The 72,089-nt window shown below is 37.0% G+C and overlaps 1 protein-coding gene across 2 annotated transcripts; it reads right to left on the bottom strand.

Moving 5' to 3' along the window:
• Window positions 1-2,537: 2,537 nt before the first annotated feature.
• On the bottom strand, window positions 2,538-51,422 carry Vom2r42l1 (vomeronasal 2 receptor, 42 like 1). 2 transcript variants are annotated; one of them, XM_087610143.1, is made up of 6 exons: window positions 51,223-51,422; window positions 34,347-34,574; window positions 31,267-32,134; window positions 30,348-30,575; window positions 29,541-29,664; window positions 2,538-3,445 (listed from the first exon to the last, which is right to left on the bottom strand). In XM_087610143.1, exons 3-6 carry the CDS (start codon window positions 32,008-32,010, stop codon window positions 2,538-2,540), a joined length of 2,004 nt encoding a protein of 667 aa, XP_087466269.1. In that variant the 5' UTR covers window positions 32,011-32,134; window positions 34,347-34,574; window positions 51,223-51,422. The 2 variants fall into 2 exon arrangements, with proteins under 2 accessions (XP_087466269.1, XP_087466268.1); XM_087610142.1 differs by having other exon boundaries at window positions 31,267-32,073; window positions 34,295-34,574; window positions 51,223-51,419.
• Window positions 51,423-72,089: the final 20,667 nt, after the last annotated feature.

Here is a 72,089-nt window from a genome sequence, read left to right on the forward strand (position 1 = left end):
AACTGAGTATACACAACAGAGAAATCTCCAACTGAGAAGCAATAAAAGAAATGTTCAAAGTCCTTAGTGATCTGAGAAATTCAAATCAAAATGATCCTGAGATTCTACCTTTCACCAACCAGAATGACTAAGATCAAAACCTGAGGTGACAGTGCATGTTGGCAAGGATGTGGAGAAAGAGGAACACTCCTCAATTGCTGGTGGGATTGTACAAACACTCTGGAAATCAATCTGGAGATTACACAGAATATTGGAAATAGATTTACCTGAAGACTTAACAGTGCCACTCTTGGGAATACACCCAATAGATGCCCCACCTTGCACTGGGTCAAGTGTTTCATTATGTTCATAGTTGTTTTACTTATACTATCTGGAAAGTGGAAACAACCCAGATGTCTCATGTAAGTAGAATGGATACAGAAAATGTGGTTCATTTACACAACGGAATGCTACTCATCTATACAGAACAAGGAGATCCTGAGTTTTGCAGGTAAATAGATGGAACTAGAAAATACATTCCTGAGTGAGGTAACTTAGACCCAAAAGGCAGGCATGTTATGTACTCACTAATAAGTGGATATTAGCCAAAAATATATAGAAGTTACACAAGATACAGTCCACAGTACTCAAAAATTCAACAAGCTCAAGGGTCCATGTGAGGACACCTCAGTTCCACTTGGGAGAGAGAAGAAAAAAACCACAGTTGGGAAAGGGGGAAAAGGTACAGGGAAAAGAGGGGAATATGATCTGGTATTGGGTGGAGGAAAGGACAAAAGTCCCGAGGGACCACATTAAGAATAGAAACAGGCAACCTCAGTAGGTAGGGCTTTCTGAAGACCCTCCAGAGTGTATCAGAGACCTGGAAGGTGAGAGACTCTCAGATATCAAATGAAGAGACCCTAGATGAAATGCCCTACAGTGGGGAGAGGGAACTTGTAGAGCCCATCTCCAGCAGAAAGACAGTATATTAAGTATGGGATGAGGTTTCTATCCCACAGTCACAACTCTGAACCATAATTGTTCCTGTATGAAAGAATTGCAGTGATGGAAATGGTGAAGATCCTGAGGAAAAAAAGGTCCAGCAAGAGGACCAAAATGGGATCCAAATCAAGGGGAGACCACAAGGCCTGACACTTACTGAGGCTATGACGATCTCACAAGAAGGGAACTATCATGACTGCCTTTAGAAAGACACAACAAGCAGCTGAAAGTGTCACATGCAGATATTTTCACCTAACCAATTAATAGAAGGTGCTGACCTCTGTTGTTGAATGAGGAAAAAGCTGGAAGATGCTGAGAAGTAGAGCAGTTTTGTAGGAAGATCAGCATTCTCAATTTTACCTGGACTCTGGAGATCTCACAGACACTGGATCACTTCTGGTAATGTATATCAGGTGATATGAGTCCCCCAAAACAGATCACCCGTGAGTGTAGAATGGATACAGAAAATGTTCATTTACACAATGCAATACTACTCAGCTATTAAGAATTATTAAGACAATATTTCTAAAATATAGAAAGACAAAGAAGTAACAAAGTTCTTCTCATAAATGCTAATTAGACTTTAAAGTTTTATGATTCTACATTCTTTATCTTTATTATTGAGACTATAGTAACTAAAAAGTGTGTGAAAGTAATCAAAATTACATTCATTACCTACATCAGATCATTTTCATTTTGTAACTTACCTGCTCTGTTTCTATGTTATTGTGTGCAATGTGTTCCTTAATATTTGTAGTGGTCCTCCAACAACTTCAAATTTACTCCCTTTTTAAACTTTGTACTATATATGTTTTGTTTTACTTATTTCTTTCTTGTTCTACTATGTTACTAGTTATATTTCTGGGTGAGACTTTTAGAAAATGGTATATGATTAAATGTACTATTTCTTAACCCATACAAGTTAACTCTTATCAATCCCAAACACCATATTTTCAACTTTTTAATGTTGCTTTTTAATTATTCACAATGTCCTTTTAATGCTGCTAATATTTGAACATATGGGGGATGATTTGGTGGAGCATTGTCATACTGCCAGGATCTAAACTGAAAGAGGATGGAATTTCTTATTTTAAAACATATTTCTTTGTATCATCCATAGTTCTGTAGTATATCTGTCTCTTATATCAAAATAAAGCATTCCTCCATTTATCAAATATCTGTAAACATTTATCTCACCATTCTTTATTATGGAGCACAACAAAACACACTATAGACATTTTTCCCAAGAAAAGTGAAATTAGAAATTAATTAATAAACCCAGAACCCATTTCCAGCATTTACATTCTTCAACTATAAGCATAAAATAAAGAAATACAGCATTACAGTATTCGAAATGACTGATCATACAGTTTGATTCATGAGAACTGAGATTTAAGCCATGTTTTTAAATTCTAATATATAGCGCTCCTTTTCTTTTTTTATTGGGAAAAATTACATGTTTTTTTATCTAAAATTTGATTACAACTAGGAGTGTCAGTGGAGTCTTGTGAATAAGTTTGGTATAGCAAATGTGTCAGAAAAATTTAATGAATGTTTTAAATTTTAGAATGTATATTCTGAAACTTCTGAAAAGATTTTTTCTCAGGCCTTAACATAATAATGAAGCACTTTGGTGCAAAGATGCAAATAAGAAGCCCTGCACTAGATGCCAATATACAGAAAACTTCCATAGCCACCATAGACTTGCCCTTGGTGCTGTGATAGACAGGAAGAAAGGTGATCCAGACACTGCAAAATACTAGCATGCTGAATGTCAGGAACTTGGCTTCATTGAATGTGTCAGGCAGATTCCTGGCTAAGAATGCAAGGGTGAAACTTCCAATGGCAATGGAGCCTAAGTATCCCAGGACACAATAGAAAGCAAGAATTGAACCTTTGTTACAGAAAATCAAAATGTGGCCTTTTTCAACATATCCATCAGTATCAACAAATGGAGGAGAAGTACCCAGCCAAATTCCACAGAGAATCAGTTGAATCATTGTGCAAATTGGAATGATGAATTTAGGTGCCCCTGATACCAGCAGCCACCTCATTTTTCTACTTGAATTAGTAATCTTGAAGGCCAATACTACAATAATTGTCTTTGCCAAGACAGTAGATGCAGCTACAGTGAACACAACAGCAAATGTGGCCTGCTGCATGATACATGTGACAAAGTTGGGATGACCAATGAAGAGCAAGGGACATAGAAAACAAGAGATGAGGGAGGTAAGTAGAACATAGCTGAGAGTTCTGTTATTGGCCTTGACAATGGGTGTTCCTTGGTGTTTCAAAAAGATACCAAGTACAAAAGCTGTGAGAACAGAGAAGCACAGAGCCAAGATAGCCATAGACATTCCCAATGGATCTTCATAACCCAGGAATACAATAACTTTTTTGAAGCAGTGAGTTCCTCCAGGATTGGCATACTGATCATTTAGACACTTGATACATTGATTCATGTCTGGGACAGAAAAAATATCATCAGATTTAATAATTCTTAATTATTCCCAAGACATATTAATGGATCAGAATTTTATGGTCATGATGGCTTTAGCTATTGTGATAAGTAGAACATTATATTTGGTTGCTGTTTAAGAATTAGTAGCTTCTTCAGCCCTTTCCCTAGCTTTTCCATTGGGATGGGGTGGGAGCGATTAAATGGGTGGAGGAGCACCCTCAAAGAGGCAAAGCAGAGGCAAGGAGAGGGATTGTGGGATGGGAAGTGGTGGAGGGTTGAATGGACATGGGGGTATCATTTTAAATGTAAATTAATATAATGATTGATTAAAAGAAACCAAACCAAACCAAACAAACAAAAAAACTGAATTAGGCTCGGTCCTATAGTTGGTTGTGAGTATCTGCATCTGTATTGGTCAAGTACTGGTAGAACATCTCAGGACATAGCCATATTAAGTTCTAATCAGCAAGTATTTCTTAGCATCAGCAATATTATGGGGTTTTGGTTTCTTCAGATGGCGTAGATCCTTAGGTGGGGGCATGGTATCTGGATGGCCTTTCTTTTCTTTTCTTTTTTTTTTCTCAGAGCTGAGGACTGAACCCAGTGCATTGTGCTTGCCAGGCAAGCGCTCAACCATGAGCTAAATCCCCAACCCCTTTCTTTTAGTCTCTGTTCCATATTTTGTTCCTGTACTTCCTTAGGACATAAATATTTCTGAATTAAAATTTTTGAGAAGCGTGACTGGCCCCATCCCTTAACTTGGGTCCATGCCTATCTAATGGAAGTGATCTGTACAGGTTTTATTTTCCCTTTGTTGTATATTTTGGCTAAAGGCATTTGACATGGGCTCCTGGAAATCTTTCAATCCTTGGAGTCTATGATTTTCTAGTAGTTACTAGCAATTCCCCATCCCCTGCTGAAGGGGATTGCAACTCCATAAGATGAATAATATCTTCTAAGTGAATGACCCAGAGCCCCAAGGTACTAAATCACCAACCAAAGTGTATTCATGGAGGGACAAAGGACTCCAACCTGGACATATATGTGTGAGGAGAGAGGCTTGATGCTCCAGCATAGCAGGATGCAAGAGGGGTAAAGTGAGAGTTGTTGAAGGGGTGGAGGAGCACCCTCAAAGAGGCAAAAGAGAGGCGGGGAGAGGGGTTGTGGGATGGGGGTTGTGGAAGGGAGACTGGACATAGGGGTATCGTTTTAAATGTAAAGTAATACAATGATTGATTAAAAGAAACAAAATAAAACCGAAGGATAAAAAACAAAGAAGAAAGAATTAGGAGCATTTTCAAAATCTATGTTCATTGTACAATTATGCAAACCTCTTGACTGTATTTATCTTGCATATTCAAGAAAATTTCAGCAGCTTGTTGTAAAATAATAGAATGAGATAGACTATTGATATTTTTATAACTAAATATATTTCTGACTGAAAATCACAGAGGCACATATTTATTTTTAACATTTCTGTAAACTCTGAAATACAAAAATAGAAAACCAGCTTTTTCCCTGTACATTTTGATACATCTATTAGACATAAGGTTAAAACCATATAGTAAAATCTTTCTGTAATCGATTGAGTATGCAAACACCACATATGTCAGAAAACAGTTCATGAATAGGGATTAAAACCAATCAAAAAGTGCCTAAATCATTTTGTAGTTAAAATCCCTATATGTTAAAACAACACTACTAGGATTCAATGTATGAATTTTAGTAAGAAATTGTACATACCAGTTTTACCAATTTATAATTATGTCTTTTTTGCTCTCCAACAATATTTACAAACATTTTGATGCAAAATTATTTAATTCTGTTCATAAAAATTTGTTCAATTTGAAAAAACAATATATTTTATTATATAAGCCTTACATATGACAACTAAAATTCAAAATTAGAGTTTTCCTCAAAATAAAAGGTCTAAGTTATTTAATCAAATTAAAAAATGATGTCAAAGAATCCATTGAGCACTAAGGATTAGATATCCAGGTACTTCTAACTCACTCTTTGAAGGAAGGAAACTTTCTCACATTAAAGTAGAATAAGAAATAAAAGACCAATTATTATAAATTGACTTACTGACTTCATTAGTGATTTATTTGAAGTACTGCTTGTAGTCTTGTTAATCAAGCATGACTTCATGAGATACTTGGAAGTAAATGACGTGGGGAAATAGCTGAAACGGTGAGTCTTTGCCCCTATTATCCTGTTGATTATGAGTAAAATTGTGTAAAATCTTTCTTGTTTGCCCAGTCTACAATGCAGTAAGTATAAAATGAGAATCGGGGAACTCTAGACACTCTGAAGTGCAGATACTCCTGAGAAACCAGAGGAGACTACTCTGTTCCCACATTGTCGACACAAGAGGAAAATGTCTAGTGCCATCTGTGCCCCCTGCCCACAGGGACCTAGGAGCAGTGGGGGGCAGGACCTTTCTGGTTGCATCCCTCACCCAGAGTTGAAAGCTAGCCCTACCAGGAGTGTCTACACACATGAGAACAGAGGTAAGAACAACTTTTCTGCTCCAAGTGACCTACCTGGTGGATTCAGAACACACAAAGGCAGAAGTCCTCTGGGACCGGGCATTTCTGGTTTCTGGCTGTGCGTGGAACTTTTCACTTCCTATCACACACCTCCCTGCTAAAAATCCTGTGGGAGAGAGCTGAACACCAAAAGTACAAACAACCCTGAGACTGCAGGACAGACATCCACTTCTGCCCACCTTTTCCCACATCTGTGGATGAAGAGGAAACTGCATATTGCCTCTAGACACAGAAATATAGGAGCAGTCAGCAGTCCACACCTCTGGTTCTGGTCTGTGCCTAGAACTGAACTGAACCAAACCGGTCAGACAGCTCCCATGGGGTACGGAGTGGAGTGCTAGACCCTCAGAAGTGAGGACACTCCTAAGAAACCAAATGATACTACTCTCTGCCCACATTCCCGACCTAAGAGGAAAACGCCTAGTGCCATCTGTGCCCACCCACCCCCTGCACACAGGGACCTAGGAGCAATAGGGTCAGGACCCTTCCGGTTGCTGCCCTTGCTGAGAGTTGAAAGCCAGTCACCAGGAGCGACTACATGCCTGAGAGCGGAACAATATGTTGCCATAACTGGCTGAAATAAAACAGCTCTACAAGAGTGCTGGCATACAGTCCTACAGGAGGGTTAAGCCACCGTCAGAAACAGCAAGACAAGTTAACACCAGAGACAACCTGATGGCAAAAGGAAGCACAAGAAACCAAGCAATAGAAACCAAGACTACTTGACATCATCAGAGGCCAGTTCTCCCACCAAGGTAAACACTGGCTATCCAAACACACCGGAAAAGCAAGATTTAGATTCAAAACCACATTGTATCATGATGATGGAGGACTTTCAGAAGGTCATAAATAACTTCCTTGAGGAAATACAGGACAACACCAGTAAATAAGTAGAAGCCCTTGATGAGGAAACACAAAAATCCTTTAAAGAACAACAGGAAAACACAATCAAACCGCGGAATGAATTGAACAAAATCATCCAGAAGCAAAAATGGAAATGGGAAAAAAAAGGAAAAGAAAGCACAAAGGGAGACAACTCTAGAGATAGAAAACCTAGGGACAACATCAGGAGAAATAAACACAAGCATGACCAAAAGAATACAAGAGATACAAGAGAGAATCTCAGGAGCAAAAGATACTACATAAAATATTGACACAATCCTCAAAGATAATGTAAAACAGAAAAAGCTCCTAGCCCAAAACATACAGGAAATCCAGGACACAATGAAAAGAGCAAACCTAAAGATAATAGGTATAGAAATAGGTGAAACTTAAAAGGACAGTAAATATCTTCAACCAAATTATAAAGGAAAACATCCCTAATCTAAAGAAAGGGATGCCCATAAACTTAGAAGAAGCCTACAGAACTTCAAAAAGATTGGACAAGAAAAGAAATTCCTTGGGTCACATATTAGTCAAAACAACAAAGGCACAAAACAAAGAATATTAAAAGCAGTAAGGGAACAGATCAAGTGACATATAAAGACAGACCTTAAGAATTACACCAGACTTCACACTAGGCACTATGAAAGCAAGAAGATCCTGGAGAGATGTCATATAGACCTTAAGAGAACACAAATGCCAACCCAGGGTACTTTTATTCAGCAAAACTCTCAATTAACGTTGAGGGAGAAACCAAGATATTCCATGATAAAACCAAATTTACATAGTATCATTCTACAAATCCAGCCCTATGAAGGGTAATAGATGGAAAATCCCAGCACAAGGAGGGAAACTATACCATAGAAAAAGCACCGCCGGAACCTGAAGGAAACAGACCGGATAAACAGTTCTCTGCACCCAAATCTCGTGGGAGGGAGAGCTAAACCTTCAGAGAGGCAGACACGCCTGGGAAACCAGAAGACACTGCACTCTGCACACACATCTTGGAGGCCAGAGGAAAACACCAAACACCATCTGGAACCCTGGTGCACTGAAGTTCCCGGAAACGGCGGCGCAGATCTTCCTGGTTGCTGCCGCCGCAGAGAGCTCGTGGGCAGCACCCCGTGAGCAAACTTGAGCCTCAGGACCACAGGTAAGACCAACTTTTCTGCTGCAAGAGACCTGCCTGGTGAACTCAGGACACACAGCGGCAGAATTCCTCTGGAACCGGGCACCTCCTGTGTTTATCTGGAGTCCCACACCCGCGGATCCTGGCCCGCAGCAGCTCTCTGCTCCCAGACACCATGGGAGAGAGACCCCACCGCCTGGTCAGGTGGGCACTCCTGAGGCTGCAGAGCGGAAGAGACCACCAACACTGCCCACCCCTCCCCACATCCCTGGACCAAGAGGAAACTGTATAAGGCCTCTGGGTTCCTTATGGGGGAGGGCCGAGGAGCAGAAGGACCTCTGCGCCTGAGACACCGCCAGAACCTGAAGGAAACAGACTGGATAAACAGTTCTCTGCACCCAAATCTCGTGGGAGGGAGAGCTAAACCTTCAGAGAGGCAGACACGCCTGGGAAACCAGAAGAGACTGCACTCTGCACACACATCTCGGACGCCAGAGGAAAACACCAAACGCCATCTGGAACCCTAGTGCACGGAAGCTCCCGGAAAGGGTGGCGCAGATCTTCCTGGTTGCTGCCTCCACAGAGAGCTCGTGGGCAGCACCCCGCGAGCAAACTTGAGCCACGGGACCACAGGTAAGACCAACTTTTCTGCTGCAAGTGACCTGCCTGGTGAACTCAAGACACAGGCCCACAGGAACAGCTGAAGACCTGTAGAGAGGAAAAACTACACGCCCCAAAGCAGAACACTCTGTCCCCATAACTGGCTGAAAGAAAACAGGAAAATAGGTCTACAGCACTCCTGACATACAGGCTTATAGGACAGTCTAGCCACTGTCAGAAATAGCAGAACAAAGTAACACTAGAGATAATCTGATGGCGAGAGACAAGTGCAGGAAGCCAAGCAACAGAAACCAAGACTACATGGCAACATCGGAGCCCAATTCTCCCACCAAAATAAACATGGAATATCCAAACACACCAGAAAAGCAAGATCTACTTTCAAAATCATATTGGATCATGATGCTGGAGGACTTCAAGAAAGACGTGAAGAACTCCCTTAGAGAAACACAGGAAAACATTAATAAACAAGTAGAAGCCTACAGAGAGGAATCGCAAAAATCCCTGAAAGAATTCCAGGAAAACACAATCAAACAATTGAAGGAATTAAAAATGGAAATAGAAGCAATCAAGAAAGAACACATGGAAACAACCCTGGATATATAAAACTAAAAGAAGAGACAAGGAGCTGTAGATACAAGCTTCACCAACAGAATACAAGAGATGGAAGAGAGAATATCAGGAGCAGAAGATTCCATAGAAATCATTAACTCAACTGTCAAAGATAAGGTAAAGCGGAAAAAAATACTGGTCCAAAACATACAGGAAATCCAGGACTCAATGAGAAGATCAAACCTAAGGATAAGAGGTATAGAAGAGAGTTAAGACTCCCAGCTCAAAGGACCAGTAAATATCTTCAACAAAATCATAGAAGAAAACTTCCCTAACCTAAAAAAAGAGATACCCATAGGCATACAAGAAGCCTACAGAACTCCAAATAGATTGGACCAGAAAAGAAACACCTCCTGTCACATAATAGTCAAAACACCAAACGCACAAAATAAAGAAAGAATATTAAAAGCAGTAAGGGGAAAAGGTCAAGTAACATATAAAGGCAGACCTAACAGAATCAAACCAGACTTTTCGCCAGAAACTATGAAGGCCAGAAGATCCTGGACAGATGTCATACAGACCCTAAGAGAACACAAATGCCAGCCCAGGTTACTCTATCCTGCAAAACTCTCAATTAACATAGATGGAGAAATCAATATATTCCATGACAAAACCAAATTAACACAATATCTTTCTACAAATCCAGCACTGCAAAGGATAATAAATGGTAAAGCCCAACATAAGGAGGCAAGCTATACCCTAGAAGAAGCAAGAAACTAATCGTCTTGGCAACAAAACAAGGAGAAGAAAAGCACACAAACATAACCTCACATCCAAATATGAATATAGAGGAAGCAATAATCACTATTCCTTAATATCTCTCAACATCAATGACCTCAACTCCCCAATAAAAAGACATAGATTAACAAACTGGATACGCAACGAGGACCCTGCACTCTGCTGCCTACAGGAAACACACCTCAGAGACAAAGACAGACACTACCTCAGAGTGAAAGCCTGGAAAACAACTTTCCAAGAAAATGGTCGGAAGAAGCAAGCTGGAGTAGCCATTCTAATACCAAATAAAATCAATTTTCAATTAAAAGTCATCAAAAATGATAAGGAAGGACACTTCATATTCATCAAAGGAAAAATCCACCAAGATGAACTCTCAATCCTAAATATCTATGCCCCAAATACAAGGGCACCTACATACATAAAAGAAACCTTACTAAAGCTCAAAACACATATTGCACCTCACACAATAATAGTAGGAGATTTCAACACCCCACTCTCATCAATGTACAGATCATGGAAACAGAAATTAAACAGAGACGTAGACAGACTAAGAGAAGTCATGAGCCAAGTGGACTTAACGGATATTTATAGAACATTCTATCCTATAGCAAAAGGATATACCTTCTTCTCAGCTCCTCATGGTACTTTCCCCAAAATTTACCATATAATTGGTCAAAAAACGGGCCTCAGCAGGTACAAAAAGATAGAAATAATCCCATGCGTGCTATCAGACCACCACAGCCTAAAACTGGTCTTCAATAACAATAAGGGAAGAATGCCCACATACACGTGGAAATTGAACAGTGCTCTACTCAATGATAACCTGGTCAAGGAAGAAATAAAGAAAGAAATTAAAAAGTTTTTAGAATTTAATGAAAATGAAGGTACAAGATACCCAAAATGTATGGGACACAATGAAAGCTGTGCTAAGAGGAAAACTCATAGCGCTGAGTGCCTGAAGAAAGAAACAGGAAAGAGGATATGTCAGCAGCTTGACAGCACACCTAACAGCTCTAGAACAAAAAGAAGCAAATACACCCAGGAGGAGTAGAAGGCAGGAAATAATCAAACTCAGAGCTGAAATCAAGCAAGTAGAAACAAAAAGGACCATAGAAAGAATCAACAGAACCAAAAGTTGGTTCTTTGAGAAAATCAACAAGATAGATAAACCCTTAGCCAGACTAATGAGAGGACACAGAGAGTGTGTCCAATTTAACAAAATCAGAAATGAAAAGGGAGACATAACTACAAATTCAGAGGAAATTCAAAAAATCATCAGATCTTACTATAAAAGCCTATATTCAACAAAGCTTGAATTTCTACAGGAAATGGACAATTTCCTAGACAGATACCAGGTACCAAAGTAAAATCAGCAACAGATAAACAAGTTAAACAACCCCATAACTCCTAAGGAAATAGAAGCACTCATTAAAGGTCTCCCAACCAAAAAGAGCCCAGGTCCAGACGGGTTTAGTGCAGAATTCTATCAAACCTTCATAGAAGATCTCATACCAATATTATCCAAACTATTCCACAAAATTGAAACAGATGGATGACTACCGAATTCCTTCTATGAAGCCACAATTACTCTTATACCTAAACCACACAAAGACCCAACAAAGAAAGAGAACTTCAGACCAATTTCCCTTATGAAAATCGACGCAAAAATACTCAATAAACTTCTGGCAAACAGAATCCAAGAGCACATCAAAACAATCATCCACCATGATCAAGTAGGCTTCATCCCAAGCATGCAGGGATGGTTTAATATATGGAAAACCATCAACGTGATCCATTATATAAACAAACTGAAAGAACAAAACCACATGATCATTTCATTAGATGATGAGAAAGCATTTGACAAAATTCAACACCCCTTCAGGATAAAAGTCCTGGTAAGAATAGGAATTCAAGACCCATACCTAAACATAGTAAAAGCCATATACAGCAAACCAGTTGCTAACATTAAACTAAATGGAGAGAAACTTGAAGCAATCCCACTGAAATCAGGGACTAGACAAGGCTGCCCACTCTCACCCTACTTATTCAATATAGTTCTTGAAGTTCTAGCCAGACAAATCAGACAACAAAAGGAGGTCAAGGGGATATAGATCGGAAAAGAAGAAGTCAAAATATCACTATTTGCAGATGATATGATAGTATATTTAAGTGATCCCAAGAGTTCCACTAGAGAACTACTAAAGCTGATAAACAACTTCAGCAAAGTGGCTGGGTATAAAATTAACTCAAATAAATCAGTAGCGTTCCTCTACACAAAAGAGAAACAAGCCGAGAAAGAAATTAGGGAAATGACACCCTTCATAATAGACCCAAATAATATAAAGTACCTCGGTGTGACTTTAACCAAGCAAGTAAAAGATTTGTACAATAAGAACTTCAAGACAGTGAAGAAAGAAATTGAAGAAGACCTCAGAAGATGGAAAGATCTCCCGTGCTCATGAATTGGCAGGATTAATATAGTAAAAATGGCCATTTGACCAAAAGAGATCTACAGATTCAACGCAAAAACCCAGGATAGCTAAAACTATCCTCAACAATAAAAGGACTTAAGGGGGAATCACTATCCCTGAGCTCAAGCAGTATTACAGAGCAATAGTGATAAAAACTGCATGGTATTGGTACAGACACAGACAGGTAGACCAATGGAATAGAATTGAAGACCCAGAAATGAACCCACACACCTATGGTCACTTGATTTTTGACAAAGGAGCCAAAACCATCCAATGGAAAAAAGATAGCATTTTCAGCAAATGGTGCTGGTTTAACTGGAGGTCAACATGTTGAAGAATGCAGATTGATCCATGCTTATCACCCTGTACAAAGCTTAAGTCCAAGTGGATCAAGGACCTCCACATCAAACCAGACACACTCAAACTAATAGAAGAAAAACTAGGGAAGCATCTGGAACACATGGGCACTGGAAAAAATTTCCTGAACAAAACACCAATGGCTTATGCTCTAAGATGAAGAATCGACAAATGGGATCTCATAAAACTGCAAAGCTTCTGTAAGGCAAAGGACACTGTGGCTAGGACAAAACGGCAACCAACAGATTGGGAAAAGATCTTTACCAATCCTACAACAGATAGAGGCCTTATAATCAAAATATACAAAGAACTCAAGAAGTTAGACCGCAGGGATACAAATAACCGTATTAAAAAATGGGGTTCAGAGCTAAACAAAGAATTCACAGCTGAGGAATTCTGAATGGCTGAGAAATACCTAAAGAAATGTTCAACATCTTTAGTCATAAGGGAAATGCAAATCAAAACAACCCTGAGATTTCACCTCACACCAGTGAGAATGGCTAAGATCAAAAACTCAGGTGACAGCAGATGCTCGCGAGGATGCGGAGAAAGAGGAACACTCCTCCATTGTTGGTGGGATTGCAGACTGGTACAACCATTCTGGAAATCAGTCTGGAGGTTCCTCAGAAAATTGGACATTGAACTGCCTGAGGATCCAGCTATACCTCTCTTGGGCATATACCCAAAAGATCCCCAACCTATAAAAAAGACACGTGCTCCACTATGTTCATCGCAGCCTTATTTATAATAGCCAGAAGCTGGAAAGAACCCAGATGCCCTTCAACAGAGGAATGGATACAGAAAATGTGGTACATCTACACAATGGAATATTACTCAGCTATCAAAAACAACGGCTTTATGAAATTCGTAGGCAAATGGTTGGAAATGGAAAATATCATCCTGAGTGAGCTAATCCAGTCACAGAAAGACATACATGGTATGCACTTACTGATAAGTGGCTATTAGCCCAAGTTCTTGAATTACCCTAGATGCCTAGAACAAATGAAACTCAAGACAGATGATCAAAATGTGAATGCTTCACTCCTTCTCTAAAAGGGGAACAAGAATACCCTTGGCAGGGAAGAGAGAGGCAAAGATTAAAACAGAGACTGAAGGAACACTCATTCAAAGCCTGCCCCACATGTGGCCCATACATATACAGCCACCCAATTAGACAAGATGGATGAAGCAAAGAAGTGCAGACCGACAGGAGCCAGATGTAGATCGCTCCTGAGAGACACAGCCAGAATACAGCAAATACAGAGGCGAATGCCAGCAGCAAACCACTGAACTGAGAATAGGAGCCCCGTTGAAGGAATCAGAGAAAGAACTGGAAGAGCTTGAAGGGGCTCGAGACCCCATATGTACAACAATGCCAAGCAACCAGAGCTTCCAGGGACTAAGCCACTACCTAAAGACTATACATGGACTAACTCTGGACTCTGACCTCATAGGTAGCAATGAATATCCTAGTACGAGCATCAGTGGAAGGGGAAGCCCTGGGTCCTGCTAAGATTGAACCCCCAGTGAAATAGATTGTTGGGGGGAGGGCGGCTATGGGGGAGGATGGGGTGGGGAACACCCATAAAGAAGGGGAGTGGGAGGGGATGTTTGCCTGGAAACCGGGAAAGGCAATAACACTCGAAATGTATATAAGAAATACACAAGTTAATAAAAAGAAGGGGGGGGGGAAGAAAAAGAAAAAGGAAGAAAGTAAACTCATTGCAACAAAACCAAAAGAAGAGAAACACACAAACGTAATACCACTCTAAATATGAAAATAACAGGAGACAACAATCACTATTCCTTAATATCTCTCAACATCAATGAACTCATTTCCCCAAGAAATAGACATAGATTATCAGTCTGAACATGTAAAGAGGACCCAGTAATATGCTACATACAGGAAAAAACACCTCAGAGACAAAGACAGATATTACCTTAGAGTAAAAGACTGGAAAATGGTCCAAAGTAGCAAGCTGGAACAGCCAATCTAATATTTTAAAAAATGTGTTTTCATCCAAAAGTCATCAAAAAAAATAAGGAAGGACACTTTATATTCTTCAAAGGAAAAATCCACCAAGATGAACTCTCAATCCTAAATACCTATGCTCCAACTACAAGGGCACCTATATTCAAAAAAAAAAAGTTACTGGAGGTCAAAGCACACATTTCACTTCACACAATAATAGTAGAAGATTTAAATACTGCAATCTCATTAATGGACAGATCATGGAAACAGAAATTAAACAGAGTCACGGAGAAAGTAGGAGAAGTTACCAACCGAATATACTTAACAGATATTTATAGAAGATTTCATCCTAAAACAAAAGGATACACCATCTTCTCAGGACCTCATTGTACATTCACCAAAATTGGCAATATAATTGGTCACAAAACAGGCATCAACAGATACAGGAAGATAGAAATAATCCCATGCATCCTAGCAGATCACCATAGACTAAGGCTGGCCTTCAATAACAACAATAAGGAATGAACTCCCACATATACGTAGAAGTTGAAAAGTGCTTTACTCAATGATAACTCAGTCAAGGAATAAATAAATAAATAAATTAAAGACTTCTTAGAATTTAATGAAAATGAACGTACAACATACCCAAACTTATGGGAAACAATGAGAGCTGTGCTAAGAGGAATACTCACAGCTCTGGGTGCCTGCAGAAAGAAACAGGAGAGAGCATATATCAGCAACTTTACAGCACACCTAAAAGCTCTAGAACAAAAAAAAAAGGCAAATTCACCCAGGAGGAGTAGAAGGCAGGAAATAATCAAACTCAGAGCTGAAATCAACCAAGTAGAAATGAAGAGGGCTATACAAAGGATCAATGAAAGCAGGAGCTGATTGTTTGAGAGAATCAACAAGATAGATAAACTTTAGCCAGACTAATGAGAGGGCATAGCAAGCATGTCCAAATTAACTAAACCAGAAATGAAAAGGGAGACAATGAAATTGAATCTGAGGAAATTCAAAAATTCATCAGATCCTACTACAAAAGCCTGTATCCAACAAACCTTGAATAGCTGGATGAAATGGACAATTTTCTACACAAATACCAGGTACCAAAGATAAGTCAGGAACAGATAAACCATCTAAACCTTATAACTTCTAAAAAAGTAAAAGTAGACATTAAAAATCTCCCAAACCAAAAGAGCCTAGGACCAGATGGGTTCAGTGCAGAGTTCTACCAGACCTTCAAAGAAGATCTAATACCAATATTTTCCTAACTGTTCCAAAGAATAGAAACAGGTGGAGAACTACCAAATTGCTTCTATGAAGCCAGAATTACTCTTCTACCTAAACCACAGAAAGACCCAACAAAGAAACAGAACTTTAGACCAATTTCCCTTATGAATATTGACACAAAAATAGTCAATAAAATTCTTACAAACCAAAACCAAGAACATATCAAAACGATCATCCATCATGATCAAGTAGCCTTCATCCCAGGTATGCAAGGATTGTCCAGTATACAGAAATTCATCAATGAACTCCAGCATATAAACAAACTCAAAGATAAAAACCACGTGATCATTTCATTAGATACTGAGAAAGCATTTGACAAAATTCAACACCCCTTCATGATAAAAGCCCTGGAAAGATCAGGAAGTCAAGGTCCATACCTTATCCTTTTTTTTTTTTTTTTGGTTCTTTTTTTTTTTTTTCGGAGCTGGGGACCAAACCCAGGGCCTTGTGCTTCCTAGGCAAGCACTCTACCACTGAGCTAAATCCCCAACCCCTCAAGGTCCATACCTAAACATAGCATAAGACATGTACAGAAATACAGTAACTAACATTAAACTAAATGGAGGGAAATTTGAAGTAATCTCACTGAAATCAGTGACTAGACAAGACTGACCACTCTCCCCCCACTTATTCAGTATAGTTCTCTACATCCTAGCCAGAGCAATAGACATCAAAAAGAGGTCAAAGGGATACAATTTGGAAAGGAAGAAATCAAAATATCATTATTTGCAGATGAAATGATAATATACTTAAGTGACCACAACAGTTCCACTAGAGAACTACTAGCCTGATAAACAACTTCAACAAAGTGGCAGGGTATAACATTAACTCAAACAAATCAGTAGCATTCCTCTACTCACAGGATAAACAGGCTGAGAAAGAAATTAGGGAAACTACACACTTCATAATAATCACAAATAATATAAAATAATTTGTTGTTATGTGAACCAAGCAAATGAAAGATCTGTATAAGAACTATAAGTCTCTGAAGAAAGAAATTGAAGAAGACCTCAGAAGATGGAAATACTTCACATGCTCATGGATTGGGAGGACTAATAAAGTAAAAACAGCCATTTTGCCAAAAACAATCTACAGATTCAATGCAATCCCTATCAAAATTCCAATTCAATTCTTCATACATTTAGAAAGAAAAATTTGCAAATTCATTTGGAATCACAAAAAACGCAGAATGGCTAAAACTACTTTCAACAATAAAAGAACTTCTGGAGTAATCACCATCCCTGACCTCAAGCAGTATTACAGAAAAATAGTGATAGAAATTATATGGTATTGTTACAGTGGCAGGCATATAGATCAGTGGAATAGAATTGAAGACCTAGAAATGAACCTACACATCTTTGGTCACTTGATTTTTGACAAAGGTTCTAAAACCATTCAATGGAAAAAAACAGCATTTTCAGCAAATGGTGCTGGTACAACTGGAAGTCAGCATGTAGAAGAATGCAAATTGATCTATTCTCATTACCCAGTACAAAGCTTAGGTCCAAGTGGATAAAGAACCTCAACATCAAACCAGATACACTCAAACTAATAGACGAAATGTGGGGAAGAATCTCACACACATGGGCACTGGTGTAAATTTCCTCAAAAGAAAATCAATGGCTTATGCTCTAAAATAAATAATCGACAAAATGGGACATCATATAATTGCAAAGCTTCTGTAAGGAAAAGGACACTATGATTAGGACCAAATGCGAATGGACACATTGGGAAATGATTTTTACCAATCCTACATCCAATAGAGGACTAATATCCAAAATAAAAAAGGAACTCAAGAAGTTAGACTCCAGAGAGACAAATAATCCTATTAAAAATGGGGTACAGAGCTAAACAAAGAATTCATAGCCTAGGAATATCAAATGGCTGAAAAGTACCTAAAGAAATGTTCAACATCCTTAGTCATCAGACAAATGAAAATCAAAACAACCTTGAGATTCCACCTATACCAGTCAGAATGGCTAAGATCAAAGCTCAGCTGACAGCAGATGCTGGTGAGGCTATTTATAGAGAGGAACATTGCTCCATTATTTGTGGATTTGCAAACTGGTACAATCTCTCTGGAAATCAGTCTGAAGGTTCCTCAGAAAATTGGACATTGCACTATCTGAGGACCCAGTTATACCTCTCCAGGGCATATACCTAAAAGATGCTCCAACATGCAACAAAGACACATGGTCCACTATGTTCATAGCAGCCTTATTTATAATAGCCAGAAGCTGGAAAGAAGTCAGATGCCCTTCAACATAGGAATGGATACAGAAAATATGGTACATCTACTCAATGGAGAACTACTCAGCCTTCAAAAACAATGACTTCATGAAATTCATAGGCAAATGGATCAAAATAGAAAATATCATCCTGAGTGAGGTAACCCAATCACAGGAAAACACACAGGGTATGCACTCACTGATAAGTGGATATTAGCCCAAAAGTTCGAATTACACAAGATTCAATCCACCTACCACAGGAAGCTCAAAAAGGATGACCAAAATGCGGATGCTTCAATCCTTCTTAAAATGGGAAATAAATATATACATAGGAGGGGATATAGAGGCAAAGTTTAGAGCAGACACTGAAGAAATGGCCATTCAGTGACAGCCCCACATGTGGCCATACATACACAGCCACCAAATTAGATAAGATTGATGAAGCTAGGAAGTGCATTCTGACAGGAACTAGATATAGATCTCTCCTCAGAAACACATCCAGAACATGTCGAATACAGAGGCGAATACTAACAGCAAACCTCTGAAGTGAGAGTGGGCCACCGTTGAAGGAATTAGAGAAAGGACTGAAAGAGCTGAAGGGTCTTGCAACTCCATAAGAACAACAATACCAACCAACTAGATCTCCCAGGGACTAAATAACAGTCCCAAAAGTATACATGAACTGACTCATGGCTCCAACTGCATATGTAGCAAAGGATTGCCTTATTGGGCACTAAAGGAAGGAGAAGCCCTTCGTCCTGCAAAGGTTGGACCACCAGTATAAAGGATTGCTGGGGGAAGGGTGGTAAGTGGGGTGGGTGTGGAGAACACCCTTATAGAAGGGGAGGTGGAGGGATTAGGGGACTGATTTACAGGAAACCAGGAAAGGGAATGTTTGAAATGTAAATAAGCAATACCCAGTTTTAAAATAATGAAAAAATAATAAATTAGAAAGAGAGAGAGAGAGAGAGAGAGAGAGAGAGAGAGAGAGAGAGAGAAGCAAACTAGACCTGGGATCAAAGCCTTTCAAGAGTTATTGTGTAGTGGTTGGGCATTTAGCTCAGTAGTAGAGTGCTTGCCTAGCAAGCACAAGGCCCTGGGTTTGGTCCCCAGCTCCGAAAAAAAGGAAAAAAAAAAGAGTTATTGTGACTTTTGTCTCCAAATGACATCTCTCTTCCAGTGTCATTGACATCAAGAGTGCTTTCTCCTAAATGATTCCCCTATCAACATCATGTGAATCACATTTATATGGTTATTCACCTTCAACACCTCTGAAAGTATATTGAATAATTAAATCTTTCACATTTTATGTGTCCTAAGTGGTTTTGCAATTAAATAAAACTATTTCTAAGGAAGCAAACATACTGATCTGAAAATATACAGGAGAGATTCTCTTGCTACACTTATTTTCCCTGCCGGTTGAGCCATCTGGGCACGCTCAGCTGCCCTGAACATCCTGCTATCCCTGATTGGTATCCATTTTCTTGTCACCTCTCTACACACCTTCATCAGTCCCGCTGAACTGGAACCATAAAGGCAATATTCTCATCCCACAAATACCTTCCCTGCAAGGTCTGCTGAATTCTCTGTGGTACCACCAGCTACCCTGGAGCACCTTGGTATCCTCAATGGACCCATATTCTGAAAACATCTTTGAGCACACTGTTGTCTGACAAGCTGAGCTGGAATCATTTAGTTCAAAAATACCCATCAGAGATCTGCTGCCCCAGGATCTATCAGGAGCCTACAAGCTAATAACTGGCAGGTGATCTTCCTGAAGTGACTTTGCCTTAGATTGATATCTATGATGAACTCCGGGAGGCGTGGCCAAGGAGAAAGTCCTTTTAGGAAAGATCCTTGCTAATATTATGCTTTTCTTGTTACTGTTACATATATAGCAATCACTAGGTATTAGCCCATTTTATTGAGCAGATTTCTGCAGAACTATGAAGATGTACTTTCTCGCAGTGATGCTATCATTAATATTTAACGATGATCTCATAAGAATTCCTAGAACTATATGAGTATTTTTGAGGCTCTTTTATAGTGGAACTGTTCTTAGCTTCTTTTCTGATAGTTAAAATTGCAATGACAATTCTGTTAGTCTCCCATTGTATTAACAATTAATTGCCTCTTATAAAATAACCAGACGTTTACTACTCAGAACACATTCCAAGATATTGTAAAACCATTAACCACAGGTTATAAAAAGGGAACTGATGATTTATTATAGGTTCTATGACAGAAGATGAAATATTAACTGGCTTTATCTATACAAAACTTCACTAATAATTTAGTTATAGTTTTTAACATTAGATGAACCTGTGGAGCCGTGACAGCTAAAGAATGTTTAGTCATATAAATATTCCTAGTGTATATTCATGTAAAATTCAATATTATAAACTTCTTATTCCATTTATGATTTGTTTTACTGAGTGAACTTGTGATGGACTTTTACCATGTGATCATGTATTATGAAAGATGCATAAGTACTGTGATCAAAGAGAAGAGTGCAAAGATTTTTTTCTTATCTACCTTTTTCATTCATCCAAATTTTTCCTTTTTCTAAGAGAGGAAATTTTGACAATTTAATTATAAACTTTAAAATCACTTTACACAGTGTCCATTTTTCTTTCTGTGAGCAGACTGAAAGTTAGAGCATCGCAGCAGTACCTGCTGACATAGAACAAAGGTCACATTACTTAATCTCCTGCTGTTAGGGTACAGGTGTGCATCACCTAAGCCAGAAGCTTTTTAAGCTCAGAAAGAGCAAGAAAGTGTTTAGGATGCTTTAGAAATTATCATGAGCATTTTAGTATAGTTAGAGAGCTTGAACATCTGGAGACCTTCCAGTCTTTAAAGTCACACCAGAGTTCTACTTTGTATCCCATTTTAACCTGCTCCAGGCCAGAAGGTTCCTAGCAAGGATCACTGAGGTTAGGCCTCCTCCAAGTATTTGTTTCCAACAGAATTTTCAGGCACTAAAGACATTCAGACAACTAAAGGGACTTGAAACAACACAATAAAGAAAAAAAAAAAAACAGGGCAATATGACTACTTCACAGCACAGCTATACCACTGCATAAAGCACTGAAGAACCTAAAATAACCAATGCCCAAGAAAATCACTATAAATTCAATCTTGTAAATACAATAGAGGCCTTTAAAGAGGAAATGAATGAGCCCTTTAATGAAATACATATAAGTACAGTCAAAAGGTAGAGGCTTTTAAAGATGAAACAAATAAATCCCTTAAAGTAGTATGGGGAAATACAGTTAAATAGTTGAAGGAAATAAATATAACTGTTTAAGACCTGAAAATGGCAATAGAAACAATAAAGAAAAGACAAACAAAGGGAATCCTGGAGATGAAAAACCTAGGGAAGAGAAGAGGAACAACAGATGCAAGAATTGCTAACAGTATAGATAGGAGAGAGAATCTCAGGTATAGAAAAGACAATAATGCAAATTTATACCTCAGTAAAAGAATTTATTAAAACTAAAAATTTTCTAATGCCACCTCCCAAAAAATCCAGGAAATCAGGGATAACAGGAAAAAATAATTTAAGAATGTAAGGCATGGAAAAAGAAGGTAGATTTCTAGTTCGATAGACTAGGAGATATTTTCATCAAAATTATAAAAGAAAACTTTTCCAACCCGATCAAAGAGATGCTTATAAACATACAAGAATCTTACTGAAAATAAATTAGAGTGGACTGGAAAAATGTTATCTTCCAACAAGTCTACCAAACAAAGAAAAGTATAATAACAGAGACAAAGGAAAAAGGCCAGGTAACATACAAAGGCAGAAATGGCAGAATATTACAAGACTTCTCAACAGATACTCTAAAAGCTATAAGAGCCTTCATGGATATCTTGCAACCTCTAAAAATACACAGATGCCCAGATATGCTAATATATATATAACAACACTTTAAATTATCATAGAGAAATATTATTTATCCTCAAATACATTCCTATAGAAAATACTACAATTTCCACTCCAAAGGGAAAAATAACATCCAAGAAAACAAAAAGGTATCTCTATACCAGCAAAAACAAGGAAAGTACACACAGGCACACATAAGAATGTGCACATGCACACATAGTAACACTGTCAACACTAAAATAACAGAAATTAACTATCATTTTTCATTAATAGTCTTAAACATCAATGGATCAATGAACTCAATTCTCCAATAAAGATGCAAAGGCTAAAAGGATGAATGCAGACACAGGATCCATTATTCTGCTACATATTAGAAACATAGCAATAAAGATAGACATTAGATTAAAGGGCTGGAGAAATGTCTTCCAAGCAAAAGGTCACAAGAAAAAAGGTAGAGTAGCCATTCTATAGCTAATAAAATAGACTTTCAACAAAAATTAATTGAAACAGAAAAGAAACAAAACTTCATACTCATCAAAGGAAGACTCTACCCTGATGTTTTCTTAATTCTAAACATGTATGCCTCAAACTCAATAGCAAGTATGTTTGTGAAGGATAATTGATAAGGATTAAATGGTAAATCAAATGCCAAACACTAATAGTGGAAGACTTTAACATCCCAGCCACAAAACCTGACATATCCAACAGAAAAAACTAGACAGAAATGATGAAACTACCAGACATTATAAATCAAATGAGCCTAACAAAAATCTACAGACTATTTCATCCAAACACAAGAGAATGTATCTTCTTCTCAGGACATCATGAATCCTACTGTAAAACTGTCCATATAATCAGTAACAAACCAAATCTCAACATATACAGAATATTGAAGTACTATATTGTAACTTATAAAATGACCATGAAATAATGATGTACTTCAACAGCAATAGAAACACCAGAAAGTCTACACATGTATGGAAATAAAGGACTGTGTACTCAGTGATCTCCAGGACATCAAAGAAGTCAAATAATAAAAACTTTTCTAGAATTCTATGCCAATGAAGCACTACATATTCAAACTTATGGGACACAATGAGAGCAGTGCTATGAGAAAGGTTCATAGCACTGTCTGCACAGAGAAATTAGAATGCTCTCATACCAAGAATTTAAAAATACACAGGAAAGCTCCAGAAAAGGAAAGAAAAACATAAACTTAGAATACCTAAGGAAAAAAATCACAGATCATATGTACATCAAGAAGAAGGAAGATCAAATGTGGATGCTTCAGTCTTTCTTAGAAGGGGGAACAAAATACTCATGGATGGAGATACAGGGACAAAGAGTGGAACAAGGACTACAGAAAAGGTCATCTATAGATTGCCCGATATGGGAGTCCATCTCATATAGAGATACCAAACCAGTCATTATTGCTGATGCCAAGAAGTGCTTGCTGACAATTGTCAGACATGGATGTCCCATAAGAGGCTCTGCTAGAGCCCTACTGATACAGATGAGAATGCTTGCAATTAACCCTTGGACCGAACAAGAGGACACCAATGGAGGAGTTAGAGAAGTGACTGAAGTAGCTGAAGGAGTTTTCAACACCATAGTAAGAATAGTATCAACCAAATAAACCCCAGCACCCCACCCACACCCAAAGCTACAAGGGTATACAACCAACCAACCAAGAGTATACATGGAGGGACCGATAACTGCAGCCACATATGTAGCAGAGGATAGCATTGTCCAGAATCAATAGGAAGAAATGACCTTGATCCTGTGAAGTTTCTTTTCCTCAATGTAAGAGAATGCTAGGGCATTGAGGTAGGAATGGATGGATGGGAATGGGAGCATCCTCATAGAAGCTGGAAGGGGGGTAGGGAATACAGGAGTGGTGGGAAGGGAATAATATTTGAAATGTAAATACATAAAATATCCAAGAAAAATAAAATAAAATTGTTCTGTTTTAAATAAGATATGAAAATATTAAGTGTGAATTCAAGCATGACTGCATAATTTCCTTGTGAGTCATATGAGAATCCACACGAATGATTTTCCTGACGAGGGCAAATATAAAACCTGTTTGTTACATAAGTATCTTCTTATAATTTATGTATTTTATAACATTAAATTATTGTAACTTGTTATTGCAGTCTCACAAATATTACAGAGTAAGCAGTTGTTTCTTACACAATACTTAATATAATAAAATAAGATTTCATTTTTTAAAAGAGTAAAGACAGAAAATAAGCAAGAGCATAGATGAAGTCAATCAATTAGAAATAATACAAAAAATCAAGGAAAACAAGAGCTAGTTCATTGAGAAAAACCAAGATGAATAAACCTTTAGCCACTTTAGTCCAAAGACATAAAGACAGTATCCAAATAATCAAAACCAGAAAGGAAAATGGAAACATAACAACAGACAACTAGGAAATTCATTGATTTTATTTCAAAAGCCTGTGTGCAGCAAAATAAAAAAATACAACAAATGTCTTATCTAAATGTAAGGTTTTCCATACAAGTAGGAATTAACAAAGTTAAATGAAGATCAGGCAAACTATTAAAACAGTCCTATAAACCCTAAAGAAATAGAAGTCCGTAAAAGGCACCTGAGAGAAAACAAGCCCAAGACCGGTTGTTTTTAGTGTAGACTTTTATCAGAGTTTGAAAAAAGAGCTAACACCAACACCCCTGAAACTGCTGAACTAAACAGAAAGAGAAGGAAGACTGCCAAACTCATTCTATGAAGCCACAGTTCTCCTGAAGCTTAAACCATACAAAGATCACACAAAAAGAATTTCAGAAACATTTTTCTTATAAACATTGATGCAAAAATAATTTAAAAAATGCTTGTAAACTAAATCATAGGAACACATCAAAAAACACCATCCACCATGATCAATTTGGTTTCATCCAAAGGATGCATGGATGGTTCCATATGAAAAGCATAATACACCATAAAAGCAATCTGATATGAAAAATCATATGAACATCTCATTACATGTTGAAAGAGGCTTTAGCAAAATCCAACATTTATTATTTCACTATGAAAGTATTAGAGAGATCAGAATACATGGCACATACCTAAACATAACCAGAAATATACAGCAAGACATGAGACAACATCAAATTAAATGAAGAAATACTAAAGCAATTCCACTAAGATCAGAGACATGGCATGGCTATCCCTTCTCTCTAATAATATAGTACTTAAGTTCTAGATAGAGCAATTAGACAAGTAATAGAAATCAATGGAATAAAAATTGGAAAAGAAGGAGTCAAATTCTCATTATTTGTGGATGATAGAACAGTATGCATAAACATAAGCAAAAAAAAAGTTCTTCTAGAGAACTCCAAGAGCTGATAAACAACTTCAGTAAAATGGATGGATACAAATTAACTAAAAAAAATAATTGCCTTCCTTATTACAAATGATACGTAGACCAAGAAAGAAATTAGGGAAACAACAGCCCTCAAAACATCTACAAATAATTCAACATATGTTCCATGCTCACGTATCAGTAGGATTAACATAGTAAAAATATCCATCTTTCTGAAAGCAATGTACAGTTTCAGTTCAATGCCATCAAATTCCAACACAACTCTTTCAGATCTTGATAGTGAAATTGTCAACTCCATGTACTAAAACAAGCAAACATTGAAAACAGGATATCTAAACAATCCTGAACAATAAAAGGACACCTGGAGGTATTTCCATTCCTTATTTCAAGTTGTACTACAAAGCAATAGTAAAAAAAAATCTGCATGGTGTTGATATAGAACCAGATAGGTTTATCAGTGAAAATGAATTGAAGTCCCAGAAATAACACGATACACCTATGGACTTTGGAATTTTGACAATGCAAAAAGAAAGGATGCTTTTCAAATCGTGCATATACAATAATGAAATAAATCCACATCTAACACCTTGAGAAAAAAATCAACAATCAAAAAACCCTCAAGTTCAAGTGGATCAAAGACCTCAATGTAAAACCAAATATACTAAGTCTAATAGAAAAGAAAATTGGAAATAGCTTTGAATTCACTGTTATAAGAGACAGCATCCTGAATAGAACGCCAACGGCCCAGGCTCTAAGATCTACAATTGATAAATGGGATCTCATGAAAATTAAAATCTTCAGTAGGGCAAAGTAGAATATCAATAGAAAAAATGGCATCCTCCAAATTGGGAAAAGATCTTTACCTATCTTCCATCTGATAGCGGCCTTCTATCCAAAATTTTAAAGAACACAAGAAGTTAGATTCTGACATCCCAAAGCAAAGTAAAAAATGGGGTGCAGAGGGAAACAATTTTCAATTCACGAATCTCAAATGACTAAGAAGCACTTAAAGAAATGTTCAAAATCCTTAGTAATCATGAAAATGCAGATTAAAATGTCTTTAAGGTTCTATCTTATACTGATCAGAATATCTAAGATCTGAAATCTCAACTGATATCGCATGGCAAGTGTATGGAACAAGGAAAACACTTCTTCATTGATGGTGGGAGTGCAAACTTGTATGAGCACTTCAGAAATCAATTCTATGTTTGCTCCCAAAAATGCAAATAGTTCTACCTTAAAACCAAGGTACACCACTCCTATGCCTGCACCTAAAAGTTGATCCTGTATACTATGGAGATACTTGCTCAACTATGTTCATAGCATTTATTAAAATTACCTGGGAACTGTAAAAACCTTGAAGTCCCTCAACTTACAAATGGAAAAAAGTGTAAACTACATCTACAAAATAAACTTCTATTCTTTCACTAAAATAAAAGATATGGAACTTAAGAATATCATCCTCAGTGAGGTAACCCAGATTCAAAAGGACATGCATAGTAAGTACTGAGTTATAAGTGAATATAGCCATAAAATAAAGGACAGTCATGCTACATTCACAGATCCAAAGACACTAAACAAAAAGGAAGGCTCACATGACGGTGCTTGAATATCACTTAGAAGGGGAAATAAGATAGTTCCAGAAGGAGATTCATGGAAGGCGCTAGGAGAAAGAGGGTATAGGAAAGTGGTGGGAGGGGTACAGGATCAGGTGTGATAGGAGACAGGGAAGGTGGCCAGATGGCCATAAGAAAGACTGAATTCTGTAGTTGGAAGTAGTGGGGAGGTGGAGAATGTGCCAGAGACCTGGCCTAAAGGAGGCACCCAAGAATCAATGGTGGTGACTAAAATGAGATTTGCAGAAGTCGGGTATGAACCTGAAGAGGTCACATTCTGTAGCCAGGCAGGAATCCCAGTGGAGGGATAAGTACACCAACCCATCCAAAACTGTGATCCAAAATTTATCCTATCTACAAGACATATAGCAAAAAAGATTGAGCAGAGACTAAGAGAATGTCCAATTAATAACATGCCCAACTGTAGAGCCATTCTGTGTGCAAGCACTAATTCCTGATTCTATCAATGAAGCTATTATGTTTGCATGCAGGAACCTAGTATATCTGTCCTCTGAGGGATTCCTCCCAAAAGCTGACTCAGACAGATTTAGACACCCATGTCCAAACATAGGCTTAAGGTTCTGGGCTTGTATAGAAGTGTGGTGGAAAAGATAGAGGCTCCTGAAGAGGATGTGAACTCCACAGGAAGACCTACACTTTCAGCTGACCTGGACCGTTGGGGTCTCTAAGAGTCTAAACCACCAACCAAAGGGCACACATGGACTGGACTTAGGACCCCAGCACATAAATAGCAGATTTGGAACTTGGTCTTCCTGTAGGTCCTGAAGTACTGAAACAGGGGCTATTCCTAATGCTGTTGCCAATCTTTGGAATAGGTTTGTCTACCTGAGTTGCATTGTCTGGCCTCAGTGGGAGAGGATATGGCTAGCACTGCAGAGACTTGGTGTGCTAGGGTGAGGGGATATGGGAGGTAGTACACCTTCTCAGAAGAAAAGAGGAGAGGAACAGTGGGAGGTCCTATAGAAGTGGGAGAAATGAGAATTTAAAAGTTAAAATATTTCTAAATGTTATTATGATGTTAGTCTTCACATGTTTCAAAAAATAAAAACATATTCCTAAACAGCATGGAAAGAAGCTTTTCTATCTCTTGAAGATGTAAATATGCCAATTAACACAGAAGAGATAGTTGACATATATTATGTAACATATAATATGACATCTTCAAATCTCTTTCAATTATGGATAGACAATAGCACAAACTTAACAGTAATGTTATTGTTAATTAATTTAAGGAATTATATTCCTTTATAATTAATAATGTTTTCTTATATTTTTCTAAGCAGTGATATTTAACTTTTTAGGAAAAATATTCAAATATTTTATTTTTCAAGTAATTTATAAATATTACTTGTTATAAAATGCTTTATTTTCAAGATTTTAATATACAAATAGTAGCAAGCAAATTTTAAAATTTCTGAGGCAACGTTGTTTTCAATTACTCAAAATTCACTATATTTAAAACATAATTTTCTTCAATATTTTCTAGATAGTATTCCATGAAGCTGGTTTTAGCCTACTATTCACTTGTGTGCTTATCATTTCAGTGCTATGTCTCTGAATTCTACATGCATCTTAAATTTAAATTATATGAAACAAAAGGATGTTGGTCTGCAGATTAAATTAAGGTGTACATTTATTATTTACATATGTACCATAAATGCAAAGAATTACTTCCATCTTTCAATAACTTGATGCAGTAAAAATGGCATCAGTATTAATGTATCATAGGATCATTGTCACAAAGAAGATATATCCTTCTAAATATGAAATGTTTATTTCATACTTCTCAAAATTATTCTAAAATTTTGATTTCAAATTCTATTTTGCCTTTCAAATTTATTTATGGATTGTGTACAAATGAAAATACAATTCATGAAAGGACAGCAGGCTCTATCATAGGGCACACTACAAAATACATGCTTTTCAAACAAACTTCAGCATCTCTGAGTATCTACACCTTTTCCATAAGCTTATAGTATGCCTGATAAATAAGAATATGCAACTGACATATCTCAGAGAAGATGAAATTTAGGTGTATTACATAGTGCTATGTTACATCCTGCTGAATTTGAGGCTTAAGAGAAGTGCTATAGTGATTGTTAGAACTCTAAAGCAATTTCCAAAAGAAACTATTTGGTACAATGTTTTGAGAATAATGAATCAAAATGTAGTTCAGGATTTGGGAGAGTTTTTTTTTTCTCCATCTTTGTTAGAGAAAGGACTGAAAGAACTTGGGAGAGTTTTAAGTTCCTGATTCTTTTTATTTTATGTTGAGACTTAACTTCACAGTTGTGGTAATTCCTCACTGTGAACTATGTATAAATGAGAGAAATTAATTAATCTAATTAAACCTTTGGCAAGTTAAATGCTTACTTGTCATGTTGGAAATTTCATTCTCTGGGCAGGGTGTACAATCAAAACAGCACACAGGCTTTCCCTGCTGAGGGGATTTTCTGAATCCTGGACTGCAAGGAATACTGCAAATTGAGGTTGGAGACTGAGAAAAATCACAAATGAATTATAAATAAAAATACTTATCTAACTGGAAGTAATTACAATGACATAAACAATGAAAAAGTTGAAATGAAAAACTGAAAAAAATATTTTCACATGCATTAAATTGAGAAGAAATGCTTCACTGAAGTTTGTGATTAAAAATTATAGTTGTATTGTGATTTATATAATTGTTTTGAATTATAATTATATCATGACTTATATACACATATGTGCATTTATATGTACATATATATAATCTACATCTATATATCCTAGATAGACAAATATGTAGATAGATGATAGATGATAGATAGAAAGATAGATAGGTGATAGAAAGATAGATAGATAGATAGATAGATAGATAGATAGATAGATAGATAGATAGATAGATAGAAAGATGGATATAGAGATGGATGGATGGATGGAATGATGGATGGATGGATGGATGGATGGACATACAGACTGATGGACAGATAGACATACATACAGACAGACAGATAGACAGACAGATAGAGAGAGAGAGAGATAAAGGTAGATACATGTCCTGAAAGCAAGTCTAGGAATATAGGGAATGAGTTTGTAAATAAATTTTAAAATGCTCTATCCTTTGAAAATGATCAAGTCAACCTTGAGATTTTGGGTACTTATATTGCATGTAGAGTTTAACAAGTAAATCCAATAAACCTGTTGATGGCCTGTGTTCCACTCTATTATTTCTTTCAACATATATAATTGTGGACCATGTGGCAGATTTTGGGAAAATGTTCCAATTTTCAGCTTAAATACAGGATTTGGCAAAAAATCCATAGTCTGGTGAATGTCATACTCTGTATCCAGTTTTTCCTTGTGATTCAGGTTCACTTTGTCTCCAGCAGGGTTTATAAATTGGACATTTTTCAGGAAGGAGACCATCTGAAACATTTATTATTTTAGTTTTAACTGTGCCTACAGATTAGGAAAGAAAACAGTTTAATCTGTCTCTGATTTTAACTTGTCCTAATAATGTGTCTTAATGACAAGTAGTCTGATATCAGAGGGGGGAAATACCACATATAGGTACAATAACATCAAAATTCCTAAATACTTCTTTCTCAGTGAAGGTATTCCTCTAAAATATGCACAGATGAAATATGAGTGGGAGTAGTTAAACATTCTTCACCTCATTTTCTCTATATTATTATCTGATAAAAAAGTAGGAAATCGAGGTCCTCATTGAAGAAGAAACTGCCAGAATTTTTCTATTATTGGGACATATTCACTACACATATTATCAATTTCTTGATCATGTAAAAATGCCAGTCACCTTCTTGTTGCCAATAAGAATTTCATGAGAAAGCAACATATTTTGTTTCAAATATTAAAGACATAAAATTCATTTATGGTAGAAATATGAATCTAGAATTAATGGATTATGAAACTAAGTATATTTCAGTGTTGGCTGCACTAGAGTTAAGGAAACAAAAGAATTTACAATGATATGCAGTGAAAGAATAAAACAATTGGTGTATTTGAAAGAAAAGAGCTTAAAATCTTAAAAGCAACAATATTCATTGGAAAAATTACATCTATGACTCTGTGTGATATGTAGTGGAATAGATATTACCTGCCAAGGGTCAAATTGCAGTTCTTTTCCATCATCTATTTGCAGGCTATCTGCTTGTTGCAGAAGCATCTGTTGGAGTGTGTGAGCCACAGCATACACAGAATTATATAGGTCATAAGTAGTATCACTCAAAGACATTTCAAAATGGTGCCTGTATAACCATCTAAATATTTTTTCCTTTGAACAAGTTTGAAGATTCTTACAATTAGAAAATGACAAAGAACAATTAAAATATATCCACCATAATCTAGCAAGGGAAATGTCATCACTGTAGTTTGAAGGGTATGCTGTCTGGATAAATGTTTTAAAACCAGATAATTCAGGATAGTGATGTGAAAAAGTGAGAGTCCCATAGGAGGAAAGGAGGAGGAATTTTCCATTATTTATGATCATATCCCACTGTGAGGTAGTGACCCAGATTCTTTGGATATCTATTAAATGCCATAGTCTAAAGTTCAACTGTAGAGGAGACTCTTTGTCTCCATAAATGATAACAACTTTTGCTGATGACATCGTGATCTGGTTGTAATAGATATTATACCTTTTCACAAATAATATGTCATCGCTAACAATGACACTCACAAAGGCTAAACACACACTGTTCATTTGCATTTCTCTTCTCAATTCCAAGATAAATTCATAACCTGGGTCATCATCTGAAACAACTGCTCCCACCCAGTTCCAGTTGAAATGGACAATCAAAGAAACCATGGCCAGTGCCAGAGATGTGTCCTTAGGAGTCATCTGATAAAGATACGGATACAGTTCTTGGCTGCTCAAGAGAGGGTGAAATGGCCCGAAGTAAAGCTAAAAGCCATAGAATATGAGAAATAACATGAAAAAGTTGGAATACAAAGTGCTAGTCTCATTGAAGTATTTTATGTTATCTGTGACTATTGTAAATTTTGTTGTTTCCTTAATTTCTTTCTGGGTCAGTTTATCCTTTGAGTAGAGGATGGCTACTGATTTTTTGAGTTATTTTTTTATCCAGCCACTGTAGAAATTCTCTGGTGGAAGTTTTGAGTTACTTAATTATACTATCATATCATCTGCAAATAGTGTTAGACTTTTTTTCCAATTTTTATCCCTTTGACTTCCTTTTGTTGTCTAATTGCTCTGTCTAGGACTTCAAGTACTATATTGAAGAAATAGGAAGATTGTGGGCAACTCCTGATTTTAGAGGGATTGCTTCAAGTTTCTCTCCATTTAGTTTGATATTGTCTAGTGGTTTGATGTACATTGCTTTTATTAGGTTTAGACATGAGTCTTGAATTCCTGACCTTTCTAAGGCTTTTAACATGAAGGAGTGTGGAGTTTTGTCAAATGCTTTCTCAACATCTAACGAGTTGTTCATGTTTTTTTGTTCTTTGAGTTTGTTTATAAAGTGGTTTATGTTGACACATTTCCTTATGGTGAACTGATGCCTGCATCCCTGGGATGAAGCCTACTTGATCATGATGGATGATTAATTTGATATGTTCTTTCTTGTATTCGATTTGCAAGAATTTTATTGAGTATTTTTGCATTGATACTCATAAGGAAAATTGTTCTGAACATCTGTTTCATTTTTAGGTCTTTGTGTGGTTTAGGTATAAGCATACTTGTGACTTCATAGAAGGAATTAGGTAGTGGTCTGTCTGTTTCTATTTTGGGGAATAGTTTGGACAGTATTGGCATTAGGTCTTCTATGATGGTCTGATAGAATTCTCCACTGAACCCATCTGATCCTGGACTTTATTTTGATTGGGAGACTTTTAATGACCGCTTCTATTTATTTAGGAGTTATGGGACTGTTTAGATCTTTTATCTGATGCTGATTTAACTTTGGTACCTTGTAACTGTCTAGAGAATTGTTGATTTCCTCCAGATTTTCCAGTTTTGTTGAATATCGGCTTTTGTAGTAGGGTCTAATATGTTTTTTTTTTAATTTCCTCAGATTCTGTTGTTATGTCTCCCTTTTCATTTCTGATTTTGTTAATTTGGATATTCTTTCTGTGCACTCTGCTTAATCTGGCTAAGGGTTTACCTATCTTGTAGATTTTCTCAAAGAACAGTAACATTTGAAATGTAAATAAAATTATCAATAAAAATAACAAAGTGATAGTCTAAAAAAAGTGTGATAAACAGAACTTGGGAATGTTAGAAACTGTACCATTATGATAATTGTACATAATTCCTTAAGTTTTATAGAGTACAGAAAAGGCTAAGTCTGATAGTGAAGCACATCAAATTTCTATTGCACTTAAGTCCAATTCATGCTAAAGAAATGGCATGTGCCTCTAAATGTTTGTGTATTTGTGCTTTTAATTCTATGCATCAAAATAGAAAAATTCATTTGCTTACTCTCAACTAGCCTCAGGATAAGAAAGTTAAAAGTGTAGAGGAATTTTAATCCAGCAACATGTTTACACTTAAGGGATGAAATCTGAAGACTTGTAGTCCTATAATATCCTGCTGGGATATATCTATTCCTTGGAAAGCAGGAGACAGAGGTAAGCAGATCACTTAGTTCAAGGTCAGTCTAGTATAAAGAAATTTTCTAGTATAGGAAAGTTTAGGTACAGGTGTGATAGTACACAACTTTAATCCCAGAACTCAGGAGACAGAGGAATGCATATTTCTGAGTTCTAGTAAGTCAATTGCATTCAATTCAGTAGAGTTAAGCCAGTCTTTTGAGACTCAATGCAAAGAATGCAGTGCAATGGAGTTATTTTGTGAGTTTATGTAGTTCTATGTGTGTCAGTAGAGGCAACTGCAGTCAAAATATTATGGAGACAGAAGATTAAAACAAATTGACAGTGATAGTTCAAGCAAAGGAAATCAGTGAGAAGCTGAGAAAAGCCATATACAATCAGTGACTTTAGGTAAGAGTTTGAGTCAGAATAGTTGAATTGATCCACCTAGGCAGGGTCAGAATGAACTTGAAAATATGAGCCTATTAAGTGGTAATTAGATCAGGCAAATAAATATTATTTTTACAAAAAGAAAATAATCAATGCTTCATTAACATCAGCTTCTTCAAACTTACCTCTGGCCTCTTAGAAATGTATAGGAGTGGCCCAACTATGACAGATGGTAACCACATTGGTCCTGTAAGTACAATTAAATATCTTCTCTGATTTTTACAGTAGTAGTTAGGAAGATATTCTTCTCTTTTAGAAGATAAGCTGTTTATTCTCCAATCATCCAGCAGACTACATTCAATTTTAACTAGCAGTGAAATGTTAGGTAGAATATGGGGGTTCATGTTTATTTCTTCAAGGGCAAAATAAAGAGTCAAAATCAAATGGATATTCTTAGTTGTCAACCTGAAAGCAGAAGGAAAGGATGGATGATTATAGAATAGACTCAGCATAATATTAAATAACATTAATATTGTTTATGTATTCAATGCTTGCTTGCTTGAACTAATGCTATAGTGATACAAGCATTGTTACTGTGATGTATTAGAATATCATTTCTCTGTAATTATGTAAGGATTTTAAAAACCTGTTTTAGTAGATTATTATTCAAGTGAGATTCTGTAATTTTGTACTTTTATACAATTTTATTAACATATCTGTTAGCATGGTAGGAAGCATGTCCCCAAAGACAGTGAATGTGCTCATTCCTTTACTTTGGAACTGTAACACTTACCATATGTAAAAAATGCAGGGCTATAAATCTGCTACCTAAACTATGATATTTCTTTTACTCAGAAGCAGGACTGACCAAAACATGGTTTATTTATGGGTAAATTAAATAGATAGACAAATATGTCTACCTTTGTCACTAGCTAAGAAAATTCTTTTGGGTTTAGGCAAATAGCTTTGTTATTTTTAGTCTTTCTATTATATGTAGATTTTTTCTCTTCTTATTCTAGTTGATATTTTCACTGTCTGGTGGTATGCTATTGATAATAACAATAACATTTTCTATAAGTAGTGAGCTTATGTATCTTCCCATGAATCTCTACATTTATAATGATGTATTTTGCCTTTATTCAATCGTATGAACACAGATTTGGCTGTGGTTATTGTTGCTTTCTTTTGATAAATAAAGGTATGTTTCTTCTTTAGTCACTCAACTCTAATGTGTACATTTTAATCCTATACATTATAACATGATATACATCATTTGATATAAATTTCTTAATCATTTTCACAGTCATGTCTAATAATGTGTATCACTTTATTGATTTTTGTAATGTTCCAGTTTTTCATTTATCTTCTGTAATATTTTTATTGCTTTGTAAGAATGTTATACAATAAAATATATTACCCCACTTTGTAGATGGATGGCTAATATCAAAATGAAAAGAAAATACATATGCTTTATAATTTTGTGATCCTCATGTTTGACTAAAAGGATTTTTGGAGTATTTTATTTCTTAAACATTTCTGTCTTAGTAATAAATTCTCAAACCTGAAATGTTTTCTAGTGCCTTTCCATATTATATTGAATGTTATTGATGTATGTTTTCTTCAATATTATATTTGAATTCTTTTATTTACCCAATGATATTACTTTTTCATGATATTAACATCTTAAATTTCATAGATCTTTGTCTTCCAAGTATAGTTTTAGAATTTGAACTTGTTTTACTTATGAAGTCAAACCATCAGCTTCTGTGAACTTATATTTATTTCTTTAGTGTTTAAAGTTTTGATATCAAATCTTTTCAAAGTACTTTACATATTCAACCAAACTAGAAAGTCTGGATGAAATGGACAATTTTCTAGACAACTACCAGGTACCATAGTGAAATCAGAATCAGATAAATCATCTAAGCAGTCCCATAACTCCTAAAGAAATATAAACAGTTATTAAAAGTCTCCCATTCAATAAAAGACCAGGACCATATGGGTTTAGTGGAGAAGTCTATCAGATTTTAGGAAGACGTTATACTAATACTGTCCAAACTATTCCACAAAATAGGAACAGAAGGTACCTTACCCAATTCCTTCTATGAAGTCACAAATACACTTATACCTCAGTCAAAAAATGCTCAAGAAAAAAAGAAATTCAGAGCAATTTCCCTTATGAATATCAATGTAAAAATACTCAATAAAATTCTTGCAAACTGAGTCCAAGAACCCAGTAAAACAATCATCCATCATGATAAAGTATGCTTCATCCTAGGGATGAAGGGATGATTTCAAAATATATACATCTATAAATGTAATCTACTATATAAACACAGTCAAAGGAAAAAAACACATAAACATCTCATTAGATGGGAAGATGGTGAGAAGTCATTTGACAAAATTCAACACTGCTTCATATTAAAAGACTTGGAAAATTCAGGAACTCAAGGCCCATATCAAAACATAGCAAAAGCAATATACAGCAAACCAGTAGCTAACATCAAACTAAATGGAGAGAAACTTAAAGCAATCCCACTAAAATCAGGGGCTAGACAAGGCTGACAACTCTCTCCCTATGTATTCAATATAGTACTTGAAGACCTAACCAGTGCAATCAGACAACAAAAGGAGGTCCAAGGGATACAAATTGGAAAAAAAAGAAGTCAAAACATCACTATTTGCAGATGATGTGATGATATACTTAATTAACCACAAAAGTTCAACCATTGAAATACTAAGCCTGAAAAACAACTTCAGCAAAGTGGTTGGATATAAAAGAAACTCAAATAGATCAGTAGTCTTCCTCTACTTCCTCTAAATATGCTGAGAAAGAAAGTAGGGTAACGACACCCATCACAGTAGTCACAAATAACATAAAATACCTTGGTAGGGCTCTAACCAAGCAAGTGAGAGAACTGTATGACAAGAACTTCAAATATCTGAAGAAAGAAGGTGAAGACCTCAGAAGAAGAAAAGATCTCCCATGTTCATGCATTGGCAGGATTAATATTGTAAAAAATGGCCTTTTTGCCAAAAGCAATCTACAGATTCCATGCAATCCCCATCAAAATTTCGACTCAATTTTTCATAGAGTTAGAAAGAGCAATTTGCTAATCTATTTGGAATAACAAAAAAACCCAGGATAGTAAAAACTATTGTCAACAATAAAATAACTTCTGGAGAAATCACTGTCTCTGACCTCAAGCTGTATTACAGAGCAGTAGTGATAAATACTGTATGGTGTTGGTACAGAGACAGAGAGGTAGATCAGTGGAATAGAATTGACAAAGAAATGAACCCACAAAATTAAGGTCAGTTGATCTTTGACAATGGAGCTAAAACCATCCAGTGGAAAAAAAGATAGCATTTTCAACCAATGATGCTGGTTCAACTGGAGGTCAGCATGTAGAAGAATGCAAATTGTTCCATTGGTTCCATTCTTCTCACCTAGTGAAAAACTCAAGTCCAAGTGGATCAATGACCTCCACATAAAACCAGATACAACCAAACTAATAGAAGAAAGAATTGCGAAGAACCTCGAACACATGGAGACTGTGGAAAAATTCCTGAACAGATCATCAATGGCTTATGCTCTAAGATCAAGAATTGACAAATAGGGGCGCTTGCCTAGGAAGCGCAAGGCCCTGGGTTCAGTCCCCAGCTCTGAAAAAAAAAAAAAGAAGAATTGACAAATAGGGCCTCATAATAATGTAAAATTCTGCAAGGCCAAATATACTGTTATTAGGACAAAATGGCAACTAACACATTAGGAAAACTTCTTTAACAATTCTACATCAGAGAGAGGGCTAATATTTTATATATACAAAGATTTCAAGAATGTAAACACCAGAGGAAAAAATAAACCTATTAAGTTGGGTACAGTGGGGTTGGGTTTTTAACTCAGTGGTAGAGCGCTTGCCTAGTAAGCATAAAGCCCTGGGTTCGGTCCTTAGCTCCGAAAAAAAAAATGGGTACAGAGCTAAACAAAGATTTCTCAGCTGAGGAATTTTGAATGACTAAGAAGTATTTAAAGGAATATTCAATATCCTTACTCATGAGGGAAATGCAAATCAAAATGAGACTGAGATTCTAACATGCAGCAGTCAGAATGGCTAAGATCAAAACCGCCAGTGACAACAGATGCTGGTGATGATGTGGAGGTAGAGGAACATTACTCAATTTTTGGTGTGACTGCACACTTGTACAACAACTTTGGAAATCATTCTGCAGGTTCTTCAGAAAATTGGTCATAGTACTACCTGAGGACCCAGCTGTACCACTCCTAGATATATACCCCAAAATGCTCAAACATATAACAAGACCTGCTCCACTATTTTCATAGCAGTCTTATTCATAATAGCCCTAAGGTGGAAAGAACCCAGATGTCCTTCCAAAGAAGAATGGATACAGAAAATGTGGTACCTTTACACAATGGAATACTACTCAGATTTTGAAAGCAATGACTTTATGAAATTCATTGGGAAATGGATTGAACTAGAAAACATTTTCCTGAGTGAGGTAAACCAATCACAAACACACACACACGCACACACACACACACACACACACACACACAGAGAGAGAGAGAGAGAGAGAGAGAGAGAGAGAGAGAGAGAGTATGTACTCACTGATAAGTGGATATTAACCCTAGAGCTTGGATTACCCAAGATACAATCCACAGACCAAATGAAGATCAAGAAGGATGACTAAGTCCAGATACTTCAGTCCTTCTTAAAAGAGAGAGCAAAAATATTCATAGAAGAAGCTATGGAGACAAATTTCAGAGCAAAGACAGAAGGAATGCCCATTCAGAACCTGGAACCTGTCTCACTTGGAGACATTGCATATATATATATATATATATATATATATATATATATATATATATATATATATATATATATATATATATATATATATCCACCAAACCTAGACAATATTGATGAAGTCATGAAACGCATATTGACAGGACCCTGATATAGCTGTCTCCTGAGAGGCTTAGCCAGATTATGACGAAAACAGAGTGAAACACTAGCAGCAAACCTTTGAACTGTGAATGGAGTCCCCATTGGAGGAGTTACAGAAAGGACTGAAGGAGCTAAAGGGCTTCCAACCCCATAAGAACAACAATACCAACCAACCAGAGCTCCCAGGGACTAAACCACTACCCAAAGAGTACAAATGGAAAGACCCATGGCTACAGCTGCATATGTAGCAGATGTTGCCCTTGCTGGTCTCTATTGGGAAGAGAATCCCTTGGTCCTCCTAAGGCTTGATGCCCAGTGTAGGGGAATGCCAGAGCAGGGAGTAAAGAAGGAGTGAGTGGTTGGAAACAGGAACCTCCCCATAGAATAAGGGGTCTGGGAGTTGGGATAAGTTTTTTATGGATGGGAAACTGAATAGCATTTGAAATGTAAATAAAAATATCTAATTAAAAATTTTAAAAAAATTTGGTGACATAACTAATCTTTTCACAATTCCTTATTTGTTTGAGGACCATTTACTCACTAGTTCTGGTGTTTGAACTATGGCTAATGGTGTTTAGCTGGAGATTATCTCTTTAACATATCACATATTTTTTTCTGCTCCCAAACATGAAAATGGCATGGTATTTTAAATCTTGCATTCACTGTTAATTTTTAGTCCCAAATTTTGGGGTCATCATTTGTTTATAATCTTATGAAAATCCTAAGTTTTTAGGATAAATATAGCTCATTATTAATAGTGACAATCCTAGTTTCTTATTTTCTTGCATTATCTGTATTTCTTTTAGATTTTTTTTGGCTTCATTTTATTTAATTTGCTCTGCTCTGAAAATACAGTATGTGTGAATAGCAGAAATATGTAGACTCAAATATCCCTCTCTATAAAAATTGATGAATATTTGTAAATGATAAGTGCTAGGTGTCAGTTTTCTAGAAGGACATGGTTTCTAGTGGAAAAATTACAACTTTGAGGTTCCATAGGCAAAATAATGTCAGCAGCATGAATTACACTAAATGGGTGTTTTCAGGAGGAAAGTAAGTACTGTGAAAACAGAATATAAAAAAAATTTGTCCCTGATAACACTTTGTACTATATGGGAGAGAGTGATTTTCAAAAGCATTCATATAATCTTTTATATATAAAATAAAAATATCTTCAATCAAAATATAGGATGCACACTATGAATTATTTAATATTCATATAAGATACAGATATTGCCAAAATGAAACGAAATTCTATCATTCAATTTACAAGTATTCTGAGACTCTGAGATCATTAAATAAAACTATATATAGTGAAAGAAATCTCTCCTGCTTCCATCTATCAACAAATTACATGTTCTTGCTGTTTTGGTATTTTTGTCTTCCAGGATAATTTGAGAATTGATTTTCTTATGTCTTTCAATAATTGTATTGGGATTTTGAACATGATTGCAATGAATCTGTAGATTGCCTTTCGGAGGATGGCCATTTTTACTATGTTAAGTCTGCCAGTCCGTGAGCCTAGGTGATCTCTCCATTTTTTGAGATCTTCTTGGATTTCTTTCTTGAGAGACTTGAAGTTATTGTCATACAGATCTTTTACTTGCTTGGTTAGAGTTATCCCAAAATATTTTATATTATCTATGGCTATTATGAAGAGAGTTGTTTCCCTACTTTCTTTCTCAGCCTGTTTATCATTTGTATAAAAGAAGACTAATGATTTGAGTTAATTTTGTGTCTGTCCACTTTACTGAAGTTGTTTATCAGTTGGAAAAGTTCTCAGCTTGAAATTTTGGGGCCGCTTATGTATACTATACTATCATCTGTAAATAGTCATACCTTTATCTCATCTTTCCCAATTTGTATCCCCTTGGTCTTTTTGTTCTTGTTGTTGTTGTCTTGTTGTTCTAGCACTTTGAGTACTATCCTGAATAGATATGGAACTGTGGGCATCTGTGTCCTGTCTACGATATTAGTGGGATTGCGTCAAGTATCTCCCCATTTAATTTGTTATTGGCTGTTGGTTTGAAATAAATTGCTTTTATTATTTTGAGTTTTGAGCCTTGATTTCCAGATCTCTACAATATCTTTAACATGAGGGGATGCTGTATTTGGTCAAATGGCTTTTCTACATCTAAGGAGATGATCATGTAATTTTTTTTTCTTTGAATTTGATTATATGATGGATTACATTAATGGATTTTAATATATTGAACTAATCATGAAGCCATGGGATGAAGCCTACAAGATCACAGTGATTAATGGTTTTGATACTTTTTCTATTAGGTTGCAAGAATTTTTGGGTATTTTTGCATTAACAGTAATAAAGCAAAATTGATCTGAAATTCTCTTTTTTTGGGGGGTTGGGTCTTTGTGTGGTCTAGGTATCTGAGAAATTTGACTTCATAGAAAGAATTAGGTATTGTTCCTTCTGTTTTTATTTTATGAAATATTTTGAAGAATATTGGTATTAGATCTTCTTTGGAGGTCTGGTAGAATTCTACTGGAAAGCAATCTTATCCTGGGCTTTTGTTGGGTGGAATTTTTTAAATGACTTCTTCTATTTCCTTATGGGATATGCACCTGTTTAGATAGTTTATGTTTCATTAACCTGGCTATTGGTGAGAGTGGGGTGTTGAAAGATTCCACTATTATTGTGTAGGGTTCAATACATGTTTTGAGCTTTAGTAAACTTTCTTTTATAATTATGGATGCCCTTGCATTTGGAGCATAATATTCAGAATTCAGACATTCTATTATTGCTTTTCCTTTTGAATAATATGAAGTGTCCTCTGCACCCAAATCCCGTGGGAGGAAGAGCTAAACCTTCAGAGAGTCAGACACACCTGGGAAACAAGAGGAGTCTACACGCAGCCCACATCTGACTCCGGAGGAAACACCAAAAGCCATCTGGAACCCTGGTGCACTGAAGCTCCCGGAAAGATCTTCCTGGTTGCTGTCGCTGCGGAGAGCTCATTCATAAGCAACACCCCACGAACAAACTTGAGGCTCTGGATCACATGTAAGACCAACTTTTCTGCTGCAAGAGACCTGACTGGTGGCCTTGGGACACAGAGAGGCAAAATTGCTCTAGGACCGGACACTTCCGGTTTTTAGCCGGAGTCCCAATCTCGCGCTCCCTGCCTCCAGCTCCCAAAACCTGTGGGAGAGAGAGCTCACCGCCAAGACAGGTGGGCACTCCTGAGACTTTAGCGCGGAAGAGACCACCAACACTGCTCACCCCTGCCCACATCCCTGGCCCAAGAGGAAACTGTATATGTAAAATGAGTCGACAAACACAAAACTTCCACACAATATTTAGCAAATTCTAAATAATATAAAAGATGGCATTTATAATACTAACAAGTTTTTAACTTTGTACAAATGATCAAAATGTTTTAAATTAAATGTGACACACACACACACACACACACACACACACACACACACATACACAGACACAGTCATCACCAATGTCAAAATAACAGGAACTTACAGTCATTGGATATTAATATCCCTCAATATCACTGGACTCAAATCACCAATAAAACAATACAGATTATCAGACTGAATATATAAACAGGACCCATTATCCTGCTGCATACAATAAAACATACCTCAGATAAAAGATAGACACTACCTCAGAGTAAATGTTGTAAAATGGTATTCTGAGAAAATGGATGAAAGAAGCAAGCTGTGGTATCTAGTCTAGTATCTGATAAAATAGACTTTAAACCAAAATTAATCCAAATACTTGGGGAAAGGCAATTCACATACCAAGACGACATCTCAATTCTGAACATCTATATCCTAAATGCAACAAAACCAACATTCATAAAAGAAAAACTACTATAGGTCCTGCCACACAGTGAACATTACACAGTACTGAGTACTTCAGTACCCCACTCTCACTAATGGATATGTCATAGTCAATGTACAGGAACTAGTCAAACTCTGGGATAAAAATCAATCAATTATAAACAAGAAAACAATACAAATAATTAACAATAGCAAGAGCTGGTTCTTTGAAAACATTAAGAAATAGACAGACCATGAGCAAAACTACCCAAAAGCCAGAGAGAAAGCATTCAAAGTAACAAAGTCAGAAGTGAGAAGGGAGAGGTACAAAGGAAATTAAAAAAAAATTATTAGGTCTTACTTCCAAAGCTTATACTTAACAAAATTGGAAAATGTAAACAAAATGAATGATATTCTAGACAGATAACACCAAAATTAAATCAAAATCAAACAAACAACTTACACAATCCTATAGTCTGCAAACAAAATGTAAGCTGTAATTACAAGTCTCCCAATGAAAAGAATCACAGTGTCAGACAGATGGTTTCAGCACGGAATTCTACTGGACTTTAAATGAAGGTTTAATACCAATACACATCAAGTTATTCGTCTACAAAATAGAAACTGAAGGAACACTGCCATATATATTCTATAAGGCCACAGTCATTCTGATACCTAAGCCACAAAAAGACTCAACAGAGAAAGAGATTTATTTATCACTTATGAACAACTATGAATAAACAAACAATAAAATTCTCACATACTAATTCTAAGAAAACATCAAAAACATCATTCATTATGATCAAATAGGCTTCATTATAGGGATATGGGACAGTTAAATGTAATCCACCACATAAACAAATTGAAAGATAAAAGAAATCAGATGATTATCTCATTAAATCCATCTAATTTTTTGATATCTCATTTTTGTTAAAAAATAAGTCATTCATTAAAAAAAAGTCTCTGGGAGACTATGGACAAAAGGCAAATTCCTAAACCTAAAAAAACAACAGAAAGCAAGAAAATGGCCAACATTAAGTTAGAGAGAAACTTAAAGCAATCTCACTAAAATCAGGGATGAGATAATTCTGCCCATTGTCTCCCTATCTATTCATTTTAGAAATTGAAATTCAAGCCTGAGCAATAAAACACCTAAAACAGATCAAGTGGATAGAAATTGGAAAAGAAGTCAAAGCATTACTATTTGGAGATGATATGAAAGTATACATAAGCAACCCCCAAATTCTACCAAATACCTCCTACCTGTGGATAAACACATTCACCAAAGTGGCAGAATACAAAATTAATTCAAACAAAGTGATATCCCTCCTTTATACAAATGATAAATGCAATGAGAAAGACATTAGGGAAGTGACACCCTTCACAGTAGGAACAAATTTTATAAAGTATCAAGGTTTAACTGTAATCAAGAAAGTGAAACACCTGTATGAAAAGAATTATCAAGTCTCTGGAGAAATAAATTGAAGAAGATATTAGAACGTGGAAAAAACCTTCCATGTTAATATATTAGTAGAACTAACATAAGAAAAATGACCATCATACCAAAAGCAATGGACAGATTTCATGCAATTCTTACCAAAACTCCAAGACAGTCTTAAAGAAATTGAGAGAGCAACTTCATATGGAAAATGAAAAAAAAAAACCCAGACTAGAAAAAATAACACTGAACAAAAAAATTTCTAGAGGAATCAACATCCCTGATCTCAAGCTACACTACACAACAATAGTAATAAAAACTGTATGGTATTGGTATAGAAACAGACATGTTGATCAATGGAATATAATTGAAGACCTTGGAATAAAACCTCACACCTATGAACACTTAATTTTTTGACAAAGAAATCAAAAGTATAAAAAGAAAAAAACTTAATAGTTTTTTTAAAAGCAAATAGTGCTGGTCTAACTCTTGGTCAAAATGTAGAAAATACAAATAGAGCAATATTTAACATCCTGCACAAAGCTCAGTTTCAAGGACACCAACTTAAAATCAGATACACTGTGTCTAATAGAAGAGACATTTGTAAATAGTTGTGAACACATTGGAACAGGCCTCAATTTCTTGGAAAGAACACCAATGGTTCATACTTGAAGATCAACAGTTAATAAATAGAACCTCATGAAATGGAAAAGCTTCTGTAGGACAAGGGACACAGTCTATAGGTACAGATAACAGTCTACAGATTGGGAAAAAATCACTAATCCTATATTTGACAGAGGGTTAATACTCAAAATATATAAGGAACTCAAAAAGGTAGACTGCAACAAACTGAATAATTCAATTAAAAGTGTGGAACAGAGCTAAACAGGATACTCAACAGAGAAATATCAAATTGTTGAGAAACACTTAAAGAAATGTTCAAGTCCTTAGTCCTCAGGTTAGTGCAAATCAAAAGAACCCTGAGATCCCATCTTATACCAGTTGGAATACCTAAGAGCAAAAACTCAAATCTCATCTGATGCTAGCAAAGATTCAGAGAATGGTGAACACTCCTCCATTGTTGGTGGGTTTGCACACTTGTACAGCAATCTAGAATCTATCATAAAAAAGGAAATAGTTTTATATACTATCTATAATGCTCCAGGGCACATACCTCCAAAAATGCTCCACCTTTGAACAGGGACACATGCATCACCATATTCATAGGAGTTTTATTTGTAATATCTAAAAATTGGAAACTACCCAGATGTCCCTCTGCTGAAGAATGGATACCAAGAATGAAGTTCACATTCACAATTGAATATGAGCTATTAGAAACAAGAAATACATAAATTGTGCCAGGAAATGGACTGAACTAGAAAATATCAACCAGAATAAAACCCAGACCCTAAATTATGTGCATGTTATGAACTCATTGATAAATGGATAATAGCCATAAAGTGCAAGATATCCACCATACAATCTAGACCCAAAGAAGCTAAACATGACGGAAGTGCTATGAAAGAATGATTGAATCTCACTTAGATGGGTGAGTAAAATAGTCATACAATGCAGAAGACTAGAGACAACGGTTGAAAGATGAGATGGAGAGGGCAGAGGAGAGTCAGGATCAAGTGTGTGGAGAGACAGAGAAAAGGGCCAGAGAGCCAGGAGAAAAAATGGAAATCTGCAGCTGGCAGTGGTGGAGACTGGGGGAATCTCTAGGATGCGCCAGAGACCTGGGGTGTGGGAAGCTCCCAGGAGTCAATGCAGGTGACTTTAGCCTAGATGCAAATCAGTGGGGATATGGAACCCAAAGAGGTCACCTCCTGTAGCCAGGCAAAAACTCTAGTGGAGGGATAAGGACACCAACCCACTCAAAAAACTTTTGACTTAAAATTTATCCTGTTTACAGGAAATGCATGGACAAAGGCCGAACAGTGACAGAAGGAATTGCCAAGCAATAACAGGTTCAACATGAGACCCATCCCATGGGCAAGCACCAATATCTGTGTCTATATGAAACTCTGCTAAGGTTGAAGACAGGACCCTACTATATATATCCTCTGAGAGGCTTCACTCAACAGCTGACTGAAACAGATGCACATACCCACACTCTAAATTTGAGACTTTCTTGGAACATTTCAGGGAAGAATTACAGGCCCTATATTGGATATGAACTCCCAGGATGACCAACAGAGTTAACCCACATGGACCCTTGGGGATTCTCTGAAGCTTAGTCACCAACCAAAGAGCATTTACATGTTGGACCAAGGTCCTTGGCACATAGACAGATGTTCAGCATGGTGTTCATTTGAATACACCAACAACTGAAGAAAAAATATCTCAGAGCTGGTGCCTGTCTGAAATTTGTTCCCTAACAGGGCTAACTTCTCTAGCTTCAGTGTGAGGTGATGAATCTGATTTTGCAGAAACTTGATGTGCCAGGATTGGTGGAATGCCCAGGTGGTCCCAACCCTCTCTGAAGAGAAGAGAAAGGGGGGATGGAGAGAAGAATCTATGATGGAGGACCAGAAACTGCAGTGACTGGGATGTCAAATGAATGAATAGATGAATGAATTAATGAATTAATGAATTAATTAATGGAGAAAAATAGTTGAAAACTATATATAAAGTTGCTTTAATATCAATACTGTACAATTTTTATGTTCATTATCTTACAGTTTAGTCTTGCATTTATTCAAGAGACCCATCAATTGATGGAGTATTCTACAAGTTGGTGATAGGGAAACATTAAGATGTGAGGATATTGGTTTGTGTTCATAAAAGATTAACATATTTCTTTTGAGATCTTCTGTTTTGTCTCTGGATACTTGCTTTTCATTTCAATATCTCTACATTTGCTCTCACCACTGTGATACTATATGCCATGATATCCACAGTAAGATCAAGACTCTGATAGTTCTAGATCATTTCTCCTGAATTGTGAATAAAACAAAACTCTTTTCTTAAAACATAGACATTGCTTTTACTCTTTGCTCTTCACCATAACTAGATGGTACCTACTGCTGTGTACCTATTGCTAATTTCACCTACTCACTTTGAGTGTAGGATGTAGATAAATCAACCTTGATGATTCAGGAAAGATTTCCCTAATAACTAGCTTAAACAGTTCGAGAAGGTTGTCTGTAGGCATCTAGAAAGAAAGACAACAAAGTTCTTACCCAACACTGTGCTCAGCATATCAAAATATTGACCCGTCTGTTATGTGTCTTTTGGTCACATAGTGGTGGTATACACATGGGACTTTCCAAGCACCTTGCAATTTCTTGTTCCTGAAAGACACTGTAAATACGGCCAAATGTTCTTGACTGGGGAGATAGCCATTTTGCCAAGTGGTCATACTGTCAAATTGCTTTTTAAGCATTGATGCTTCTACAGCAGTTTGTATTGCTTACTGCTTTGGTCAGAAATGCTTCTTATTTCAGTTAGTAGTAGCTACTGTAGAAACTTATGGCTATTCAATGTATCTAAAATAAATAACACTGAGTGCTCAGTTGCAGGTGAGTCATCTGTATTAACTTATCCCTATGTGAAGTTCAGAAAATGGAGTATAAGGAGACAGAAAAATGCAATACCTAGGGAACAGGGAGTATATCTGTAAAATAAATACTAGCTTACACAAGTGATGTGACTGTTACATTTCATCCACTCACAACAGGCTCCTGCATGAAACTTATACAAGGTCAAGCAGAGGAAACTTCCATTGTTCAATGGGAAGGGACCTCACAGGCCTCATCTTTCGCAGAGTTGCTAATGGCCATTGGTGACTGTAGAGGGAGGGAGAGTCACTTCCCTGATTATGTGGCCACTGGTAGGTAGCCCATTCACAAGTGGATTGTTTTATATACTTGTCCATATGAGTAAGATTAATTGGACTTAGGAGTTACTGATTTAAAACACAAAGGAAAACATAAATTTGAGAAGGAGATGTCCTGGTAGGTAGTAGTTGTTGTAAGAGAGAGGTAGGAAGTACCATATTCATATAATTAAAATCTACTGCATATATGTGAAGTTTTTAAATATAAGTAGAAAATATTATTTTAAAATTTGTTTATTTGTTTTATTGTTTTAATTGTGATTTCAGAAAACTGTTATATATTTATAAATATATGAAATATTATAGATTAATATTTTAACTACTTGTTTTTATTTAGAGAGACATGTTTGAAAATAATTGGATTGCTAATTTATGTATATAATCATGTATATATTATGCATTCATAATCTATATAAATAAAATTAAATACTATAAAAATGTTAAAATTAAATAATTGGGCAGAATAGCTATTCATAATTCAAAATAATTTTCCATTAGTAGTACAAGCATACATCTGAAATAATGAATATATACATATATATGTATATTTCAACTAAATAATTTGTAATGTAGCTGTGTTTACAAAATCATAATTTACTCCACTGACTCCATAAATTATATCTTACTAAATTTGACAAAAGAACATATAGGTAATATGTGCTTCAATATTTTTTGTACAGTTTCAGTCTTGTTAACTTTTTTCCATGTTATTAACCATAATAGAAGAATCTGAATAGTTGTAAAGCATCATTCAAATGTGTTGGAAAAATATATGAACAGAGACAAATTGCAGGTATAGAAATATTCTTTTATGATAATTTATATTACAAGTGGATATTTGACAGAGGATTATATATAATAAGCTCAATTTTGAATAAATTTGTGATTTTCTTTGTAAAGTTTAGGAAATGATCAATACTATTACAGCAACTTTTGTAGTTCATGAGATCTATGCCTATATAACTCACTATTGGATAGACAAGTATTCTAACAATGCTTGAACACAGGGAAGATCACATCACTGATGTATGCTAATTCCTCAGCTGTGAGGAATTTCAAATATCCTTCCAGAATTTTTAAGATAGTTTTTGATTGTTACCTCAAATATTTCTAATATTTCTCTGTTATTTTGTTTTTCTGAAATATTTCTTTGCTTTTCCATTTTATCATGACCATTATTTTGTCTGTTTAATTAATGTCTGATGACATGTAGCATCACTTCTCATTTTTCATTATCTGTGAATACGTTTTATATCTCTAGACCAGATCACTGCAGTTTTTTTTCTTGTTTTCACTTCTTTAATGAAACTTTCTTGCATCTACTCCACAGTCCCAAACATCCTCTTTGCTATTAATTTTTATTTATCCATATGCTATAAATAATTAAAGTGAATTTGTTCAAAATTTTAAAACCTTACTGTGATTTTCCTCAGAGATGAAGCACTGTTTCACATTTGCAGTGTTCACTATCAAATATTTATAGTGATTTTTATGCACTTTCCTTTATGATGTACATGCAATGTCCCTACCATGCCATGGGAGGCATTGCTATGACTGCAAAAATAGATCTCAAAGCCAGTATACTTCATTAATAAAGAAAAATTATGGTAAAATATACCATATATATATGCAGATATAGAATGCATTGTGTATATATACTCACAATAAGCAAAAGCATTTTTGATAAATGAGAAACAAGGAATCAGCAGAGAGTCAATACATGGAAATTTAAAATTAATCGTAGTAAATATACCATATTTGTGATGTTATTACTTATTAATTCTCTTTCAAGTGCTGGTAAGTGTGATGTACAATACCATTTTTAAATAAAATGCAATATTAATAAGTTTATAGGCAAATGGATGGAACTAGAAAATATTATCCTGAGTGAGGGAACTCAATCCCCGCCCCGCAAAAAAATCTCACATAGTATGTACTCACTGATAAGTGGATATTAGCTTAAAAGCTCAGATTACCCAAAATAGAATCCACAGAACACATTAAGCTCAAGAATGACAACCAAAGTGCAGATGTTTCACTCCTTCTTAAAAGGGGGAACAAAAATATTCATAGAATAAGATAAGGAAAAAAATTGGAGCAGAGACTGAAGGAATGGCCAATCAGAGCTTACCCTGTCTGGGTATCCAGTCCATATACATATAGCCACTAAACCCAGACAATATTGCTGATGCCAGTTAGTACATGCTGACAGTAGCCTGATATAGCTGCCTCCTGAGAAGCTGAGCCAGAATGTAACAAATGCAGGGGAGAATGCTACCAGCCAATGGTTGAAGTGAGAAAGGGGTCCTAATTGGAGAAGTTGGAGAAAGGATTGAAGGAGCTGAAGGGGCTTGAAACCCCAAAAGATTAACAATACCAAATACCAGAGCTCTCAGGGACTAATCCACTACCCAAAGAATATACATGGACAGACCTATGCCTCCAGTTGCATATGTAGGTGATGATGGCCTTGTTGGGCACCAATAGGAGGAGAAACCCTTGGCCCTGCCAAAGCTGGACACACCAATGTAGGGGACTGTCAGGGTGGGGAGGCAGGAAGTGATGCAAGGTTGGGTGGGAGAATACATCCCAGAAGAAGGGGTAGGGTGTTGAGTTAGGGGGTTATGGAAAAGACAACATAAATAAAAAAGTATCCAATTAAGAAAAAGAAATGTGCACATAAAGCCAAAAGGAAATATTAATACTTTACTTCCCAAGAATTGCCATTCGACGCTGATGATTTTTGATCAGGGACATCACTTATGCAATGGCACTGCCCCTATTAAGTGTATGAATATACAAAATAGTAGGCAGTATATGTCATCTAGGCCCTTGCATTAAAAATATGCCTCCGAAATGATGGAACAGATACACTAAAAGCATGATAAATAGGGAGATCATCAGGAATAAAACAAAATAAATCTTAGTTATGTCTTAGATAGTGAGGGAGAGCAAATAAGAGAGAAAACATGGAGTATGGCGTATTAAGATCTGGCAAAGTATTTCCATACTATGTATTATTTGCATTGCTATACAGCTAAAGACAAATATATTAAACACTCTTACCGCTTGTCTAGATCCCCACTGAACTGTTCATTCTTTACATGTCCAAATTTTGTATAAATAAAAAAAAAGCAATCAATATCTTTGTCTCCATCCCAAAATTTCTTGGTTTTTAATCTCCAAAAACAATGGTTGTCAATTTGACTGCACAAAAGAAAAGAAAGCTCCAGGACAAGAAGTGCAAACAGAAAAGTGAACATCTTTGTAATTTCACCAAGAAAAAATAATTTGTAAACATGCAGCAAAGCAAGTTACACAGGAAAGCACCTGCCAGATAAGCAAATACATATATCTGCCTATTTTTACTATTGTAGTCACTAACCACTGCATTTATTTGAATTCTTTTCTTCTTAGCTTGCTCTCTGGAGAACTCATCAGCATTCTCAGGCCTTGGCCTCTGCATCTGTGTTCTTATGCCCAGGAGCAAGCAACATTCAGTCATTTTGTTTAAGGATCATTCTTCAATATTATTTATGATTCTGTACCTATCAGTCAACTTGAGGTCTCTAGGCAAGTACCCTCCTGGGTAAATTATAAAATCACAATTTTAAGTACTCAATGTAGATTATATTAGACATACTAAGCAAGTTTGAGATGGAACTTAAGAAACCACCATTCCTAGACAGAGTGTACTATAGACATAGAGGTACCATGCCCTAGAACACCTGTGATATGGAATGTATTGTCATATATTTTGTGTTCATACATCTATACACCCACAGTACACACACACACACACACACACACACATGCACAACATGTACATGCATATGCACACACACATTCACTCATACTTGATTGTCATTATACTGAACTAAATCTCACAAAATGGGAGATATTAGAGAACCAATCATCCTCCTGAAATCAGAAATATCTAGCAGCTTTTCAATATCAAGCCAGAATCCAAAACACAATTTGACTTCTGTGCATAATCTGGGTCTCATTTCCCATGAATTGATATCTTAAGATCTGACATTTCCCTAACTGAAATAGTACCTTTACTAATTATTTATTCTTTTTTATATGAACAGAGTACTACCTAGAATGGAATCAGTAGTTTTAGAATAAGTTCTTCCTCGTCATAAAGAATACATCTGAATTTCTTTCCCTTTTCTTTTTAGGAAATATTATTTCTGAGTTTATGGTTTTCTCTTGTTGGAAATAGCTTGTTTTCTCAAATCATATATTTTGATCACATTTTCCCTTTATTACTTTTCTCCTTTCCTCCCTACAAAACCTCCTATTGTTATTCATCAACTTTCTGTTTCTCAGAAAATAAACAGATATCTAAGGTCTTAGGGATAATTAAGATAAAACAAAATAAAACATTACATAGTCAATAACTAATCCCTGGTAATTGGGAGAAACTTATAAACATTAAGAAGAGAACCCACAGGAGCACATGAGAATCACAGAGCTACTTGTTTTGAGACTCAGAAACCCCATAAAAAATAGTAACTTGTAAGCCATATTGTTTATGTAAAGGATTTGCATGGTAGAAGAGAGAATGGAAAATATACTAAAATAAATAAAATTAGTCCATAATGAAAACATTGCCAAATATAAAGAAAACATTGTACATTACATTATGAAATAAGATACTCCAAAAAATATACTTGAGTTTCCTTTCTATTTACCATCTAATACTGGCATGAAGTCTATCCTCAGTATAATTGTTCCCTCATATCAAATCTGGTATGTCTCATTTTGAATAAGCCAAATTATCATTTAAAAGTACTTATCAATTGGTGATTGCTTTTCTCATAGGAATAGGAATGTATGTTCACTTTTTTCTTTTGTTTTTAGCTTTGGGCACCTATCTGATGAAGACCAGTGAAAGTCTTGTACATGGTGCCCAGTTTCTCTATGTCCATATGGACATTTATCAGGTTGATTTAGAGGATCTTCCATCTTCTTTGGCTCTCATACTCTGCCTACCCTTCTTGAGATTTCTCTGAGCCCTGAGTAGAAGAATTTGATAGAGATATTGAATGTAAGGCCAAGGATTATTATAAGGTCTCTCATTCTGCATAATGTCTAGCTATGCTGTATTTATCCTCATCTGCTGCAGGAGAAAACTGACATTTTCTAAACAAGGTACTGATCCTGAATATAGTGAAGGAGTCAGTTTATTGATTCTTTGCTTTGCTTTGTCACTCTATGCATTTTCTATCTTTCTCTCTGGCTGCCTCTGTCTCTGTCTGTCTCTCTGTTTCTCTGTGTTGGTCTGTGTCATCTCTCTCTCTCTCTCTCCCTCCCTCGCTCCCTCCCTCCCTCACTCACTCATTTTCCATTCTCTCCTCTCTCTCTCTCTCTCTCTCTCTCTCTCTCTCTCTCTCTCTCTCCCTCTCCCTCTCCCTCTATCTCTCTCCTTCTTTCTCTCTCTGTCCTCTGGTGCCATAGAATTAGCATAATTTGTAGGCAGCAGACCTATCCATTCCAGGACACCATTGTTGAACACCTGGCTTCAATAGCGTTCCTTACTCATGATGGGATATTCCAAATCTACTTTCTTGTATCCTTAAATCTTAAACCTAGACTACATTTCCAAAGCTATCAATTTCTGCTACTTTCTGGGGCTTGAACCTGTCCTTCCTGATTATTTATAAGTTAACTAATGACCTCGCGGATCCCTACCCGCAGCTCACTGCTCCCAAACACCGTGAGAGAGAAAGAGCTCACTGCACGGACAGGTGGGCACTCCTGAGAATGCAGAACGGAAGAGACCACCAACACTGCCCACCCCTGCCCACATCCCCGGCCAAAGAGGAAACTGTATACGGCCTCTGGGTTCCCGTAGATAAGGGTACAGGAGCAGCAGGTCCCCTGTGTCTGAGACACCACCGGAACCTGAAGGAACAGACTGGATATACAGTTCTCTGCACCCAAATCCCGTGGGAGGGAGAGCTAAACCTTCAGAGAGGCAGACATGCCTGGGAAACCAGAAGAGACTACACCCTGGTGCATGGGGACACACCAAAGGGCGGTGTATGTCCTCCTGATTGCTGCCCTCTCAGAGAGCTCATAACCAACACCCCACGAGCAAACTTGAGCCTCAGACCACAGGTAAGACCAAATTTTCTGCTCCAAGTGAACTGCCTGGTGAACTCAGGACACAGGCCCACAGGAACAGCTGAAGACCTGTAGATAGGAAAAACTACACACCCGAAAGCAGAACACTGTTCCCATAACTGGCTGAAAGAAAAAAGGAAAACAGGTCTACAGGACTGCTGACACACAGGCTTATAGGACAGTCTAGCCACAGTCAGAAATAGCAGAACAAAATAACACTAGAGATAATCTGATGGCGAGAGGCAAGCGCAGGAACCCAAGCAACAGAAACCAAGACTACATGGCATCATCGGAGCCCAATTCTCCCAACAAAGCAAACACGGAATATCCAAACACACCAGAAAAGCAAGATCTAGATTCAAAATCATATTTGATCCTGATGCTTGAGGACTTCAAGAAAGACATGAAGAATTCCCTTAGAGAAATGCAGAAAACATAAATAAAAAAGGAGAAGCCTACAGAGAGGAATCACAAAAATCCCTGAGAGAATTCCAGAAAAAAAAATCAAACAGTTGAAGAATTTAAAAATGGAAATAGAAGCAATCAAGAAAGAAGACATGGAAACAACCCTGGATATAGAAAACCAAAGAGGCAGCTCTCTGCTCCCAGACCCGGTGAGAGAGAGACCCAACCGCCTGGTCAGGTGGGCACTCCTGAGGCTGCAGAGCGGAAGAGACCACCAACACTGCTCACCCCTGCACACATCCCTGGCCCAAGAGGAAACTGTATAAGGCCTCTGGGCTCCCGTGGGGGAGGGCCCATGAGCTGCAGGACACCTGCCTGAGACACCGCCGGAACCTGAAAGAAACAGTCCGGATAAACAGTTCTCTGCACCCAAATCCCGTGGGAGGGAGAGCTAAACCTTCAGAGAGGCAGACAAGCCTGGGAAACCAGAAGAGACTGCTCCCTGCACACACATCTCGGACGCCAGAGGAAAAAGCCAAAGACCATCTGGAACCCTGGTGCACTGAAGCTCCCGGAAGGGGCGGCACAGGTCTTCCTGGTTGCTGCCGCTGCAGAGAGCCCCTGGGCAGCACCCCACGAGCGAACCTGAGCCTCGGGACCACAGGTAAGACCAAATTTTCTGCTGCAAGAAAGCTGCCTGGTGAACTCAAGACACAGGCCCACAGGAACAGCTGAAGACCTGTAGAGAGGAAAAACTACACGCCCGAAAGCAGAACACTCTGTCCCCATAACTGACTGAAAGAGAGGAAAACAGGTCTACAGCACTCCTGACACACAGGCTTATAGGACAGTCTAGCCACTGTCAGAAATGGCAGAACAAAGTAACACTAGAGATAATCTGATGGCGAGAGGCAAGCGCAGGAACCCAAGCAACAGAAACCAAGACTACATGGCATCATCGGAGCCCAATTCTCCCACCAAAACAAACATGGAATATCCAAACACACCAGAAAAGCAAGATCTAGTTTCAAAATCATATTTGATCATGATGCTGGAGGACTTCAAGAAAGACATGAACACACTTAGGGAAACACAGGAAAACATTAATAAACAACTAGAAGCCTACAGAGAGGAATCGCAAAAATCCCTGAAAGAATTCCAGGAAAACACAATCAAACAGTTGAAGGAATTAAAAATGGAAATAGAAGCAATCAAGAAAGAACACATGGAAACAACCCTGGATATAGAAAACCAAAAGAAGAGACAAGGAGCTGTAGATACAAGCTTCACCAACAGAATACAAGAGATGGAAGAGAGAATCTCAGGAGCAGAAGATTCCATAGAAATCATTGACTCAACTGTCAAAGATAATGTAAAGCAGAAAAAGCTACTGGTCCAAAACATACAGGAAATCCAGGACTCAATGAGAAGATCAAACCTAAGGATAATAGGTATAGAAGAGAGTGAAGACTCCCAGCTCAAAGGACCAGTAAATATCTTCAACAAAATCATAGAAGAAAACTTCCCTAACCTAAAAAAAGAGATACCCATAGACATACAAGAAGCCTACAGAACTCCAAATAGATTGGACCAGAAAAGAAACACCTCCCGTCACATAATTGTCAAAACACCAAACGCACAAAATAAAGAATATTAAAAGCAGTAAGGGAAAAAGGTCAAGTAACATATAAAGGCAGACCTATCAGAATCACACCAGACTTCTCGCCAGAAACTATGAAGGCCAGAAGATCCTGGACTGATGTCATACAGACCCTAAGAGAACACAAATGCCAGCCCAGGTTACTGTATCCAGCAAAACTCTCAATTAACATTGATGGAGAAACCAAGATATTCCATGACAAAACCAAATTTAGACAATATCTTTCTACAAATCCAGCACTACAAAGGATAATAAATGGTAAAGCCCAACATAAGGAGGCAAGCTACACCCTAGAAAAAGGAAGAAATTAATCATTTTGGCAACAAAACAAAGAGAAGAAAAACACACAAACATAACCTCACATCCAAATATGAATACAACAGGAAACAATAATCACTATTCCATAATATCTTTCAACATCAATTGTCTCAACTCCCTAATAAAAAGACATAGATTAACAAACTGGATATGTAATGAGGACCCTGCATTCAGCTGCCTACAGGAAACATACCTTAGAGACAAAGACAAACACTACCTCAGAGTGAAAAGCTGGAAAACAACTTTCCAAGCAAATGGTCGGTAGAAGCAAGCTGGAGTAGCCATTCTAATATCAAATAAAATCAATTTTCAACTAAAAGACATCAAAAAAGATAAGGAAGAACACTTCATATTCATCAAAGGAAAAATCCACCAAGATGAACTCTCAATCCTAAATATATATGCCCCAAATACAAGGGCACCAACATATGTAAAAGAAACCTTATTAAAGCTCAAAACACACATTGTACCTCACACAATAATAGTAGGAGATTTCAACACCCCACTCTTATCAATTGACATATCATGGAAACAGAAATAAAACAGAGATGTAGACAGACTATGAGAAGTCATGAACCAGATGGACTTAAGAGATATTTATACAACATTCTATCCTAAAGCAAAAGGATATACATTCTTCTCTGCTCCTCATGGTATTTTCTCCAAAATTGACCATATAATTAGTGAACAAACGGGCCTCAACAGGTACAGAAAGATAGAAATAATCCCATGCGTGCTATCAGACCACCACGGCCTAAAGCTGGTATTCAATAACAATAAGGGAAGAACGCCCACATATAAGTGGAAGTTGAACAATGCTCTACTCAATGATAACCTGGTCAAGGAAGAAAGAAAGAAAGAAAGAAATTAAAGACTTCTAAGAATTTAATGAAAATGAAGGTACAACATACCCAAATTTATGGGACACAATGAAAGCTGTGCTAAGAGGAAATCTCATAGCTCTGAGTGCCTGCAGAAAGAAACAAGAGAGAGCATATGTCACCAGGATGACAACACACCTAAAAGCTCTAGAAGAAAAAGGAGCAAATACACCCAGGAGAAGTAGAAGACAGGAAATAATCAAAGTCAGAGCTGAAATCAACCAAGTAGAAACTAAAAGGACCATAGTAAAGAATCAAGAGAACCAAAAGTTGGTTCTTTGAGAAAATTAACAAGATAGATAAACCCTTAGCCAGACTAACGGGAGGACACAGATAGTGTGTCCAAATTAACAAAATCAGAAATGAAAAGGGAGACAAACTACAGATTCAGAGGAAATTCAAAAAATCATAAGATCTCACTACAAAACCCTATATTCAACAAAACTTGAAAATCTGCAGGAAAGGGACAATTTCCTAGACAGATACTAGGTACCGAAGTTAAATCAGGAACAGATAAACCATTTAAACAACGCCATAACTCCTAAGGAAATAGAAGCAGTCATTAAAGGTTTCCCAACCAAAAAGAGCCCAGGTCCAGATGGGTTTAGTGCAGAATTCTATCAGACCTTCAGAGAAGACCTCAGAACCATACTATCCAAACTATTCCACATAATTGAAACAGATGGAGCACTACCGAATTCCTTCTATGAAGCCACAATTACTCTTACACCTAAACCACACAAAGACCCAACAAAGAAAGAGAACTTCAGACCAATTTCTTTTATGAATATCGACGCAAAAATACTCAATAAAATTCCAGCAAACCGAATCCAAGAGCACATCAAAACAATCATTCACCATGATCAAGTAGGCCTCATCCCAGGCATGCAGGGATGATTTAATATACGGAAAACCATCAATGTGATCCATTATATAAACAAACTGAAAGAACAAAACCACATGATCATTTCATTATATGATGAGAAACATTTGACCAAATCAACACCACTTCATGATAAAAGTCCTGGAAAGAATAGGAATTCAAGGCCCATACCTAAACATAGTAAAAGCCATATACAGAAAACCAGTTGCTAACATTAAACTAAATGGAGAGAAACTTGAAGCAATCCCACTAAAATCAGGGACTAGACAAGGCTGCCCACTTTCTCCCTACTTATTCAATATAGTTCTTGAAGATCTAGCCAGAGCAATCAGACAACAATAGGAGATCAAAGAGATACAGATAGGAAATGAAGAAGTCAAAATATCACTATTTGCAGATGATATGAAAGTATATTTAAGTTATCCCAAAAGTTCCACCAGAGAACTAATAATGCTGATAAACAACTGCAGTGAAGTGACTGGGTATAAAATTTACTAAAATAAATCAGTAGCCTTCCTCTACATAATGGAGAAACAAGCAGAGAAATAAATTAGGGAAATGACACCCTTCATAATAGTCCCAAATAATATAAAGTATAGTGGTGTGACTTTAACCAAGCAAGTAAAAGATCTGTACAATAAGAACTTCAAGACTCTGAAGAAAGAAATTAAAGAAGACCTCAGAAGATGGAAAGATCTCCCATGCTCATGAATCGGCAGGATTATTATAGTAAAAATGGCCATTTTACCAAAAGTGATCTACAGATACAATGCAATGCCCATCAAAATATCAATACAATTCTTCAAAGAGATAGACAGAACAATTTGCAAATTCATCTGGAATGACAAAAAATCCAGGATAGCTAAAACTATCCTCAACAATAAAAGGACTTCAGCGGGAATCCCTATCCATGAACTCAAGCAATATTACAGAGCTATAGTGATAAAAACTGCAAGGTATCGGTACAGAGACAGACAGATAGATCAATGGAACAGAATGGAAGACCCAGAAATGAACCCACACACCTATGGTCACTTGATTTTTGACAAAGGAGATAAAACTATTCAATGGAAAAATGATAGCATTTTCAGCAAATGGTGCTGGTTCAACTGGAGGACAACATGTAGAAGAATGCAGATCGATCCATGCTTATCACCCTGTACAAAGCTTAAGTCCAAGTGGATCAAGGACCTCCACATCAAACCAGATACAGTCAAACTAATAGAAGAAAAACTAGGGAAGCATCTGGAACACATGGGCACTGGAAAAAATTTCCTGAACAAAACACCAATGGCTTATGCTCTAAGATCAAGAATCGACAAATGGCATCTCATAAAACTGCAAAGCTTCTGTAAGGCAAAGGACACTGTGGTTAGGACAAAATGGCAACCAACAGATTGGGAAAAGATCTTTACCAATCCTACAATGGATAGAGGGCTTATATCCAAAATATGCAAAGAACTCAAGAAGTTAGACCGCATGGAGACAAATAACCCTATTAAAAATGGGGTTCAGAGCTAAACAAAGAATTCACAGCTGAGGAATGCTGAGTGCTTGAGAAACACCTAAAGAAATGTTCAACATCTTTAGTCATAAGGGAAATGCAAATCAAAACAACCCTGAGATTTCACCTCAGACCAGTGAGAATGGCTAAGATCAAAAACTCTGGCGACAGCAGATGCTGGCGAGGATGTGGAGAAAGAGGAAATCTCCTCCATTGTTTGTGGAATTGTAGACTGGTACAACCATTGTGGAAATCAGTCTGGAGGTTCCTCAGAAAATTGGACATTGAACTACCCGAAGACCCAGCTATACCTCTCTTGGGCATATACCCAAAAGATGCCCCAACATATAAAAAAGACATGTGCTCCACTATGTTCATAGCAGCCTTATTTATAATAGTCAGAAGCTGGAATGGACCCAGATGCCCTTCAACAGAAGAATGGATACAGAAAATGTGGTACATCTACACAATGGAATACTACTCAGCTATCAAAAACAATGAATTTATGAAATTCATAGACAAATGGTTGGAACTGGAAAATATCATCCTGAGTGAGGTATCCCAATCACAGAAAAACACATGGTATGCACTCATTGATAAGTGACTATTAGCCCAAATGCTTGAATTACCCTAGATGCCTAGAACAAATGAAACTCAAGACGGATGATCAAAATGTGAATGTTTCACTCTTTCTTTAAAAGGAGAACAGGAATACCCTTGGCAGGGAATAGAGAGGCAAAGATTAAAACAGACACAGAAGGAACAGCCATTCAGAGCCTGCCCCACATGTGGCCCATACATATACAGCCACCCAATTAAACAAGATGCATGAAGCAAAGAAGTACAGGCCGACAGGAGCCGGATGTAGATCTCTCCTGAGAGCCACAGCCAGAATATAGCAAATACAGAGGCGAATGCCAGCAGCAAACCACTGAACTGAGAATAGGTCCCCTATTGAAGGAATCAGAGAAAGAACTGGAAGAGCTTGAAGGTGCTCGAGACCCCAAAAGTACAACAATGTCAAGCAACCAGAACTTCCAGGGACTAAGCCATTACCTAAAGACTATACATGGACTGACCCTGGACTCTGACCTCATAGGTAGCAATGAATATCCTAGTAAGATCACCAGTGGAAGGGAAACCCTTGCTCCTGCTAAGACTGAACCCCCAGTGAACGTGGTTGTTGAGGAGAGGGCGGCAATGGGGGGAGGATGGGGAGGGGAACACGCATTAATAAGGGGAGGAGGAGGGTTACGGAGATGTTGGCCCAGAAACTGGGAAAGGGAATAACACTCGAAATGTAAATAATAAATACTCAAGTTAATAAAAAAATTAATAAAAAAGTCAGGTAACTAACAATGCCTTTGTTAACTGCCTATATTGGTGGTCCTGGAAATTTCTCTAGAATCCAGAATATTTTTGAACTGAGATATATGCTTACATCTGTTCCCCCCAAGTGCTGGTATTAAAAGTATGCATTATACTGAGCCCCAAGCTTTTATTTTCTTTCCATAATTTGAAAGCTTGGTTGAGTGGGGTCTTACCATGAAATCACCACTCATTTATTTTTTCCATTCAGGATCAGGCTTTTCTTCAAACATTTTCCTAGTATTCATTTTCTTCACAAACTGTGTATATTTTATTAGATTGTCCTTTTTCATTATACATATTTATCAGACTGTCCACTAATAAGCACACAACACAGTCAATACTAGGATTATGTTATATTACTAATGCTGTTAATCTGAAATTCTTAAATTTAGCTTCAGGAAGATTTATTTTAGCCAAGGGCCAGAAACAGTCACATTCTTCATCAAAATATAACAATAAGTGTTTCTAAGCTGTATTTTAATATTCTTCTCTGAACCTCATGTGTCAGTGTGTCATAGTTCATATCACTTTCAGCACAATTGTCTTCCATGTTCATATTACTACGGCCCCTTATGGTCAGCTTGAAAATTCAGTTGCTTTTCCCTACAAAAGTCCCAAAGTTCACATTTCTCATAACAAAAGCACAGTCTAGCTTATCACAGTAATAAAATAGTCCCTGGTACCAATTTCTGTCTTAGAGTTCTATTGATTCAAAGACACAACATGACTGTTGTGATACTTATAAGGGAAAATATTTAATTTCAGGCTAGCATACAGGTTCAGAGGCTTAGTTCATTATACTTATTCTGTGATGCAAGGTGGTAGTAGTCATACGTGGTACTAAAGAGGTAGCTGAGAGTTATACATCTGAATTAGGCACTAGGAAGAGAGAGACCTTGGCTTGGCTTGATCTTCTGATACTACATTTATTCAAACCATCCTAACTTTCAGCCTGTATCCCTTACATCTCTTTTGTCTTATTGCTCTAGCTAAGAGGTCAAATACTATATTGAACAGGTATGGAGAAAGAAGACAAAATTGTCTTATCCCTGATTTTATTGGAATTTTCTTCTCCTCCTGGTCCAACAATCCACCACACAGTTGGCAAATCCCATACTTCCTCCCTGTCCCCCTGAACTCCCTCACTCATCTCCACTAGGATGTCTCCACCTGACCCACCCCAGCAGACCTCTAAACTTCCTGAGGCCTCCAGTATTTTGAGGTTTAGCTGCAACTTCTCTGACTGAATCCAGACCCAGTTGTCCTCTGTTGTATATGTGTTGGAGACCTCATCTCAGCTGCTGTGTGTTGCCTGGTTGGTGATCCAATATCAAAGAGATCTCAGGGTTCCAGGTTAATTGAGATGGCTGGTCCTCCTACAGGATTTCCATCCTTCTTAGCTTCCTCCAGCTTTTCCCTAATTCATCAAGAGGGGCAGCAGCTTCTGTTCATTGGTTAGGTTCATATCTTCATCTGACTCAGCTGCTTGTTGGGTCTTTTGGAGAACTGTCATGTTAGGTCCTTTTTTGTGGACACCCCATAGCTTCAGTAATGGTTTCAGGTCCTGGGGGCCTCCTTTTGAGTTGGATCCCACTTTGGGTCTGTCACTGGACCTTCTTTTCATGTGGCTCTTCTCCAGTCCATCCTTGCATTTATTTCAGACAGGAAGAATTATGGGTTAGAGCTTTGACTGTAGGGCGGCAACCCCATCCTTCATTTGATGCCATGACTTTCTGCTGGAGGTGGATTCGATAAATTTCCTCTCCCCACAGTAGGACCATTTGTCTAGGTCCCCACCTTTGAGTCCTAAGAGTTTCTCACTCCACAGGAGGTTTCTGGTACATTCTAGAAGGTCTTTATCAATGCCCTTCCTCCAGAGGTCTCTTGTTTCCATTCTTTCTGTTGACCCTCAGGGATTAAGTATTTTTCTCCACCCAATAAAAGATCATGTTCTCCTTGCCCCCAACACCCACCCCCTTTCATTCCCTGTCTATTCCTCCCTCCCTGCTTGTGGTTTCTTCATTCTTCACTAAATTCCCAAGTGGAACTGAGACATACTCACTTGTGCCCTTCAGCTTTGTGACCTTTTTGAATTCTGTGGACTCTATCTTGGATATTCTCTATTTTTTTTATTTTTTGCTAATAACCACTTATTAGTGAGAACATACCATGCATGTTTTTTTTTTGTTTTTGTTTTGTTTTTGGCTATGAACACCTCACTCAGGACGACATTTTCTAGATGCATCCATTTGCCTGCAAAACTTAGGATGTCATTTTTTTGGATATTTTTATTTACATTTCAAATGTTATTACCTTTTCTGGTTTCCCAAACCCCTTTCCCATCTCTATCCCCTTCTACTATAAGGTGTTTCACTCCCCATCTATGCCTGATTCACAATATTACAATACACTGGGGGTACAAGCTTGGCAGAACCAAGGGCTTCTCCTTCCATTGCTGCCCAACAAGGTCATCCTTTCCTACATATGAAGTTGGAGCCATGAGTCAGTTCATATACAGTCTTTAGGTAGTGGTTTAGTCCCAAGAGACTCTGGTTGGTTAGCATTGTTGTTCTTATGGGGCTGTAAGTCCCTTAAGCTCTTTCAATCCTAACTCTATTTTCTCCAACAGTGGTCCTGTTCTCAGTTCCGTGGTTTGCTGCTGACATTCACCTCTGTATTCGGCATACTCTGGCTGTGTCTCTCAAGAGACATCTATATCCAATTCCTGTCAGCATGCCTTTCTTAACTTCATGAATTTTATCTAGTCTTGGTGGCTGTATAAATATGAGCACATGTAGGGCAAGCTCTGAATAGCCATTTATTCAGTCTGTGCTCCAACGTCTGCTTCCATATCCCCTACTATGAACATTTGTGTTCCCCTTTTTAAGAAGGAGTGAAGCATCCGCACTTTGGTCATCCTTCTTCTTGAGTTCCATGTGTTTGGTGTACTGTATCTTGGCTAATTCAAGCTTTTGGGCTAATAGCCACTTATCAGTGAGTGCACACCATGTGTGTTCTTCTGGGATTGAGTTATCTCACTCAGGATGATATTTTCTAGTTTATTCCATTTGCCTATGAATTTCATGAAATCATCATTTTTTGATAGCTGGGTCATAGTCCATTGTGTAGATGTACCACATTTTTGTCTCCATTTGTCTTCTGAAGGGCATCTGGGTTCTTTCCAGCTTCTGGCTATTACAAATAAGGCTACACTGAACGTAGTAGAGCATGTGCCACTATGTTGTATATTTGGAGCATTTTTTTGGGTATATGCCCAAGAGAGGTATAGCTTTGTCCTCAGGTAGTTCAACGTCCAATTTTCTGAGGAACCTCCAGGCTGAATTACAGAATGGTTTTACCAGTCTGCAATCCCTCCAACAATGGAGGAGTGTCCCTCTTTCTCCACATGCTCGTCAGCATTTGATATCATCTGAGGTTTTTTTTTTTTTTTTTTTTTTTTTTTGTAGTCATTCTGATTGGTGTGAGATTTACACCTCATCTCAGGGATGTTTTGATTTGCATTTCCCTGATGACTAAAGATCTAAAGATGTTGAGCACTTATTTAGGTGCTTCTTGGCCATTTGATATTCATCAGCTGAGAATTCTTTGTTTTGCTCTATGCCCCATTTTTAATAGAGTCATTTGGCTCTCTGGAATAAAAATTATTGAGTTTGTTGTATATGTTAGATATTAGACTTCTATCAGATGTAGGATTGATAAAGATCATTTCCCAATCTGATGGTTGCCATTTTGTCTTAATGACAGTGTCCTTTTCCTTACAGAAGCTTTGCAGTTTTATGAGATCCCATTTGTCGATTCTTGATCTTAGAGCATAAGCCATTGTTTCATTGACAAAATTTCCGGAGTGCCCATGTGATCGAGACACTGCCCCACTATTTCTTCTACTAGTTTGATTGTATGTGGTTCGATGTGGAGGTCCTTGATCCACTTGAATTTAAATTTTGTACAGGGTGATAAAAATGGATAGATTTGCATTCTTGTACATTCTGACCTCCAGTTGAACTGACGCCATTTGTTGAAAATGCTATCTTTTTTTTTTTCATTGGTTGGTTTTAGCTTCTTTGTCAAAAATCAAGTGACCACAGGTTTATGGTTTCATTTCTAGTTCCTCAATTCTATTCCACTAATCTACCTGCCTGTCTCTGTGCCAATACCATCCAGTTTTCTGTAATACTGATAGAGGTCAGGGTTGGTGATTCCCTCAGAATGTCTTTTATTGTTGAGTATAATTTTCACTATCCTGGGTATTGCAAATTGCTCTTTATAGTTCTATGAAGAATTGGGTTGGTAGGTTAATGGAGTTTGCATTGAATTTGTAGATTGATTTTGGGAAATTACCATTTTTACTATATTAATCCTGCCAATCCATGATCATGGGAGGTATTTCCAGTTTCTGAGATCTTCAATTTCTGTTGGGAGCAATGCCCTTGAAACTCTCCATTATTGATATTAATATTATGGTTAGAATTAAGTATGACTGGGTTCATGGAAAATCCCCAGTCAGCTGCAGAAGACTAATACAATCTGGTGGTCAGAATAATGAATAATGAATAATGATATGATAAAGTTCTGACCTTGCCGAGAAATACATCTGATGTCAAGTTGCCCAATCTGATGACCTGTATGTAACCTTTCTGAAAAACCACCATCCTATTGCCATCAGCTGACCAAACGAGTACTGTGTCCTTGACCTGCATAAATGTTTCCCACTTCCCCCCTCTCTCTGTTACCTCTGTTATGGTCTAAATTCAGCTTTGGGAAAAAATAAAATTGTCGCCTTGATCAGATTCTTGTCTTGACGTCCTTCTTCACGTCTCTTGTCCCCCATTCTCTTCCAGGTACACTCAGCACCCTCGTTGACAAATTTCTTTCTTTAGAGACTTGAAGTTCTTGTTATACAGATCATTCACTTCCTTGGTTAAAGTCACATTGAGGTATTTTATATTATTTGGAACTACTGTGAAGGATGTCATTTCCCTAATTTCTTTCTCAGCCTTTTTATCCTTTGAGTAGAAAAGGGTTACTGATTTGTTTGTTTTAATTTTATACCTAGCCACTTTGATAAAGTTGTTTATCAGGCTTAGTAGTTCTCTGGTAGGAATTTTGGTCTCACTTATGTATACTACCATATCATCTGCAAATAGTGATATTTGACTCCTAATTTTCAAATTTGTATCCCTTTAACCTCCTTTGGTTGTACAATGGATCTGGTCAGGAATTACACTACTATATTGAATAAGTAGGAATAGAGTGGGCAGCCTTGTCTCATCTCTGATTTTAGTGGGATAGATTTGAATTTCTCTCCATTTCATTTAATATAAGCTACTGGTTTTCAATACATTCCTTTTACTACGTTTAGGTATGGGCCTTGAATTCCTGATCTCTCCAGGATTTTTATTATAAAGGGATGTTGAATTTTGTTAAATGCATTCTCTCAGCATTTGGTGAAATGATCATGTGGGCTTTTATTATTTTATTTTATTTTTTTTTTAGTTTGTTTACAGAGTGGATTAAGTTGCTGGTTTTTTGTATATTGAACCATCCCTGCATCCCTGGGATGAAGCCTATTTGATCATGCTGGATGATCATTTTGATGTGTTCCTTGATTTGGTTTGTGAGAATTTTATTGAGTATTTTTACATCGATATTCATAAGGGAATTTGATCTGAAGTATTCTTCTTTTTGTTGGTTTTTTGTGTGGTTTAGGTATAAGAGTAATTGTAGCTTCATAGAAGGAATTGGGTAGTGATCTGTCTGATTCTATCTTGTGGAATAATTTGGACAGTATTTGTATGTGTTCTTCTAAAGGTCTGATAGAATTTCTGAATGCTGCTATGATCTTACCTTGATGATAATGAACTGCATCTCTGATCATGTAAGCAAGCCCCAATTAAATTTTGTCCTTAAAAGAGTTTCCTTGGGCATAATGTCTGTTCATACCAGTAGTATATTATATATATATATATATATATATATATATATATATATATATATATATATATATATCTCACCCTGTAGAAAACTTAACTTAAAGTAGACCAAAGACCTCAAATTAAAGACACACTAAATCTAATAGAGCAGAAATTGGGGAGTAGCCTTTAATTCATTGTGACAGGAGACAACTTCCTGAACAGAACAATGTCTCATCCTATAAGATCAATAATTGATGGATGGGACCTCCTGAAACTATAAAGTTTCTGTAAAGCAAAAGACACTAACAATAAGGCAAAACGTCAACCTACTTTTTGGTAAAAATTCTTTGCCAGCCCTACATCTGATAAAGGGCTAATATCCACTTTATAAAGAATTCATGAAAGTAGAAACAGCACTCCAATAACCTAGTGAAATAAAGGGAATAGAATGAAAAAGAATTTTCAACAGTGGAATCACAAATAACTAGAAACACTTAAAGAAATGTTCAATGTCCTCAGTTATCAGAAAAAAGAAAATCAAAACAACTGTGAGTTACCATCTTACATCTCTCACAAGGGCAGATCAAAACTAAAATCAAATACTCAAATGATGGCACATACTGGGTAAGATACAGAGAAAGGGCAACATTCCTCCATTGTTGGTGGTAGATCGAACTTGTACAACCACTTTTGAAATCAATTGGGTTGTTTCTCTGAAAATTGAAGCTAGATCTACCTCTAGACACAGATATACTTCTCATCGGCATGTACCCAGAAGAAACCCAGCTATATCACAAGAACATTTGCTCAACTCTGATAATTGAAGCTTTATTTGTAACTGTCAGAAACTGGAAACAACCTGTATGACCCTAAACTGAAGAATGGATAAAGGAAACTTGATATAGACTGTGCCTGTGGCTGGAGTTGACCCAGTCCCACAGAGCCCTGACCCAAATCCCATGGGGTAGTGAGCTCAACTTTCAGAAATGCAGACAATCCTGAGAGCTCAGGGGAGACCACCAGTTCTGCTCACATTCTTGGCCCAATAGGAACCCCCCTAGATTATTCTGACAGAGAAACTTAGGAACAGTCATGGACAGGATCCTTCTGGTCTTTGCCTGTGCCTAGAGATGAAATCAAGTTTCCAGGAGCTTCTAACACACCTGAGAGCAGAGGTAAGATCAATACTTCTGCTCTGAGGGACCAGTCTGAAGCTCTCAGGACACAAGAAACAAGGAAACACCTGGGGTAGGATTCTGTTTTCTGCCTGTGCACTGACCTGAACCAGTCCCACAGCTCTCTGTACCCAGATCCCAAAGGAACAAAGACAACCTCCAGAAATACTAGCACACAGGGTTATTGGACATCAAGCTACTGTCAGAGACAGAAGACCAGCTAACACCACAACAAGATGGCAAAAGGCAAGCACAAGAAACTAGACAACAAAAACCAAGACTACTTGGCATAATCAGAGCCCAGTTCTCCCACTAAACTAAATCATATACTACATATCCCAACACATTGGAAAAGCAGAATTTGGATTTAATCACAGCAGATTTTATCACATCTCATGATGATGATACAGCACTTTAAGTAGGGCATAAAGAACTCCCTTAAAGAAATACAGGGAAAAACATGTAAAAAAATAGAAGATATTAAAATGGAAACACAAAAATCCCTTAAAGAATTACAGATTAATACAGTCAAACAGGTGAAAGAATTGAACAAAACCACGCATAGTCTAAAAATGGAATAAGAAGCAATAAAGAAATGACAAAGGGAAATAACTCTGGAGTTAGAAAACAGAAAAGAGATCAGGAGTCTTAGACACAAGTATCACCAACAGAATACAAGAAATAAAAGAGCCAATCTCAGGGCAGAAGATTCCATAGAAAACCTTGACAGAACTGTTCAAGAAAATGTAAAATGTTTGCCTCTCCCTTCCCTGCCAAGGGTATCCTTTTTCCTCATTTAAAGAAGGAGTGAAGCATTCACATTTTGATCATCCCTCTTGGGTTTCGTTTGTTCTAGGGATCTAGGGTAATTCAAGCATTTGGGCTAATAGCCACTTATCAATGAGTGCATACCATGTATGTCTTTCTGTGATTGGGTTAGCTCACTCAGGATGATATTTTCCAGTTCCAACCATTTGCCTATGAATTTCATAGACTCGTTGTTTTTGATAGCTGAGTAATATTCCATTGTGTAGATGTACCACATTTTCTGTATCCATTCCTCTGTTGAAGGGCATCTGGGTTCTTTCCAGTTTCTGGCTATTATAAATAAGGCTGCGATGAACATAGTGGAGCACGTGTCTCTTTTGTATGTTGAGGCATCTTTTGGGTATATGCCCAAGAGATGTATTGCTGGATCCTCAGGTAGTTCAATGTCCAATTTTCTGAGGAACCTCCAGACTGATTTCCAGAATGGTTTTACCAGTCTGCAATCCCACCAACAATGGAGGAGTGTTCCTCTTTCTCCACATCCTTGCCAGCATCTGCTGTCACCTGAGTTTTTGATCTTAGCCATTCTCACTGGTGTGAGGTGAAATCTCAGGTTTGTTTTGATTTGCATTTCCCTTATGACTAAAGATGTTGAACATTTCTTTAGGTGTTTCTCAGCCATTCGGCATTCCTCAGCTGTGAATTCTTTGTATACAGCCACCCAATTAGACAAGATGGATGAAGCAAAGAAGTGCAGACCGACAGGAGCCGGATGTAGATCGCTCCTGAGAGACACAGCCAGAATACAGCAAATACAGAGGCGAATGCCAGCAGCAAACCACTGAACTGAGAATAGGTCCCCCGTTGAAGGAATCAGAGAAAGAACTGGAAGAGCTTGAAGGGGCTCGAGACCCCAAAAGTACAACAATGTCAAGCAACCAGAGCTTCCAGGGACTAAGCCACTACCTAAAGACTATACATGGACTGACCCTGGACTCTGACCCCATAGGTAGCAATGAATGTCCTAGTAAGAGCACCAGTGGAAGGGGAAGCCCTGGGTCCTGCTAAGACTGAACCCCCAGTGAACTAGACTATGGGGGGAGGGCGGCAATGGGGGGAGTGTTGGGAGGGGAACACCCATAAGGAAGGGGAGGGGGGAGGGGGGATGTTTGCCTGGAAACCGGGGAAGGGAATAACACTTGAAATGTATATAAGAAATACTCAAGTTAATAAAAAAAAAAAGAAAAGAAAATGTAAAATGCAAAAAAACTCCTAACACAAAACCTTCAGGAAGTCCAGGACATAATGAGAAGATTAAATCTAATGGTAATACATATAGAAGAGAGCAAAAATTCCTAACTTAAAGGGTCAGTAAATATTTTCAACAAAATTATAGAAAAAAATTTCCCTAACAAAATGTTAGAGATGCCCAGAAACATAAAAGAAGCCCACAGAACTCCAAATACATTGGACCAGGAAGGAAATTTCTCCCTTCAAATAATAGGCAAAATACCAAATGCACAAAACAAAGAAAAATGCTAAAAGCAGTAAGAGAAAAACGTGAAGTAACATATAAAGGAAGACCTATCAGAATTACATCAGATTTCTCAAAAGAGACTATGAAAGCCAGAAGATCCTGGACAGATGTCATGCAGACCCTAAGAGAACAAAAATGTCCACTTAGGCTACTATATACAACAAAACGTTCAATTAACTTAGATGGAGAAACTAAGATGTTGTATGGGAAAACCAAATTTACACATCTTTTTACTATTCCAGCCCTACAAAGGATATTAGATGGAAAACGCCAATACAAGGAGGAAAACAACACACAAGGAAAGGCAAGAAATAGCCTTCTTGCATCAAACCCAAAAGAGGAGTGCCACATAATTCCACCTCTAACAACAAAAATAACAGGAGAAACCTATCACTATTCCTTAATATCTCTTAACATCAATGGACTCAGTTCCACAATAAACAGACATAGACTAATGTACTGGATATATAAAGCAGGCCCCATGTTTGTCTGCATACAGGAAACACTCTTCATTGGGCTAAGACAGACACTACCTCAGTTTAAAAGTCTGAAAAATAAATTTACAACCAAATATTTCCAAGAAATAGGAAGGAGTAGCCATTAGACTATTCAATAAAATCAACTTTCAACCAAAACTTATCGAAAAAGATAAGGATGGAAACCTCATATTCATCAAAGGAAAAATCTGATAAGATCAACTCATAGTCCTGAATATCTATTCTCCAAATGCACCTACATTCATAAAAGAAACCTTAATAAAGCTTAAAGTACACGTTGCACCTCACAAAATGAGAATAGGAGACTTCAACCCCCAACTCTCAGCAATGGACAGATCATGGAAACAGAAACTAAACAGAGACACAGTCAGAATAACAGAAGTTATAAATCAAATGGGTTTAACAGATATTTATAGAGCATTTCATCACACAACAAAAGAATATACCTACTTCTCAGCACCTCATGGTATTGTCTTCAAAACTGAAAATATAATCAGTCACAAAACAGGACTCAACAGACACAGGAAGATTGAAATAATCCTGTGCCTGCTATCAGATCACTATGAATAAAGGCTGATTTCAATAACAAAAAATGACATTAATCCCACATACAAATGGACAATAGACATTGATGTACTCAAAGAAAAATTGGACAAGGAAGAAATAAAGAAATAAATTAAATACTTCCTGGAATTTAATGAAAATGTAGGTACAACATAACCAAATTTATGAGACAAAATGAAAGCAGTGATAAGAGGAAAGCTCATAGCTTTCAGTACCTCCGAAATACATTTCCTATCTATAGGCTTCTGCTGATTTATCTGTGTTTTCCTGCATTTCTCTAAGGAAGTTGTTTATGTCTTTCT

The sequence above is a fragment of the Rattus norvegicus genome, chromosome 1 (genome assembly GCF_021556685.1).
Source record: "Rattus norvegicus strain SHRSP/BbbUtx chromosome 1, alternate assembly SHRSP_T2T, whole genome shotgun sequence".
NCBI classification, from domain to species: Eukaryota; Metazoa; Chordata; class Mammalia; order Rodentia; family Muridae; genus Rattus; species Rattus norvegicus.

Coding starts and splice junctions, on each gene's coding strand:
- Vom2r42l1 (XM_087610142.1), bottom strand. CDS start 51,419: ATGTTCACTTTTCTGTTTGCACTTCTTGTCCTGGAGCTTTCTTTTCTT. Junction 30,576..31,266: donor TGCAATTTGACCCTTGGCAG/GTAATATCTATT, acceptor TAAATGTTTCAG/ATGGTCTCCTTCCTGAAAAA. Junction 29,665..30,347: donor GGAACACAGGCCATCAACAG/GTTTATTGGATT, acceptor GATTTTTCTCAG/TCTCCAACCTCAATTTGCAG.